We start from the raw sequence: 72,089 nt of genomic DNA, 5'->3' as shown, positions 1-72,089 counted from the left end.
GGAAGCCTCCTTGGTCATAGATGGCACAGCCTCACTAGGCAACCTGCTCCACTGCTGGGCTGCACTCCTGGAGGAAGGGCTTCTCCTTATATCTGGTCTGAAACGCTTGTGGAGGAAAAGTTTCTCCTTAGGTCTAGTCTGAGCCTTTCTTGTTTCAGTTTATATCCCTTCTCTTGTCCCTTATCCTCAGCTCACACCTCGCTATCTATAAATTATCAGTAACATTCATCTACTTTGTTTAGCAAAATGAAGAAAGTTTGGTAGTAAATCTCAACTCAGATATTCATTAATCTTCATGGTTAGTAACAACTATGTATCTTCAATCTGTCCCATGGATCAACATTACCAGAGCTGGGAAGGAAATATTTTTCACCTTTGACTATATACAAATACTTTTTGAGAACAGAATTTCAGTTAAAAATCAAAGATGAAAAGTGAAATATCTCTAGTAAAATAAGTTTGAAATTAATATTTTAAAGGTGTTTTCAGTGAATTATGTCTGGCTGTGTTTATGTTTTCATTTTTGTACACACACTCCTATTTGAAAGTCAGTGTTCATTTTGAACTGGATGGGCTGGAATTTCCACCTTCACAATGACTGAACAAAATGGTCCATCTCTTCTGGGAAATTTTTCTAAATCTTTACAAACTGACAAATAGTTCACCTTGTGGGGCAAGATGATGAAACAAAATGAATATGCTTTCATTTCAGAGCACTGTTATCTTCTTCCAAAAGCTTTCACCCTAAACCCTGACCAGCTACAGTCTTCAATTCAAATTCAGTGCAGTTATGATTCTATAATCCTCCTTTTCTTTAAGGAGTGATTAGATGATGATGATAATTATTATTATTATTATTATTTTAATTACTGAGATACAAGTATAAAAGATTTTCTTACACAATGATGTATTGCTATAGACATATGGCAATTAGTTGCTGGCACAATGAATGTTGAAAACAGTATTACCAGCAAAACTGGTAAGAACTCAAAACTAGTCAGATTTGGGGTTTTTCTGGTCTTATGTAGTTGCTCAGTTCAAAGCTTTTGATGAGTACTTCCATCAGAGAGACAGTTAATGCTTCATGAAATTCTCTGTCATCCAAAGGATTACTTATCTGTTGCCTTAAAATATTTCTTTAGACTTCTGGTGCTTCAGGGAACTCTGGGTCCAATATCCGGATCTACAAACAAAAGGAAACAAAGAAGACAAAAGAAAAAAGTTTCTGATTTTGAAATAAGCTGCAAGATGATGGTGGGGTTTATCTGTGCTAGCACAGCGCCCAGCAAGGGTGTGTGGTGTGTCATTATGTAGTCAAACTTAGCCCCTGGCTTACAGCAGGTATTTCAATCATTTCTTCAATTAGTGCTGGCACTCCCTCAGCAAGGCTAAACAAAAAGCTCCTTAAAGTATTTAAGGTTTGAGAGCTACTGGGAGAGTCTTGGAGGCTGTTTTTACAACCTTCATGCAAAGTCAACTGAGTCTCTCAGGTGAAGGAGATTTCCTGGTACTCCAAGTGGCCATGCCAAGGTCTATGGGAAAAAATATCAGCCCTAGACCCACACCATGTTCTCAGTGTGACACCTCCATACAGGCACACCTCAGCCTGCTTCACTGCCCAGCTCTCAATCCCCTCACTGCTTGTTAACAAGGATAACTTCTGTGTAGGCCCAGAGGGGCAAAACATTTGACTGATGAAGAGTAAGGTGAAACCACTCTCCAGTTCTGCAGAAGTTATGTGTATCTTCTACCATCCACTCTGGATGGCTGTACTGGAGCCACTGTTGTGGTTTAACTTGACAGGCAGTTAAGCACAATGCAGCCACTTGCTCAGTTCCCCTATTGTGATGGGAAAGGAATATGAAAAAGGTAAAACTTGTGATAAAGGCAGTCTAATAGGATAGAAAAGGAAGGGAAGTTAAAAAATCCCATAATAATGATAAAAGAACATATCGCCGGCCAGTTGCGATCAACTATCCTGGTTATTTTCCCTTCCAACTTCCTGCAAGCCCCCAGCTCCTTGCTGAAAGGGCCTTCACAGCCTTCGTGCTGTGAAAGAACTGCTCAGTGGAAACTAAAATATCAGCATGTTATCAACATTGTTCTAATCATAAATGCAAAATGCAACACATACAAGCTTCTAGGAAAAAAATTATCATAGTCAAACTGAGATATGTCCCACCATTTTATTCACTTCTATGGGAAGAACCAGCAGTTTGCTTGCCCTCTGCAGTATTACATTTGCTTCACTGTCAGCCTCATGAGGAGAAGATAAACGCATCCCTACTGACTGTTCACCCATCCTCCCATCTTGGGAGAAAACTGGGAGAAAAAAAGTATAAAATAACAAAGTGTAATCAATCCTACAAATAATAAACAGCACTGCTTGAAAAATAAACAAATAAAGATTTAGCCTCTTATTGCCACAGTAGATTTCTTAGAGTAAATTCAAACCCCGATTTAAAAGCACAATTGAAGTTAATACAGTGATCAAGGAATGAGTCACATACAAACTTCTCAGTAAAAAAATCAGAAAGAAAAAGATTTTCTGAGCTGTACTGTTAATAGTGTTGTATGTGATTGTGACAAATATTGAAAGAAATTTACACAGCACAGTTGTTCCTACCCTTTTCCACAACCCTATAAAGTTAGATCCAGTCTAATCAAATAAAGCTTGGTTGTTAATTATGAAAGTAACTCAGGCAAAAGATGAAGCAAGAGGAACATATTCATCCTTTTGTTGTGAAGGTCATAATACATAGAACTGAGAAAATTTAGAAGAGGATACTTTAAGGGGCATTTTAGGAATTCTTACCAGCTAGCAGCAATTAACTACAATGCATAGAGGAAAAAGAAAGCATTCTAAATTGTCCATGCCAAGATGTAAATCAGAAGATTTTCAATCTTTATTTTTATTTTTGCGTTGAGGTTACTATTTGCTGGTAAGAGTAAACATAGCCCAGAAACCATTCAATAAGAAGTGCTGTCTGCACAGTACCCATTTTATTTACATTGTTCCAAAATTGTAAGCCTCAAGACCCAGTCTGGTTCCTATCTAGCTGGGAAGGCACTGGAGAAACCAGTCAGATGTCACTTTTACAGTACTCTGACCATTAAAATGTTCTTTTGGACATCCCTAAGTCTTGCTGGCAAAGAGAAAGTCATAGTCACTGTCATGGGTTACCCAAAACCACGACAGTCACTCTCACATCTGTGCTTTTAAAGTTTCTCAGTTAGGCTTTACTTTGTTTATTACACTTGAAGCACCTGATCCACGTATGCATGGTCTGTGTGCATCCTTGGTTGATGCAGAAGGTTTGCACCAAGCTGAGAGGGAAGCAGGAGTTCCTTGGGAATTTCTCCCCCGTCACAGAGCAACACTTTTGAATCTGAGCAATCAGCTCAGCAATCAGCCAACCTGATAAGAATTAAAAAGCTGTGTCTGTTGGTCAAGGAATTCAGTCAGACTAAGACAAAATCATGTATTTTTGGTCTTTGCATCCAGTTTTGCTGTTTTATTTTAGCTGTGAGGCCAAATGGGAGAACTGTGGTTGTATGGCCTGTTTGGAAATCAAGCCTTAACTAGTTACATAAGAAACCTGTGGAAAAATTGCTGAGCCTTAACCTTCCAAGTGCTCGTCCAGTCCTCTATTTAAACACATTGCCTTTCCTGAAAATCAGGACTGGGAACTGCCCTCTCCTGAGTATAAATCAGCATGGAAATTGACTCAGTGTTATTTAGACGTAGCAACTGTATGTTTTAGTATTAGCTGGAAGTAATGAATATATTATTAACTGGGTTGTACAACCAGCAGTATCCATTTATTCACACTGCTTTTGTTTTATGATTCATCTGTATTTTCTCATCTGTACAGGGAATATGCATTATGTACATGAAAAAACCACAGAAGATGCTTGAAAAACTCTGTCATCAATTCCTCTTTTCCATACCCTTTCTTCTAATGATCACCTCTTTATGCCTGCACCATCATCATGCTGAAAGCAAATGAATTATAGGTTTCCTAAGTATAATTTCATGTAATTGATTACTAGCTAAAACAAACCTCAGAGAAAGCTCTGTTCTTAATTTTGGAGGACAGTAAGAAATCTTCTGCAGCTCCAGAATTATTTATTAATGTACATAAATATTAGATATGTTTTTATTATTCATATAACATTATATATTTATTGTATTATGCATATATATGCACATATATATATCACTTGTAATCAGTTATCATATGAATACTGCTATCAAACCAACACATTGGTACCAATTCTCAGAAACTGTGGATGGTCAGTTCTATCATCTCTTATGTGATCGTGTTTATACTTCTGCCAATGCAAAAGAACAGGGATATCTGAGCAGGTTTTGACATGGCTTTTCAGATTCTTTAGGAATCTCATCGTAACTGCAAAGTCGGCTGTAGCATTAAAGATTCTGTGATGTATATTCATGTTTTCAGCACTGACTCTTGCTACTCTTTACTAATTAATGCATGAGTAACAGCGAAGGGAGAGCAAGAATTTATTTTAGAGAATGAAGGAAAACTGAATACCAGATAATCTACCTTGATAGCAAGCATGAAATTTTTATCAGAGGAGGAATACTGTGGACCAGACATTACTTGAGACTTCTCAGAAGTGTTTACAGTAAAAGATTAATTTACATTACTGATAAGGTCAGATTCCTACCTCTTACAGTTTTATGCCATTTTACATTTTCCAATGGAAGACTGAGAAGGAGAGGAGAGGAGAGGAGAGGAGAGGAGAGGAGAGGAGAGGAGAGGAGAGGAGAGGAGAGGAGAGGAGAGGAGAGGAGAGGAGAGGAGAGGAGAGGAGAGGAGAGGAGAGGAGAGGAGAGGAGAGGAGAGGAGAGGAGAGGAGAGGAGAGGAGAGGAGAGGAGAGGAGAGGAGAGGAGAGGAGAGGAGAGGAGAGGAAGTTCCAGTTGGAAGACACCAACAATATCATCTAGTGCAACTGTCAGACTACTTTGTGACTGACCTGATGTTTAACGTATCATTAAGCACATTATCCAAATGCCTTTTAAGCAGTCTTAAATAAAGACAGGCCTGGGGCATCAGCCACCTCTCTGGGAAGCCTATTCTTGCATCTAACTACTGCCTTGGTAAAGAATCATAGAATATTCTGAGTTGGAAGGGATCCACATGGATCATTGTGTCCAGCTCCTGGCACTGACCAAAATCTTGAACTTTGGCAGCTTGGGAACATGACCACTGTTCCATGCCCACTGCCCTCTGGTGCAGACCCTGTCCCTGGCCCCCAGCTGCCCCTCCCCTGGCACAGCTCCATGCAGTTCCCTCGGGCCCTGTTGCTGTCACACAGAGCAGAGCTCAGCGCTGCCCCTCCGCTCCCTGTGAGGAGCCGCAGGCGCCATGAGGCCTCCTCTCATCTCTTTTGCTCTGCGCTGAGCAAACCAAGGAACCTCAGCCATTCCTCACACCTCTTACCCTCTAGATCCTTCACCATATTTGTAGCCCTCCTTTGGACACTCTCTAGTAGTTTTACGTCCATATAAACCTGTATGCAATGCACAAGGTGAGGCCTCACTGCACATAGCAGAGCAGGACAATCCCTCCTCTTGCCTGGCGGCAGTGCTGGGCCTGGGGCACCCCAGGGTGCAGTTGGTACTTTGGGCTGCCATGTACACTGCTGGCTAACACTCCCTTTTCCATCAAGTAGAACCCCAAAATCCCTTTCTGCAGGTCTTCTCCCCAGTCTCATTCCCATCTGTACAGAGAAACAGGGTACACTCATGCCAGGTGAATAATCCAGCACTTACTTTTGTTAACGACCATACAGTAGGGGATTGCCAGCCCTCTGCTTTGTTTAGACCTCTCTGCAAGGCCTCTTTACAACTGAGGGAGTCAACAGCTCCTCCAATTCAGTGTTGTCTGCAAACTTAGAATAATTTCAAGGCCTGTGTCCAAGTAATTGATGACAACATTAAAGAGTGTTGGCTCTAAAATGGACCCCTACAGGACCCCACTGGCGACTAACTGCCAACTTGTTGAAACTCCATGTACTATAACACTTTGAGCTTGACTCATTGCCAATAGTCACTGCACTATGTTTTTGTCTAGCTGTATACTGGACATATTGGCCAGAAGGATACTGTGAGAAACAGTATTGAACTCTGCTGAAAACCAACATGATTGCATCACCTGGCTTCATTTAGTCAAATAGATGGGTAACCTTGTCATAAAAGGAGATTAAGGAGATTCGCTAAACATGACTTTCCACTCATGAACCTGTGTTGGCTGCAACCAATGACTATGTTGTCTTTCAGGTGTTTTTCAATTTCACAATAACATCAGACAGCTCTTTGAGAATTCTGACATGAAATTCTTCCTAATATCCAGTCTGAACCTCCCCTGGTGCAGCTTTGAGCCATTCGCACGTGCCCTGTCCATGTGTACCATGAAGAAAACATGAACACAACCCTCTCCATTTCCCTTCTTTGGAAAGATGTAGAGGGCAATGAAGTCACTCCTCAGACTCCTTTTCTGGAAGTTGAAAAGTAGTGGAATTTCTCATACTGCATCCTTGCCAGTAGCAGAAATCTCCCCAAGTTCTGTGTAGGCATTCGTCAACAACAGGAGCAAAGATTTCAGAACTGGGTCTTCTAACAGTTTAACTTGATGGAGTGCAGTCCAGAATAAGATGCAGGTCATGTAACTCTCAATTTGAGCTCCACACCTAAATAAACACAATTATAAGGTGGACAGAAAAAGTGTGTTTGGACAGGAGCTGCCCTTCCAAATTTTGAGAAGCATTAGATACACCAGGTGAGGCATCCCATTCACTATGCAATGTGCACACTGCGCAGTGTGCTGGCAGACTCTCTCACCTCTGGCGCTCAGCAAGGGAAAATGCAGCTCTCTGTTATATAAATTGCAGAGGATTCTGTCTTCTCTAGCTTCTCTGAAATTTGTGTTTAAATTCCAAAGCAGGTGGTTTTAGTGCTGTATGGTAACCCATTCTTTACAATGTTTTTATTTGCCACATTATTATGTTTGCCTCTTCAAACTGCTGCAAATGTGGTTTGCTGCTGACAGAGAATTAAAATATGTCAGTGCAGATTTTGGCTGCTTTAAACAGGCATAGAGACTAACATATTTTTCTCACCTCAGATTCTTTTTCCAATTTAATTAAGAGATTTATAGGGGTGTATTAAAGTATTAGGATAATAAATACTTCATATTTTCTCTCACAAATAAAATAATTTCTCAAGAATTCAAGGCCATAATGATTCCTGCTTCTCAAGTAAGAGGAAAAAGGTTTTTAATTACTCTGCACTAAAATGTGCTTCATGGTATACTTCTTGAGGCAGCCAGAGTTTGCAAGGTCATCTCTTCTGTGCTTCCTGTAATTCTGGAACCCAAGGCATTCATAATGAATGGTCTTATTTAAAATTCAAAGGAAGAGGAATTATTAAGTAATAACAAGCATGAAGTAAGAGGATTTATTAAGTAATGATCTTGGTGAATTAAAAATTAAGATCATTATTATTTTCAAAAAGGAAACAAATGCATTTTTCCTGTTCAAACTTGTTTATTTTTATTTAATTTATTACTCAAACTTTCTAAGACTCACCATATGAAGAAGCCAATGATTTTTTTTACTTCCTTTTGAAAATAATCTCTCCGAGTTGTCCACGTGACCAAAAAATCAGTAATTTTCCTTTATTCTTTGAAAAGCAGCTCCCTCTGAAATGCACCCCTGGTTATTTCAGTTGACTGAAGGCATCACAATAACACAAAGAATTTTAAAGCCTTAAAGATGTTAGAAGTATTAATTTATCTCCCTGAGAAACCAGTGAGAGTTAAATATGATGTATCTTTTCAAGATACGTTTCTCTATGGATTATAAGAAGTTTAGATACACTGCTTAATCCCCACAGCCTCCTTCAGTCTGCAGTGCACAGGTGCCAGCAGGAGAGGCACTGTGAGTAGGGTATGAGACACAGATGTGCCTTCTGGCTTATTTACCTTTTCAGTATCTTTTGGTCTCTGGCCACATCTATAAGGGGAAGAAAAACAAGGACCAAGATGTTCCAGAAATAAAAAATCGGTCCTGTTAATAATCTCTCCAAAGCTCAATACTGTATTGTTTGCATGGTTTTATTACTTCAAGTCTGCATGCTGGGCACAAAAGATTCAATAGGATATCTAGTTTAAAAGAGCCAGTTTGTGGGACATCTGTTCTTGAAATCTGTAGAGGGAGGTACAATTCTCTTGTGTCTTACTTCTTCCAAAAAGTGAGAAGGATGCTCTTTTCAATCCAATTATTTATGATCTTGTCATTTAAAAGCATTTTAAAGCCTGACCACTGAAAGTATCAGAGGATGATGCCATGGTCTCCTAAACAGCGTCAGAGAGGTTCTGCTGCGAGCAGTTTGAGTGAAATGAGCATTTCTCCAGAAAACTGCCCCCTCTACTAAAGATTTGCAGTACACAGACCATCTTAGCCTAGGGTGAGTTTCAGAGAGATTAGAAAACCACTGTTTACTTAAGTATTAGGTGACTGATGGTGTATATTGTCCTCCTAAAGCCTTTTATCTGAGATATGAGAACAGAATCTAGCAACATGTTTCTAATCTACCTAGTTTGTTTTTCCTCCAGTTCTTTATGTACTTTCCTCCAAATCCTTGTGTTGCTCAGAAGAGGAAGAACAAAGGATACAAATCTTGAGGTATGACACTCACAGAACTTCTCTGGCTGATGTGCTTATTAGTGTGCAAAGCTCCAGTACAGCAGCCATATAGTGATTGCTGTAGTGCTTTTAGTTAGAAGAAACCATCATGAATTGTTTCTGAGAGCACCCTAACCACAACCACAGGCTGCCTCATTGACAAGTCTGTTTATATACCTCAGCAAAGCTGTCCCACACTGGAAAACACTGAGATACCTTTTCTTTGAGGAAAAAAATCAAAGAACAATTGTGAAGACCGCGACTGACCGGCTTGAAACTGCACGTTATGGATAGAGTAATGTTTAATCTCTTTTATAACTGAAGTAATATACCCTAAGAAATTAAATGCTTTGGGTTTTTTTCAGTGTTTCCCTAGTGAAATGTGGCTTAGAGTGCTGCTGGTAGGGTATGGTTAGGTTGGGCATAAGAGAGAAAAGCAGGAAGGAAAGAAGAAATGAGAATCATAATGAATTATTGTAGGTAGGGGCAGAGAAAAGCCCTGAGCTCAATTAAGTGAAATGAATTTTACTTCTATTTCTATGTAAGTTCCTGTATAAGTTGGACACACTGTATTAATGCATACACGTGCATTCATGTGTGTGCCTGCATAAACATCAGCACAACCCTACCCACTGCACAGAGTAACCTCCTCATTCTTAGGTAACCTTCATTTTTTCACTTTTCACTTGCTCCCTTCCTCTTCATTTCCTTCCTTCATTAAGTCTACATACAGACTGTAAGCTTTTCTGAAAGGTTACTGGTTCCTACTTGTTTTCCAAAGGAACCAAACATATATTCATGACAGAAAATCAATTTGTCATTAGCCATTCAGTAGTAGCATGCACTCATGCATAGAGAAGCTGCTGGAAGCTAATTCTTTTAAACAGTGTGATGGAAGTGATTTTCAATAGTTTTTACAAGGCAAGCCATGAGGAATACAGATTTCTGAGGGATATTTCATGTAAATAGGAAACAGGAAATTAAGGCAGAGGTGGAAGTAGGAAACAGAAAAGAATACTGAACCTGATGCTGCCACATGCAGCCTTGAGACCTCCATTTACAACACTCTGCTCAACGTATCTGACGTCAATGGTTTCAGGAAAAATACTCTAAATTTTGAAATGAAAAATGTTGGTAACAATTTAAACCAGTGAAAAAAAGAGCAGAGGAATTGAGCTGAGCTTTAAAAGAAACATTTTATTTGGTAAAAAATAAAAGTAATAAATTATTTCAAGACATTTTTTGGTTTGTATCTGTACACACACAGTATATCCATAACATAGTTGCTATGTAATCTGGGAACTCCATCTGAAAAAAAAAACGATTTACATATCAAGTATCAATTTTAAATGAGAACAGCACAATCGATTGCTGTAAGTACTGGAGCCAACTTGTCAGCATTAAAATCACCTTGATGGAATTCCTTTTCTTTCCCCTCAGAAATTACTCAGAAAGACCTATTTTGAGTTTGATGTGTTTGTAGCACTCCTTGCGGTTGTTTTGCATCCTCTTGATCAGTGTTCCTCAGTTTTTATTATTATTAAGTGACTGCAATATTGAAATACAGCTTCCATTTTCAACCAGTAAAATTTACATTATGAATGTGCACTTTTATGACTCTTCTGATTCAACTTGCTTCTATTGCTCTATGTGGAAATATATGCTAAAGACTTTTTGTTTGGTTTTGTTCTGCTTTTAATAATCTGAACTCAGTTCCATGACACCTTTTGAAATCGTGTGGAGCAGCAGGAATCCACAGAACCTGCTCTCAGAAAAGCAATCCAGACCCTGAAGCCAAGAACAATATACTGGCATAAGCAAGATGCTGAAGAAATGTGCCAGACATGATATAAAAAATGCATTGTTAACATGGGTAAAATTAGATGTGGTCCAAAGAAAACAACTCATTCAAGAACAGTTAAATCATATATATTCAACAGTTTCCCAAAATATGTCAGCTAGGATTACACTGAGATTTTTACACCAGTATTTAGGAAAACAGGTATAGCTATGGCTGGTGTAATGTTTTATCCCAGGAGGATTTAAACTATCATAGAATCATAGAATCATTTGAGTTGGAAGGGAATCTTAAAGGTCATCAAGTCCAACTCAGGCTCAAAGCGTGCCCTCTTTAGGTAGGTTTATGTTAGATATAAGGAAAAAATCTTTTACAGTGAGAGTGGTGAGACACTGGAACAGGTTGCTTAATTATGTGGTTGATGCCCCAACACTGGAGACTTTGAAAGTGAGGCTGGATAAGACCATGGGCAACCTGATCTAGCTGTGGTGTCCCCATTCATTGCAGGGGAGTTGGACTAAATGGACCTCAGAGGTACCTTCCAACTCTAAGAATTCCGTGATTCTATGATTCTGCAAACTCCCCTGCAACAAACAGGGACATCCACAGCTAAATCAGGTTGCTCAGAGCCTGGTCCTATCCTAGTACTATCCTCCTTTTTTAAAGCTAAGTGGGTGTTTAATGCTTCGCTGGATAGTTTTTTTCTGGGTATTATTCAAGGGCTTGGGAAATTGAGGACAACTAGTCTGCATTTTGAGCAGGCTGATTGCTAAATGAGGCAAGAACAGACAATGTACAACAAACAAGTAAGAGTCCTGTGCTTGAATGCTAATAAATGAGTTGCATTCATTTCTCAAACACAATGAAATATTGCTAGTGGTGCTAAGTCTTTATAATAATGATACTTGGACTGTCCTCAGTTCTCTACTTCATAGAAACAAGTAGGTTTTTTCCAGCTGTATTTACATATAGAAGCAACACTATCAAAATAAACACGGATCATAAGCCTCTCATCAGAAATGCTTATTTTCTCCCCAGAAATCTTTTGTGCTTGTCCATGAAATTTTCAGTTAGCCTAACACATTTGATGGGAGAAAGCTGTGCAGTCTTCACAGAATCCATCGGCTTCTTCTGAAGAGATGTCCAGAGATTTTCTAGAAAAATGCAAAGGTGTTTTCAAGATGTACAAAACCTTGATTTGGTAGCATAGGACCCAAAATCCTCCCAGATTTTCAAAAATGGAACTTACTTTTTGCTTTAGCATTGCAATATATGAAAATTGCTTTTAAATACTGACCAGGAGGAGATTGCTAGAATCCAGAAGTGAGTTAAGCAAAACTTAACAAGTCAATGTTATTAAAATCCAAACCACTAGCTTTGCCTAAGAGCAATGTAGCTCTATTCTGTGCTGCTCAAAAACACGTGGTTTCTTCCATGCCATTTCAAGTTGTCAGAACATTTCTTTGGCGCTATGCTCAAATGAAAAAAAAAAAAAATAATAATAAAAAAAATAAAAAAAAGAGAGAGACCTAACTGAAACTCCTTGTTAAGGGTTGGAAACAAAAATGTCATATTCTACAAAAAGGTACTAAGACATCTGTAAGCACCTGTATGAAATTAAGAATGAAATGCCAAGATGGCATTTGAGCAGTGTAGACTTTTCTCATCACTGGGCTGCCAATGGAGTGTGTACTCATGCAACTTAACACAAAATTGGAGAAACAGATCTCATCTACCAATAAACTGTAGATTTATGTTGTTCATATTCTGCTGCTTAAATATAAATAAAGTTAAAAGAAAAAAAAAAAAACAAACCAACAGCAAACCACAAATATCGTACTGTGCAGTACAACACTGATCTGAGGAATAAGTTCTTACTGATCTCTGTTCATTACACCATTGTACAGCCACTTGTGGTTGTACAGTTTATGTCAAGGAAGAAAAAGGAAAAAGGTGCTACAAATGAGGAAATGATATATTTATCGTACAGTGTAGTGGAGCCATTGTAAATTTTATTTTTACATTGTCTTGCCACAGATTTTGTGATTTTTTTTCTTATGACTTATTTTATAAACCACAACATTCCCTTATATATTCCAGAAAGCCAAAAAATGATCAAACACAGTTTTTCTCTGAATGGCATTGCTCTTGTACCTATCAGTGCACAAATGTCTATTACCTGACAAGCTTTCTTTCTGTCAAGGTTTCTACAAAAAATAATACTCTTGTGAATTAGACAGCCGGAAATCCAATTTGTCTTCATTTTTATTTACACAAAGTTCATATTCGTTAGCATGAATAGAGTGCCGTGCAAGCTCATTAATAAAATAACCAATGTTTTGCAATCCAAGAGGCAGTAAAAACTGTTTACTACAAGGCTGAAGAAATGAAGCAATTAATTCACTGGGTATTACGATCATATGCTGAGGCGGTTTATTTGCAACACGTATTGAACATGTGCTGTATGAGGGGTCTGTATTTCCTGTATGCACTGCCCTGTGCTGCCCACGGTTCTCCTGAGGGCCACATTCAGTACTGTGTAACTCTGATCATCTGGATCTAACAGAGTTTTATCTAATGTGAAAATGACACATCATTTTTAGTGTGTTTCACAACTTCCAAACCATTTGGCCAAATGACCGTAATGCGTAGCAATACCTATTACTTCAGAGCCTTACAAAACTGGGAGTACATTGGGTGTGTGCAGGGTGTAACAAACCTGCAATGTGTAAAGCACATTTAGGACACACTGAACAAAGTGCATCTCCTTGAGAAGAGCAGAAAGATCAAGACAAGCTTGGGGAAAAGGAAGTTCAAAAATATAAGCCCTATTCCTCCTTCCAAAAAGACACAGACTTTGTTGATGCAAAGAGCACGTGTATTTTTTCCACACTAATCTATTTTGTGGAACAGGTGAAATCCTCCACAGACAGGAGGCAAATCAGACACAAACAGCTGAACACTGTTTTCCCACCTGTAACACACAATTCCAGTGGTAACAACAAGGCAGTTGGTCCTTGCCTCACCTGCCTTGGAGCTCCATCAGGGGCTCCCTCATCTCTAAAGCTGCAGGCAGGGCAATGAGCTGCTGCTCCCACAGTGCCAGGGCCACATGCTTTCCAAGCAGCTCTTGGTTGCACCTCTAAAATAGTGGCATCAGTACATTATCTGTCTGATCCAACTTTCACTGAGGCCAGCAGTGATCATTTTCATTCAGTTCAATTAACCTTGGATCAGGCCTCAATGCAGAGTCTCTGAGGAGATACATGGAAATGAAAAAGAAAATTCTACTGTGATTAATTTTTTGCATTATTAAGCATATGAGCAGGCTCTTCACTGAAGGCACTTAATCTTCTGTGTATAAATACAGAATGGAACTATATAGCTATATGGGTAACTTGGTAAATTAAAATACTTGCTTTCTCAGGACTCCCTAATGAGCAATCCACTCTGGAAATACAGAAAAAAAATTATATCAAAATATGTTTCCCACATTCTACTACAAAATGCAAAGAACTGCCACTTCAAAACTTTCCAGAAGGCCCTTGTTCTTTCTCAGTTCCTTCCCAAATCTAGTATTACTTACAAATGTATGTCTGAGCTTATGAGTATGAGGAAAAATTCAGTATCTTCCCTAAACTTATCCACACCATAAGCACTGCTAGCACCTTAGCCTACTTCTTTTGCTGTACAGTTAATTCAGGCACCATTCTAACATTCTGCCTTGCTAACATGTGGTAAGACTTACAAATAAGTGTAGCGCTGCACTGCTGTTGGCCAAGTAGCTGGGTAAATATGCTGTGCCTATGTTGAAAACATGTACATAATACAAAGGAGATACATCTTGCCTTGGGATCTGGGCTTGAAATTGCTGCTTCTGACAGGCCTTTTGGGAAACATATCTGCTAAGGCATTTTAGCACGGAGTGATCAAGTGGCCAGTGTTCATTAAGAGATTCATAGTCTTTTCTATCCCAGATAAATCATAGGTAAAGGGGAGACTGAAACTTCCAGCAGAGGACTGAGACACAAGACCCTTAAAAATAAATACCATCCCCACAGTGAAACAGTAATTACTATAATGCATCAACCCAGTAAGTTTGCCTGAGAAACAGTCTGAATGAAAAGCTTGCATTGCTTCACTGAAATCACTGCCAATAGCTACAGCAAGTTCATGGGTCCAGGGCAGATTCTTAGTGATGAGATTTCCGTGTAAAATCTCCTCTCAGCACCACAGGTAGCACAAATGAACTCAATTGAGCTGGTGCATGAAATGCCTTTTTGATATTTGTAAAGGACAAAGCCACGACCTCCACAGTAGGACTCTGGCATGGAATGCTGTAGGACCTTTTAGATCTAAGAGTGAAACGGTCTCCTAAAACAGGCTCCTGAAACACGAAGACCCTGCATAAGGGACAATGTAGTTACCCAAATTTCTACTGTTGAAAATTTACAGTATTGCCTAAATCCCAAAAATTCGGTGCTGCCCAGTGCCTGCTGCAGGCACAGTTTTTCCTAAAAAAGCATTTTTCATTATCCCACTAGATCTTATTTCTCAGTAATTGTTCTCAAAACATGCCTAAGACATATCCCAAGAAGAGACAGGAGTGCTATCAAGGCAAGAATGTGAATATGCCTTTCCAAAATGCTGACTGCCATAATCAGAGAAATGTCTACTTCCTTGTCTTCAGCCCTCTTATTATGTAATTATCTAAAGTGTGGCAGAACAGCTTTACAGAATTCAAATGGAACAAGACTGTCCCAAAGCATCTTGCAGCTAAATGGTTACGGGTGCTCTCCTAAAAGAAAAAGCCCACACCAAGGAGGGACATGAGTCAGGTAGATGCTATGCCTACAAGCTGCAGGTAAGAAGTGGATGTTATGCTGCAAACACACCACATCCCTGTGTTTTTCTGTACGCACTGATCTGCTATAAGCACTTAATATCAAGAAAATACTTATGACTGAGATACTGAGAGCCTGTATGAAGACAGATCTCCTTAGATTGCATCTAGGTGCCTGGATACCTTCACTAATGTTAAACAATTGGTGCTATCACCCTTTATTGATACTTCCTTAAGGAGAGGTGTCATATTGCTTGATGTGGTGGCTTTCATCAGTCCCATTTTTAAATGTCTAATTTCTCCTGGTCTTCTGACACTCCTGACATAAAAAAGCAGGGCATGTAATATTCAAGTATTGTAGTGTTGGGCGTACAACCTCCCTCACATGCCTGGTCTAAGCACTTCCAACCTTATTATAAAAAAAAAAAATAGGCTATTAAAGGCAGAGTTGCACATAATCTGGCAACACTTTAAACAGACTGTTGCATATGAAACTCTAAGACTTACCTGAGAAGTGGAAATCCACTTTTTTTTTTTTTTCTTTCATGGAAACAATAGAAAAATCTAACAAAAAACTATTTTTAGAATACATTACAGAATACTGGCATTATACAAAAGTAATTAATTCATTGAAATCTAACCCAGATAAAAGTTCTTTTGAAGGCACCTTCTTTATAAATTGTTGGGTTTTGTTTTGTTTCCTTTTTCTTCTTTGTTAACATTCATCCTACATTCACATTTTAGCCATGTAAACAAATAGTGAAAGCTCTGATTAAGGTCACTTTAAAACATGTGCCAAATAGTTCAGAAAATGCATTAAATGGAAAATTCAATGAAGTAAGATCCATCTGCTGCCTAAAAAGCTCGATATGGTGCTAGGGGGTAAATTATTACCAAGATGGAATCTATAAGAGGGTTTAAATTGAGTTTAAAGATAAGTAACATGCAATGCATTAACATCTGTGTTTATCATTTGAAAACGTACATGAATGCTGAAAAGACACAAGCCACTATTCCTAGTGCTATCCTATTTTTAAATGGAATATCTTTGGAAACAGTCTTACTTGACGTTTAAAAACACTCTCCATATTTCTTTTCCCTCACAGGCAATCTTACAAGCTGCTAGCGCATACTTTCTTCACCAAGAAAATGTATAAAAGTAATCTTACAATATAAACACTATAAACAAATCCCTTGAGACGTTTTCTGAACACAGAACTTCTGTAAAGACTGAAGTACAATAATTCTAAGATAGTTATGTAAAAATATGTACATTCATTCAAATGTCCTCGATTCTGAAGAAACCTAAGTTCTACAAAGTCATTGATCAGTCTCATCCAGTTAGGAATGTACAGCTTTGCTACTCTTGTTGTATTCCAACAACAGCAACAGAAGTTTTACTTGTTTTTGTGTAGAAAGTTCCCAAATTTCTGCATAAATCCTCTCAGTTTATTTTCATTAGGCTGAAATGGATGATAAGCAGTTGAGTTGTAGCTGACCAGGTGATTACTCCTGCCATAGTTATTCCCTAAGGTCTTGCTTTTCATATCTGAGAGATGTGTACTGCTATTTAGTGTATTTCCTGCAAGTTGACTAGCATTTTCCATCTTATAGAATGGCTCAAAGCGACTATAAACACGTCTTTCACTTGAACGAGATCTGAGATCCTCTTGATGTTTTGAGCTTGCCAGTTGCGGGGTCATTGAAGTTGCTCTTTGTAGAGCACAAACAGGGGCACTTTCAGGAGCAGCGTTTGTGGTAGTTTCCTTTACATCTTGATACTGAATCTGTTCTGTATTAAATCTTGGGGTAGAGGCATCTCCTGCAGTTTCTATGAATTTAGTTTCAAGAGGGCACAAGACAGGACACTTTTTACTACTTTCATCAGATGGAGGTTTTTGAGGCTTTGGTGACTTTGGAGACTTTGGAGACTTTGATGGGCTCGAAGTGACATCTTCTTTACTTCTGTTCAAGCTACCTTGTGAATTTGATGTGTTTCTCTTTCTCCTTGGGGAAGAATCTGTCTTATTTTCAGAGATCTTTGGTTTTTGATTCTCTTCTTCAGAAACCAAAGTGTCAGAACTACTACACATTCTGTAAAAGGCAGGACCTTTGTTTTTTGACAAGACATCCTTCTTGTCTGGTGTGAGATTAAGAAGTGACCGCAATTTTTGGGATCCTTTCTTTAGAAAACTTGGGGAATTCTTATTTTCTTTCTTTGATGTGCAATCCTTACCAGACTCCTCTTTGATAGCTTCAGCAAGAACTGCCATGGAGACTGCTTTGGTAGCAGTTGGGCCCTTCAGCTCCCCTTTGAGCTTCTTTTCCTCCTGTGGTGAATGGTTGGCCATACTATGCAAACTTTTAGAGCTCTTTAGTGTATCTTCTGGAATTTTTGGACTAACTGGCTGCTTAAGTCTATTCCTAGTCAATGTGCTGTAAATGTAAGTGGATGTGTGTTTATCGGCATGAGGATCTAATATAGACTTTGAGTTGAACATGGGAAAACTTCTTCTTTTAAGGATATTTTCATTTTGAAGATTTTTCATGTTTTCTGCACGTTTGTCTGCACATCGCACTGTGTATAAACAGACAGATGGGTCCCCCACTGCATTTGAATTTGCAATAGGCATAATGTTTTCTGCCACTTGAATTTTGTGGCTTATGGGTGCCTCTGATTTAGGCGAGGCATTTGTGCTAAGCTCTTCTGAAGTATTATCTGTTCCATTTTCCAAACTTGGTGCATGATTAGATGTCCCTTTAGGTGTCGCACTTCCCTCTGACCCAATTATAGTTGAATTTGAAGAACTTGCACAGCTGCTTACCTCCTGTTGTTCAGGTAAAGTTGGCTGAAACACTAATGACGATCGTAAGCGAGAATGGGAGTACAGGGCATGAGTTTTAATATTTTCAGTTGTGTCATAGCCATCATATCTGTCACCCAAGGCTGACCCATTAGACTCTACTGGATAATCAGATTGGTCATTTAAATATGACTTAATTCGCCAGTTACGCAGGAATGACTTTGTTGTGTGTTCAAGCGTTGGCATCCTTTGCTGCAGATGGCGGATTTGATTATCTGTTCCATTAAAAGACCTCCGTACAATTGAATTTCTTTCTGCAAGATTTACCTTTGGTCGTGAAAATTGATCAGCAAAACTTTGTTGAGGTGTACTGTAGTTATTTGCATATCCTCCTCGCAATGAAGATACAATACTAAGGCTATCAGATGGCATTTTCCAAGTATTTGATGGATTATTGGCTCTATTAATAGCTCTGTTGAGCAGTAGGTAAGGTGTCCTTTCTGGCTTCTCCCCAGCATAACTATGTCTCTTCCAGTGCTCATTTTTTTCACTAGGTTGATACTGCTGGATAGAATTCTGAATATTGAAACTTGGATGAAATGGTTGTTTATTAAAAGATTGATTTCTCAAGCCAAATTTATCTATTTCATTCACTGCAAATCGTCCACGAGTTTTCAAATAAACAGGATCTAACTTGTGAATCTTGTCCTGTCTACCAAAAAGGTTTCTTTGGCTAGAAACTGAAGCTAAGGAAGACACTGAGTGTTGATACGTGTCATTATCCCAGAGTGTCCTGCGGCTGTTTACCCGCACTAATTCTGGGGCAAATGAACTAGGAACAGAAGAACGGGCGTACAGTGTCCTGAACTCTTCATCAAAGGATTCAACCAGCTGTCCTGTTATAACTTGAACCATACTGAGGTTGGTTTTTTCAAAAGACCACATAAAGCTGAAAGAAGAAGAAATGACTATTAAAAACAGTTCTTTTGAACTAATATATATCACTGGTCCTTGAAAAAAAAATAAAGTCAAATAGACATGGTGAATAAATAAATTGGGAGTAGGATTCACACAATTTGCTTTTAGAGGATCTAATCTGATACAACTTGAACTCAGTGAGAGACTTCCACTGCTTTCAGCGGGAGCAGAAATAACTACTTAAGCACCCTTATAAACAGTGGATATTGCAAGAAGTATTCACAAGTACAGAGTGTTGGAACAGAAATACCTAATAATGCAAAATTACCTCCACAAAGACTAAGCCAGAATTGACCATTAGTGTCAGAGAACATTAATGTATGTGTTGAAACAAACCGCATTTGAAATAATGCATGAAACTGTATGGTCTGAATATACTTCATTTTAAACATCTTCTCAAAAGATGCACCGCAAAATTGTCAGAAAGTTTCATGTTCTAGCATGCACATGAGATTGAATATTAACATTTCTATTAAGTGCAACATAAAATATCCTGATGAAATGAGTTTTCTTTCTTTCAGTTGTGCACAGAAAAGCTGAACCATGCTTAAATCTAACAAGCTATGGCTACTTTATAGCTACAATATGAGATAAAATACATTAACAACTACATTAAGAATGCTTCAGTAAGCCTAATATCACGGTGTTGAAAGCATGTAGTTTGTAGATTACAGTAAATAAAAAACATGATCCTAATCTAATGCCAAAAATAATTGGGGAAAAAAAAAAGTTAAATGAAAGCAATAAACTTGTTCTATTTGCATTTCCTGCTTGCGAGGAAGATGATTTGTTGCATTCATGTAAATAGCTTGCTGATTTAATTTTATTTGCTAGTTTTGAATCTTTTGGGGGGAAATAGAGTGATGAGCTTAAACAAAATTATAACACATATTTATTTTTCTCTTTAATTTTTACAGAAGTCCATATTGAGAACAGTATATTTTGTAATATTTGTTAGAAAAAAAAGGAAAAAAGTTCAGAGAGCAAGAATTCAGAAATACTCGCCTTTTCTGCTATATATTACTGAACTCTTTTTCAAAGAAAGCTCACTTTCTACAGAAACTGGTGATTCCAGCCTCTGTGCCAGGTCTTAAAGTCATGTTATTTTTCAAAAGAAATGAGAAAACCTATCACATTCTCACAGACTCTAACAATGCGTGTAGATGTCAAAGCAGACAGACTCTCTCTGGACTCTCTTACACTGACTCATTTATGAACTTCTGACTTATCTCACTACCATTTACACATATCAATCTAAATTAGATGCTGTTTGAGTCTCAGAGGAAATAAAGAGACAGAGTTTCAAAAGCTTACAGTAGTGGAAATATAGAAAAATCAGTGGCTATGTATCAGTCACCCAGGCACTAGGCTGGCAGAAATTAATTCAGTAGGCCAAAAGAAAGAAGTGAACTATGAAGATAAGAAAAATAATCTGTGAGATAAAACTGGTACTGCTTTAACTTTCTTCCAACTCTGCAAAGCTTTAACTTCTTCTGACTTCCGCTTTTCAAGAATATATCAGAATTCAAACAGAAAGTAGAATAATAAAACATATCCAAATATAGACTGCTCAGGATCATGATTTAGCAGAAGGCTGTTAGCTAAGGTAGTATGTTTAGGCCATGGTTGGGCTCTGTGATATTTAAAACCTTTTCCAATCTGAGTGATTCTATGATTCTATGCCAACTTATCTTGGACAATTCTGAATTTGACCATGATACAATACAGAGTGCCATAAAGTAGGTCTATAATTTCAACTTCAGAAGATTACCACAAGGAAAAAGTATCCAAAAGAGCTTATGAAATTTTTCAAAAGCATTTTCTGGAGTCAATATCAAGTAAGAATAACTCAATATAAAATAAATTGTGATTTTTCTCTTCTTTCATCCAATCTCCAGAAAAACCAAAATATATATTTATTATGTTAGCTTCCAGTAAGTGTCTATGAGAACCTGTCAAGTTACAGTAAAGATGCCTTGGACATTCCTTGAAGAATTTTTAGAAATTGAAAAAAAAATATTTATTTTGCAGTAAGTGAAGTACTGAGATGACAGGTAATCTATGAGCACCTCAATGACAGATCTTACCTGTAAGAACCATATACAACTTTCTTACAGTCAACCAGAAGAAATTTTTGTTCCATTTTTCCATGGAATTTTGCTCCCGTTTTAGAATAGTAATCTTGTCCTTTTACTGTTCGCACCCTCATGTTCTGAAAAACATAATTGAAGTACGTTAATTGATACACTGTATTTGACATTTAGCATATAGGGCTTTGAAAATCAGAGCTACAGTAAAAGAGTTACATTATCACATATCACTAAGCGCCACAGGACAGTAAACTTTGATCGATCCTGTCCCCTGGAGAGGCAAAATGGCAAGTCATCCCTTTGTCTTAAAGAATGATGAGATTTCCTAGGCCATGGAAAAATGAATTCCGCCATTTACCATAGAATTCACTCTCAAAAATGAGATTCTGGAACAAGAAGTCTTTGACAAGAGAAAGGTATTTTGTACTGAAAATGTATCTTTTCAGCATCTGATTTCCAAACATCTCTGGTAGTTAAAGCATCACTATCACTTATTTTGATTGAAAAGGACTGCTCCTTCTATAAACACAAGCATCCCACTTTGTGGGATGCAATAGTGGACCATAATAAGACTTCTGAAAACAAATGAGTAGCTTGCTTCTTGTAACTATTGACTGACTGTAGAGGTTCAATTCTGCCCCACATTTTGACATTACAAGGAGAGGCTGAAAATCACAACAGAAGTGTGCTCTGCGAAGGTTAGGTACAGGAAACTGATTGAATCTATTCATGAAGCAAAATGGATCAGACCATGAACTGAATAAATTCAGGCTATAGCAGTTTTACAGACAGTATGTACAATAATCCAGTGAACTTTTTCCCAACAGAAAAAAATAGGAGAAAATACAAACGAAATGACAAGACATTTTGAAATAACACATGCTTGCTAAATCCCTCTATACTGTCTTGTTTCTACCTTAAAATTCTTAAAGATAGATAATTTTAAAAAGTTACGCATAAAAAGTGATGAGTTGATAAGTTACGGTTTGACTTTATGGTTCTGTAAATATTGTTAGTTTTTATTTAGCTTTCTTTTCTCAAGGTATTTAAACAAACAAACAAAAAGAAACATTTTAAAATGTATGTTTGCCTTACAAATTTTACAAAATTTGCTAGAAACACAAAGTTTATTTTAATTTGAGAAATTATCTAGCGGTGCTGTAAAATCTAGTAGTTACTTGGGCTCAGTGAAAATATATCTGAATGCTCAGATTATTTTGAGAAACAGTTAGAAAAGATCAATAACAATAAGAATCTAGTATGCATTATTTCAGGGGAGGTTAACATTATTACTTGTCTCTTTGCATCTCTAACTGCTAATTACCTTTGATTATTTAGCATGGCGTCCTTTGTTATCACAACATTGACTTTCAACTTGGTATCTAAAAGAAATCCAATTTTCCTGTTTTTCTAGCACTGTTTTGCTGAATTTTGAACAAACCAATTCCAGTGAAGAAAATTATTCTTTCTCCATCAGCTACTTTAGCACAAAGTAGAAGTAATTAAACAACAACAACAAAAAAAACCTTTTACTTTGAAAGTTAAATAGTGCACAAATATTAATTACTTAAAAAAAAAACAAAACAAAAAGAAAATAATGGAGTTTGCCCCATTATGCCCATTATGAAGATTATCAACAATTGCTAACCTTAATTTAATATAAATCAAAATGTGTCATTTAGTTATAAGATCTGCATTAACTTCAATGTTAAGCATTTAAATTAATTTGATATATCATTTCTGTCGTAAGTGGAAGGCCACTTGAGGTTCAGCTTATATATTTTCAAATAAGTGTAACAGAAAACACAGATATAATGACATGCCAGTCGAATCTATCAAGGTTTTCTGAGATAAGGCCGGAAAAGTATTTGCCACAATATCACTGGGGAATCTGGAATGCTGTGGGCACAAGCAAAGGTAATGGCTTGCAAGTTATCATACTGTATAAAAATCCCTTTACCTTAAGTAATCATAAGTTAAAGTACAGCCTCAAGTAGGCTCTAAATCCTCTAAAAAATTATTATAATTTATATTTCACTGATGGCTTTTTTTTTTTTTTTTTAACATCTTAGTGACTGTTTTCTCTGTTATCCTGTTTTCCTTTTCCAATATTATTGCTTCTGCAGCATTTCTGTCCTGCTCCCTTAATCCTGCCAACTCTTTCCATGTCTCAGGATGTCATCCAGCAAAGGATGGGAACATGGCACTACAAAGGCATGTGCCAGAGATCACGCTCACTGTTCTTATGTAACACTTCCTCTTCCTCCACAACTCATCTGGCATCCTTCAAGCCCTCTAATTAGCTGCCAAGAATGTATCCTTTGAATAACCTCCAAAAATAAAGAAAATATTTGAGAACATAAAGGAATGATATTCTCTACTTAAAAGCAATAGCAGTAAATACACATATACATAACCGAATTGCTAGCCCTACTTTGTATGAAATGCTGGAGTTCTCCTTCAAATGCTAAGTCTGTCTGGTCCTGTAAACCTGCAAACCAAACCCAGGATCTTCTCCCTCCTACAAGAATGGGTTGTAGTGTTGTGTTCCCAATGTTTAAAATATTCAGTGTTTGGGCCTCTGTGCTGCAGTTTGAGGATGGCTATCAGGGTTATTCAAATAAATGACACCCAGATGATGAAGGGGAAACAAGCTCTTGCCTTCTCTTTACTCATAACTACTTTTCTAGGGAGAACCACAAAACCACGACTTAAAATTCAGACTCATAATTTAAAATGATATATAATTATTCAGTAAAAATTCTCCAGTGTGATAGATAAGTACAGTGAATATACTGGTCTCAAACATTTCATTTCAGCATTTTTTATTTGTAGAGTCTGTTTTTATCAGGATTCAATTATTCATCCTGTACTTGCTGTCAAGAATATGCATGAAGAAGGTAACAGATGTCTATCTAATAGTTAGCCCAGAAGTTTTACAGAAGAAAATAGCGCAATTTCTCATACTTTTCACCATTACTGATGTGATGTTCTTACTAAGAGTTAGCACTTGCTGTACAAATGCTAAGTAGCTTTCCAGCTAGGTTCTGCTGTAGCTTTCAAGCTGATTCAGTGACCACTGAAGTCAAATTATCAATGACTTCACTGAAGTCTGGTCCTATGGACAAAATTTTGCTCCCTGATACAAAGCTGAGCTGTGCATGCCTATTTAATAATCAAATCTGACTTAGACCTGGAAGTAACAGATAACTTTTATCTGACTTAGACCTAGAAGTAATAGATAACTTTTGATGATTTTGATAAAACTCATAAGAACTAATGGACTGCAGTCAGCTCTCATGAAAATTTTTTCCCATGCATTTAAGCATATATACTTGGAGGTAGATCTCACAGAAGAAAGAAATCTATTCATTACTGTTTCTACTTTCTCATTTCCCCAGTTCATTAAAAAATACTGAGAATAGTATCACAGCATAAACAGTTCCTGCCAAATTGCTTGCAATATTCTCCTTTAGCAAGATGACTCTTCATTATTTCCAGAGAAGTAAAAATAGGTTTCTGTTCAATGTAGAGGCTTTGCCACATGCCATGACTCATATTAAGGTTGGATATTATGAAAAAATTCTTCTCAGAAAGAGTGGTGAAGCACTGGAACAGGCTGCCCAGGGAGGTGGTGGAGTCAGTGTCACTGGAGGTTTCCAAGAAACATGTAGATGTGGCACTGAGGGCCATGGTTAGTGGGCATGGTAGTGATGAGTTGATGGTTGGACTAGACAATCTTAGAGGACTTTTCCAACCTTAGTGATTCAATGATTTCATTATTTCATATCAGATAAAAAAACTAAACTCTGACATCAGCTGAAGAGCTTGGTTGACTTCTTGGGCATTAGTCAACATTTTCTACATTCTACATTGTTTGCAATCCAAATCCAAGTTATGACATTGAGAATTGTCTTCTCTGATGTGTTTCACGGTGCAAATCTATTTATTTCCTAGTTTTCTGCAGCACTTGCCAGCGGCAGAAATAAACAACAAACTCCAGAAAAAAATAGCAATTAGGTTATGAAAAATCACCTGAAAAAAGTCAGGATCTGTATGGACTTTTCAATATCCTACACAAAGGAACTGTTGACTGAACAAGTCAATCTGGTGACAAAGTTAATCAAAACAAGTTTAGACAGAGATGAGAAAGAAAGAGAAATACATCAGCTAATGGGGAAAAAATGTAAGACAGTCAGGAAACAAAAAAAATTAAACTGCAAGTGAGGAAAAAGGAGAGTACAAGAAAGACATTATCCATTTGAGATGAGCCACTGATGGAGATAAAGTAAATATTAAGTAGAAATCAATCAGCAAGAAGAATTCCACTAGAGACTGGAAAAGCTCCTAGTAAATTCCCGGTTTTATGTCTTCTATACAGAATTCACATAACAGTCACATAATACATAATCTATTATTTTTTTTTTTCAGTTATAGCTTTCAAAAAAGACAGAAATATGTGCTGATATGCATTCACGCCACAGATAAAGAAAACTGTCTGCACAGACATTTAGTGTAGATTTATGAATGAATCATTTTTTACATACAGAAGACTGAAATGTAAATCTGAATTCAAAAATACATCCTCTGTCATTTTATTTTTTGCTGACTGAAAGGAAGAGAAAAATAGCCAGTGCGGGCTTTGATTAAGCCAGAAGAGCTTTAGAGAAGCCCCTCTATTGGAGAAGACAATATGCCATACTCCTGCAAGACAGAATCAAACCATACCAGAGAATAAAAGGAACAATGTTCTTACTGTATCCTGAGGAAAAGAAATATATTTTTACATCTCAGACCTCTTATTGCTTTCAGTCTATAAAAGAGGAAGTCCAAAAGTACAAAAAGTTAAATATAGTTCATTTTTGTGAACATGGAGGCAATAAAAAAAGGAGAAAGGGAGAAAACCTTGTCAAAGAATTGGCTCTTTCATAGTCACCAGCAGTTTCTCTTAATCTTCAAGAAAGAAAATGATTACCGCCAGAATAGTAGAATAGTAAGCTTTTGTTCTCGTGGCAACAGTCACTGGGAATAGCACTTAGCTGAGGAGCTTGAAGACCTTTACTACAAGCTAAACTGAAAACTCAGGACACAACAGGATTACTGGATCAATATTTAGTTCTTTGGCATATACTTTTCATTTTCTGATAAATCTCGAAGCATTCTAAGTAAACTTTCAATGTGAAAGTGTTTGTCCCATTGTTACACAACAGAAGCATATAAAACATAATCTCACTAAAGAGGCCAAATCCAAAACTCTATGATCTACTAAGCCAAACCAAATCCACACCTCTCCAACACACTAACCCATACCAAATCCATTCTAATGTATGTACAGATTTCTTTCAATCACAGTATAAATGTCTGTCTAATGGTCTATAAAACCATTTTAGAAAGAAAACTAAATAATCCCCAAAAAGTTAAGCTTTAGAAACAGCTACAGAAATAGACTGAGCAGAATAAATGTGAAAATGCATACTATGGTGTTTTTTAGAGATAGAACTTCATTTGCATGTTCCTAATTTCTTCTACACTAGGCGAATAAAAGTCACACTATAAAAAAAAAGTGTATGCCATGTTAGGAATCTCCATGGTATAGTTAACCCAAATCATTGGGAAATGGTAGTACCTCAAGTTTCAGCATGTGTGACTATTGCTATAGACTGACTTTATGGAGGCAATCAGTACTAGTGCCTACAGATAAGCAACATTTCTGACTTTTTCTTTTTAAAAATTGCCATAGCTTTGTGTATTAAGCCACCAGAGGGCAATCTCACGCACTCAAATGCCCCCTACAAGGAACAAGAACAGGAAGTGGTGTGGTAATGCCTCTTTGTTTCTAAGTCCAGAGCAAAAATTGGTATAAAATATAGATTTGCTCCACAATTAAATAAAATAAAAATGCCCCATTTATTCTCACAAATATGACATATCTCTATGTGTTCTATGGGCTGGGTTCTTAAAATGCATGTTCGTATGCTTCTATGATACTTTTTCCAGGAGTAAGCATGGCCCAATTAGTAGCAAAAACAAGGAATTGCAAATGGAGTTGCAAACAGAAGTTCAAACAAGGAAATATCTAGATCTTTGCAGAGAAGCTCTTCACTGTCCTTGGATCATCTTCAGAGCTATCTACAAAAAGAGTAAACCTAGAAGTATTTATGAAGTGCTTACATCAGTTCAGTGCAGCATATGGTTTGTATTCTACTTCCTGTTAAATAGTAGGGTGGTGCAAGCAATTGAATGAGAAACGTAAACATTAATCCTCTCCTGATTATCTTTCTTACAGGAGAAAACTACATATCTAATTTATAAAAGTAAGCCTATTATATTGCATACTCTCTAAGACATGCTGTCAACAGACATATTTTCAGGAAAATATTACTAAAATAGAATCCCAGGCTTTTTAAAGCATTTTAATACATAATCACATTACAAAAAAATAAAGATAAAAAAGATAAAAAATGAAGTAAATGAAGTACATCATTTATGTTTCCTAACAATTTACATAAGCTTTATGACTTTATTTGCAGGTTAATTTAACATAAAGGTTTTCCAAACCTGGAGTATTCTGACATACATAACAACAGAAAAATGTTTTATAAATAATATGTGAAAAATCGTATCATTCTATCAAATACATGACATATGAAAAAGATAAAAGTGTTTCGGAAGAGAATAACGTTAATAGGGAAGGTTCTGCTGAAAGTTTACCTATTTCTACTTCACAGTTAATTTGAAACAGCAGTATTTGATAATCACTTTTTGAATAATTTTCACTTTTCAGTGGGTTGCAAAGGAATGAGTTGTGAAGGTCCAAGCACAGGAACATAATAAGTCTTACCCTGAGCCTTTGAACTTGGCAGCCTTGTTTCTCTGTCATCTTCAGAAAGTGGCCAAAGTTTGACTCATCAAGCAGGAGATACACTGCAATCCCTCTAGTAGATGCCTCTACAATTTCTCTAAAGATATCCACATCTGTAAACATATCCATAACTATGGCAATGACCTGAATAAAAAAGAAGCAAAGACACAAATTATTTTATATACATATAAAACTCTTCACTGAGATCTACCCTGTAAAACTAACACTGATACTATTCATGCATCAGGCAGATCTGCTATTTTCCATGTGCTACCACTTAACCTAAAAGCCTTCTCAAGACCATTGAATTTTCTCTTTGAAAAGTCAGGCAATTGCTTATTATTGCTTCACAACAAGCAGAAGACTCTGGCAAACAGATGAGCTTAGGGATGAGTGAAGTGAAAGTCAGTGGAAAGGAAGGGAATGGGAAACAGAGCAATATTAATACAGACAAAAAATGGAATCACCACAATATAACTTCATAAAAGAAAGTTCAGATACACCATTTTTATACAAGACAGTTGTTCAATTTTTTCATCATATCTAATCTAAATGCTGTTCTTTTTTTATCATTTTCTCAAAAATAATAAGAGTTTGAAGGAGTCAGTAAGAACACAATGAAGATCTGGAGCACTTTATCAGGACTTCAGGATCCATACTGACTCAGTGCACATGTAGGGATGAAACTTACTCAGGTGGTGAGACCTTGGTTCAAGAAGGCTAGAGAGTGCTGCACACAAACTACTGATGTTCTTCAATCTATTTATCTAGTAAGCACAAATGTTGCAAGATTCAGTTGCTGGAGGAAGAAGAGTGCCACATTTGAGTCATGTATCAACATATGTTCATAAGTTAAAGTAAGCAATTTACAAACTTGAGGTAGTCTCTGTATGTAGATTTTCTATCAGTCAAGCTAGGTATTTTGTCATAAAACCACATATTTTGATGCAGAAAGAGTCGATCTCAAGAAATGTCAGAATATTCTGTCTTTCTAGAATACTAAAGTATACTAAATTTCCTTTAATTTTCCATAATTCCCTCGGTACATTACCCCATACATCTGCTACTTAACAACAGAAGTGAGTACTGAGCTTGAGGAAAGTGAAAGCCAGTACAGTATTTAAACTCCCAAGTTCTAATTAAGGAGACTGTGACAAGGCAGTTACTCCAAAATATGTATATAAGTTTACTTTAAGATTTAACATTACTTATAGGTTTAGTTATTTCCTGAATCACTTTTGAAGAAAAGATTTTACCACTGTTTAACATCTGTTTCCGAAATTGAAGTGCTAATCTTCACCCTGATACTTACAAGAGGAAGCTAAATGACAGTGAAATCCAGCAAGGAACAGCAAAAATGATAGAATTCAAAGTGCAGCAAGTACATCAGAAAATTGGCTATTCCACAAATTCTTTTTCTTCTGGGCATAAGATTAATGTCCTGTGCCAGGAAAATTCCCTGAGGAAAAACACTTGAGTGTCTTACAGTATACTTCCAACCATTCTTATAAACTGCCGTTTTCTTTCCAAAACATTTGTTTCGTAAAAAAAGAAGAGGTTTCTGCAAAAGCAAGCATCAATGTTTTTAAAAGGAAATGCAGAAAGGCCAGGCAGACATGCGGGGCATACTGAATAGGGCAGCAGTTTTTGGTTGAAAGCTAAAATCACCAGGTTTCTGGGAAACCTTGCAGAACATAAGAAAGTTGTTGTCACCCTGATCAAAAGTGGCCTTTGGGAATAATTAAACATTTCACGCTTTCAGGGCAGAGAGAATAGTTGGCAGAGCAGAAACACTGATATCATGTGCAGCAAAAGTAGACTGCTGCCACTTGATTTGCAATTAGATAGGAAAAACCCCCAAACAGTTCAATAGCAAACTAAAAGTTTAGCCAGAACAAAAAACAATTTTTATTAAGTTTAATCATCTCATGTTGTTACTACAGTTCCTTTCTGCTTATCTTCCAACATTTTTTCAAACAGGTGAATGCTTTTCTAGGTTAAATTCTGGTTTTGAAGACATCCTTGCAGATGAAAAAAAACTACTGAGGTCAGTAAGTACAAAATAACCACTAACACAGATGATAAGGGCACCACCAGAGCCATATACAATTTTCCTCACCTCTGTCTTGAAACTACAAATATGGCTTTCAGGAGAAAAGCAGAGCTTCAAACGTTAACATTTTATTAAAAATCACATATACAAACCAAAACAAAACAAAAACCAAATAACTCGACAATTTTGTTAAATAGTATTTTTATGCAAGCATTACAAAACACTTCCATTGGTAAGCTGATGTATTTTACTAAATTCACACAAAATCAAGTAAAATTACAGTTCAAAATGTATTATCTTTAAAGTGTCTGATCTTTTTAATACATAATTCTTTTCATTTTTAATACCTCTTAACTCTATCCAAGTTCTGGAAAAGACTCATTCCTAAATAAGATACCAGTTACCAGTTTTATGAAAGATAGCTACATACAAAGTGCTGGTGAGACCTCAACTTCTCTGCTCAGTTTTGGGCCCCTCATTACAAAAAGGAAACTGAGCTGCTGGAATGCAGAGAAGAGGAATGAAGCTAGTGAAGGGACAAGAAAACAAGACATATGAGGAGTGGCTGAAGGAACTGAGATTGTTTAGTCTGTAGAAGAGGAGGCTGAGGGCAGACTTCATCACTTTACAACTACCTGAAAGGAGGTAGCAGTGAGGTCTCTGTTCTTAGGTGACAAGTGACAAGACTTAAGGAAATGGCCTCATGCTTAACCAGGGGAGGTTTAGATTGGATATCAGAAAGAATTTCCTTAAAGAAAGTGTGACAGGAGTTGGAACAGGACGCCCAGGGAGGTCATGGAGTCGTGATCCTGTAATGTGTGGATGCGGTGCTTAGGCATATGGTTTAGTGGTAGACTCAGTAGTGTTAGGTTGATGGTTGGACTTGATCTTAAGAGTCTTTCCCAACCTAAACAATTCTATCATTCTATAATGTTACTCTTTGAAGGTTAAAACAAACACTCAGTTGAAATTTTTTGCAGAACTAAGCTGATTATTGCAAACCAGGAATTAAAGTACACAATAAGATCACACCATGCTGTGTATTATGAGGCTGAAAATGGAGGCTGATGCACAGTTCTGTTGATCTATCATACTATAATGAATAGTCATTACTCCCAGGAGTTGCCAGTTTGAGCCCCAGTCACATGTCCAATGTTTACTTAAATTGATCTCATCTTCAGAAACAAACTCTGTCCAAAGGCTTATACAGAAGGAAGCTGCCCAAGCTAACCCCAAAAATGCAAATACATACATCACTAAACATCTCCTAAGAATGTCCAGAGGGAAAGCAACTGTTTATCTGGTCTGATAATAACAGGACAAGAGAGAATAGTTTTAAATTAAAAGAAGGGAGATTTAGATTAGATGTTAGGAAGAATTTTTTTACTCAGAGAGTGATGAGATGCTGGAACATGAAGTCCCATCCCTGGAGGTGTTCAAGGCCAAGTTGGATGGGGTCCTAAGCACCCTGATCTAGTGGTTGGCAACCCTGTCCACAGCACAGGGTTGGAGCTGGTTGGTCTTTCAAATCCCTTCCAACCTAATCTATTTTATGATTCTATAATACACTTCTAGCACTATCAGAATCAAGGATGGAGGATTTGCCCTGTGAAAAGTGCCTAAATGAGCTGGGCTTGTTCAGTCTGAAGCAAAGGCTGTTTTACTGACAACTTCATTATCCCAGTATCTCTACTCCTTTCCAAAGTAGTAATTACCATTCTTTGAGAAATGTCTTGCAGAGTGTGTCATTTAACACTTTATTTCCTGTAAACAGTAAAAAGAGAATCCTCTAGTGCCACTGCTTCCTTAGGCCAGGCTTTACTGGAGACACCTACCATGATATCAATAACCTATTAGTGAATAGGTTACTGACCTACATACACTGCAAGGGTATTGATTTCTTGTAACCTAAGGGAGGCTTACTCCAGGCATCCTATGTCAAAAATCCATATTGCTGTGCTGTGCTTTTGAACACACCTCTGTTCCTTACCTGAGGCCAGAAGAACCATTTTTTTTTCAGTGAGATATGTTGATTCTATTTTGTCAGCCTTCTCCCTGGTCCTCCAGTTGAATTTTTTTATGGTTCTAAGTTTCAGAGAGAATTTGCTTGTGGCACAGGCTTGATGCTGCTTGAATATGGCCTTTCTCAGAGAGCAGGCAAGCAACAACTCTTGCAAAAAAAATTTCAGAATGAAGATACAGTAATTAACAGTAATTTAAAAAAAAAAGATAGACAAATATTGTGATCAGCACAGACAGCCTTCCCAGTTGGAAGCTGTATAACATGTCTACTGAGAAATACCATGGTTTCCAATTATATTAAGCTGTGTCTTTATACTTGGGGGTTTAGAACACAGATCCAGGTTATGCTTGCTGAAATTCATATTAGCTGCATGTAGTCAGTCACCCGATATCCATAATTTCTGGCACTGTTTCTCAGCACCACAGAGCTTCTAAGATGTTCATTAAATTCAAATTAATTTTTGAAATTAAACTTAGCTCTGAAATAGTTTGCAAAAGTACATCCTTCCATTGCAAAAACATACTTTCAAGCCATTGTGAATTGCATCTTAATAGCCCAGCCCTGAATTGGCTGAACTGCTGGGGCCTCACACAGCAAATGTAGCAGATCAGAAATCTTGAGATAAAGTCTCAAAGCATAGTATAATGAGGGAAGCCCTTCTTTGTAAACAAGAGTGTAGATACAATCACACAAGTGCTAATCAAACATCTGAGTACGACCCATTTTCCTACAATTACTATGGCAGTGTAATGGAACAAATACTCAGTGATTGATACTTACATAACTTCTATGAAGTTAATGTCACTACTTGTGACATTATCATCATCAGAATTGGCTGCCTGATTTATCTAACTTGGCTCTGCTGTCAGGGAGCGACTGACCATACTCATGCCATGTACTCTGAAATATACTTCAATTATTGCACTCTTTAGGTGCAATTTAATGAACTGTATAGTGAAGACACTCCACAGGCAGCTAAACTACCTCAGAACAAGCCCTCCCAGCCATCATGGTCCTCTTTGCCTCCTGCTGCTCCATAGCATTTGTGTCATCAGTTCTGAAGATTTACTAAGTATGCAGCTAAGAACTCAATGTGTCTTCTGATGACCAAGCTGCTGCTGATTGTCACATGCCACCTGCATACCATAAGCATTTTAAAGTGAAAACTAAGTTTAAATGGAATAAAAATTAATGTAAATATGTCCATAAACACAACAACTTATCTCTGTAAAAGACTATATACAGACTTTAATTTAGTTTAATTGCCTAGGCCCCATGGCAAGGCCTAATCTGTTCTGTAGTTTGTAAGAAATATCTTAGAAAGATGTGTGATGGGGAACTTTCTAGCAACCAGTAGTGAGGAAAAACATGCTCTGATTCTGGCAGGGGTGAATGATATTAAGTGATGATAGCAGCTCTGGAAAAAAGAAATTATTTGACTTAGAAACACACTAGGAAGTTCCAATCTTACAATGTGCAATCTTATAACTACTGACAGTTCTAGCTTTCTCTCAGTTTGGCAACTTGGCAAAGGGTCTGGAGGGCAAGATGAATGAGGAGCACTAGGGTCTCTCAGTGTGTTCAGTGCAGAGCAGAGGAGCTGAGGGGAGGCCTGAAGGCAGCTGCAGCTCCTCACAGAGAGTGGAGGGGCAGCGCTGAGCTCTGCTCTGTAACAGCGACAGGGCCCAAGGAAACGACATGGAACTGCAACAGGGGAGGGACAGCTGGGGGTCAGGGACAGGGTCTGCACCAGAGGGCGGTGGGCATGGAACGGGCTGCACAGGGCAGTGGGCACAGCCCCGAGCTGCCAGAGTTTAAGCATTTGGACAGCGCACTCAGTCACAGGGTTTGAATTTTGAGTGGTCCTCTGTGGGGCCAGGAGCTGGACTCATGACCCTTATAGGTCCCTTCCAAACTCAGGACACTTTGTAATTCTATGAACTTTTCTGCAGGTTACCATAACCCTAAAAACCGGATGAGAAGGTCAGGATTAATTCTTTCACAAATGAAACTGAAAACAATACGGAAGAAAAGTTCTTCTAAGAGCAGATAAGACTGTCTTCTCTGAAAAGTGAATGTATAAAAGCCTTCTGCATTACCTTTCAGAAAATTACTGCTGGCTGAGATAGGTTGTAACATACCATACACCGTCTTAAAATCACTCCCCTGGTGTTATCACTTCAAACTCACACACTGGTAGATTTATAGGCAGGTATCTTGCAAAATGTATGGGAGTGAGCCGCATCAATTCTATTAATATGATCCATATCTATGGGCTTGGTAGCTGTTATTCTGGCTGAAGGATTAGTGAGATATCTGTCTGACTTAAGGAGGCACGACTCACTGCAGCCAGTAGCAAAGGTACTGATTTCTCTGCAGCTGACTTCTGCCTGGCAGTGCTGAGTTTCTGCAAGGCAGGGAGAGGAAGAGGAAACTAGGATTCTTTGCAGGGACTTTCCAAGAAGCATTTGTGTCACGGTTTAACCATGCAAAACCATGACAGTTTGTAAACCTAGCCATTGGAAGGAAGGAAAGAGCTTGAACATTCTGCGAAGAAACTGCTGCTGCCCAGTGACTGGCAAAGCACTCGTGAAAAGATTTAGGAAAAATTGAAAACGTTAAAATAAAACTAAACTTTATTCACCTAAATCTACATAGAATAGTCAAGAACTGTCAAGACCATCTGAAACAACAAACATTCACAGTGCTCAATTTAACACTTTCCTTCCTGCTTGCAGTGCTCTCATAAACATAAATCACCTCTGACATACAATAAGCAAGTCGTTTTCTGTTCCTAGGAACAGCAGCAGGCAGAGGTCCTACAGCATGGCAGATAACACAGTACAGAAAATCCTGGGTATTACAGAGGGAATATGTTTGGGAGCTTGCTCTGCCCCTTCAGGAGGGGAACAACTGTTTACATGGGTTCATAGAGATAGGACAAGGGGGAATGGTTTTAAACTGAGACAGGGGAGATTTAGGTTGGATTTAAGGGGGGGTTTTCTGCTCAGAGGGTGGTGACACACTGGAATAGGTTACCCAGAGGGCTTGTGGGTGCCCAATCCCTGGAGGCATTCAAGGCCAGGCTGGATGTGGCTCTGGGCAGCCTGGTCTGGTGGCTACTGACCCTGCACATAGCAGGGGGGTTGAAACTATATGATCTTTGAGGTCCTTTTCAACTCAGGCCATTCTATGATTCTGTGACTCTTGCCATTGAAGTCCCTGCTCTGTCAGGTCCCATTCCTAGTGCCATGTGTGCTGCAGCTGGTTGGGTAGCAGGATTTTAATAACTGCATTTTGCTCTTCAGAATATTCTTATTCATTGTTATTTTGGGAAACTGCCAAGCTTTTCCTGAGGAAAGCAAACAGAAAGGAAATGCCAGGATTTTCTGGCGGCCTACAACTCAGCTAGACCAGAATGGAAATTCACGACGAAAATAAAAGGTACTTCTTTAGCCTCCAGCTTTCTCTATGATGAATTTCAAAGACTTGCTGCTTTAGAAATTATTTCTTATTTAAAAGAATATTAGCAACTTTAATATGTGGGTTCTCACCAGATACCTTACTATTCAGGGAACGTTCAGTCTACTTAAATTAATATGATAATATTAAACTTCTTATGTTAATTTTGTTTGTAAGTAGAAGCACTCAATTAAACATGTGCACATTACTTAGTGACTGCCTAGAAACAAATAGTGTGTAACCATTGATAAGAAAGCCTTAATTATTTTTTATTAAGTGCCAATATTAATTAAAGCACGCTTTGTACTAAACTCTTCCTAAATTGTACTGAGTTGCTGTGGAGGACTGAAAATCTCCAGTGATACCTTGGAGGCCAGTCTCAGTCTTGAGATTTCAATTGAATGTTCCTAGCTATCTTGTGGCTTGTAAGAGTTTACTGCCACAGATCTGAAAACTCTTAGTACTTGAAATTACAAATGGCTGCCATGCTTTGCCATACAGAACTAAGTATGTGGGGAAAAAATAAAAAATAATGAAAAAATGGGAAAACAGAGAAAAGTACAAAAACTTTTAACTTTTAAAAACACTAAAATCACCCACTGTTCCTGCTTTGTGTCAAAGCAAACTAGTCTGGATCCCAATAAGTCAGAGGGCTCTTTCTAAGATGTTCTTAAAGACATTTAAAAATACTTTGCTACTCATCAATCAATCAAAGTAAATGCATTAGACTTAAATTGGATAACAATTCCACCCCTAAAAATAGATTTTGGTGGGGTTTCTCAGAGGGAAAACAGAATGAAGTTCTGAGTCAGTCTGCCTCCCCACTGCTCCATTCAGCAGCCTCAGAAATCCTGTATAAACAAACTGTCAGCAGTGAACCCCACTTCCTTGGATTTCACACATTTAAAGAAAGTAGACAATGTACAGAAAGCCAGAGTTTCAATGAACATTTACAGGCTGTAGACTATAACTTATTAAAACAAGCAACATTACCTTCAGAGTAGACAACTTTGCTGGCAGTTATTAATTAAACACTTGAATACAAAGACTGTCCTTAGTTAAAGGCAGATTTAGGAAGAAGAAATGATTCAGACCAACTTTTCTAGACTGAGAAGAATAATTTTGTTTTTAAATACTCTTGTGCAAGAACCGTGCAGTATTTGTCATATTGGAGATCTTAATAGTAAACATATAGCTCCAAAATGAAATAGGAAGAGATAAATATGTAATATTTAATATTCATATTTTATAAACAAGCAGCATATTTCAAATATCTTGTACAGCTCAGTCCTCCTACAAATACTTCCTTACTACTCAAAATTAATAAAAAATCCAATGAAATGCAACAACATTGTTCAGTTCTTCAATACTGCCTGAAAACCCTTGTTATGTATAGGAATGAATATGTACTACAGATACACTGTGAATATAAAAATAATAATAATAATAATAAAAAACAGAATAGACAAGCGGGGCATAAGGCAGAGAGTGGAAAGATCACGTTCAGGGTAGGCTCTGGAAAATAAAGGGACAGATGGAGCATTTCAAAAACAATGCCTTTCTAAAAATGTTTCTAAGAGAGAGAGATTTTGGTCAACTCAAGTCAGGATATAAAATTGACATGTTTCAGACTTGCTTGCAGTTCAGAAAGATAGACTTTTGAATGCATATATGCAGTATGTTAACTACAGTCTGCAAGAATATCTTGGTGATGGCCTACCAAACATTCTTAGTATGCAGAAAAAAAAAAAAAATACATTTGTTATGGACTTGCAAACTTTCCAAAAGAAAACAAACCTATTTTGGTTCTCAGTATACAATTAAAAAAATGTATCTAATTGCTGTATTTCAAATTAATGGAAGTCTAAAGACCAGTGACCATTACCTGATTATACTTAATACTGAGAAACAATTCATAATTATATAATTAGTTGTTGGAGGCTAGCTACCTGTAGTTACTCAAAACCTCTTCTTCCAAAAGGTGAATTTCATAATCCTATGGAAAACTGCTGGTGAAAGTGTCTGGGAGAGAAATGTGTAAGAAAAACAGGAATAAAACTGGAAAGGATGTCCTTTTGCTAGACATTATTAGATGTCCACAGAACCACACCTGATAGGAGAACGAATTCTGGTTATAAACCTCCCTTAGTTTACTGTATATCAAAGGTAGCATGAAAGTGGAAAAAGTAATTCTCAATAGAGGCTAGAGATGATTTTTTCGTTTCATAGAGTCGATATGGTACAGAACCATCCATTAGCATTTTTGACAGTAACTGCAGTTAGAAGATCTGGGTAGCTTACACCTAAACAAGGCAATTCCCTAGTGTTTAATATACAGCTGAATATCAAGGAAATCCCTTAACACTGAAATAGCCTTTTATGCTCAATGTTCAAAGACAGTTCAATGCCCAGTGTGGTTGTTTGGCCTGACTTCTGGTCAGAAAACCAAAGCAAGATTCAATAAATACAGAAATAAAGACTGCTCAATAGATTTAGGGAAGGGTGAGTGGGGAAAATGCCATTTCAAATATTGTGGATTTCATCCTTTTTCAAGATTATGGCTTTTACATTCAACTTCATCTATTAGATTAAAACATCAGTGACAAACACTGTAAGTATACGTTTAAGGGCTAACTGGTTAATGGACAGATGTTAAAAGCAGTTCTTCCAGGAGAACATTATGCCAAAAGTATTTCTAGACATTAAATATTTTCATACTAATGCAAGAAAGATCATTATAACTTACAGATTTGTATGGCCTACTTTCAGTTCCCCAGCCTCCTTCCCATTGTTTTCTCTCTCTTCCCTTCTCTCACAAATTTCAAGGATCAAATTCTGTTTAAAAAGCACCATTCAAGAAGTAATATGGCAGCGAAAACTAGAAATACACAGTTGAAACTGAATGAATTTACTGGTGACACATCAGTTATAGGCTAGTAAGAAGGAAAGTCATTGATTCTCCTGAACACATAGAAGAGAATGATTACTGACAAGCTTCCTGAAGGCTTAACTGACAAAAAATTCTCTGTTCATCCTGTATGTATGCCCTACAGAGTCATCTTTAAATTTTTCTCCTTCAGCTACATGACCAAGTAAAATGCCTTTATAAGTAAAATTACTATCTCTGCATAAACATCTATAGCAGCAGTTAAGAAAAGCAAGAATAGTGGCATCAGATCAGCATTTTGCAACATATATTACAGACTAACATACATCTGCATGGCACATCCTTACACCAGAGCACCAGGTAAACAAAGAGCCAGACAGATTACTTTAACCATTTATTTTCTTTAACAGGGTTTTACTGAGCTGAGATCAGCTCTCCTTTGTTCTGCTTTAGGAACCTCCACTGCTATCAGGGAGAAACTCATTGTGCCACCTACTTATAGAACAGTCACAGTTAATGGTGCAACATTTTCTTAACAACCACATGCTGACTGCCTACATCTCAATTTCACCTATTTTAAAGACAGTTTGTGAAACTAATTAATTATTGTCTGCAAAGCACGTTGAGATCCTCAGGTGAAATCCATTACCCTGGCATGTCTGACTATTTATTACAGATCAGATGAAAATGGAAAAATAATTGTAGACTAGTGTGAAAGCTTCAGCAGAATGTCCTAAGATAAGATTAATCTAGTTAGTAAGTAATTATATGTAGCTTTTTTAAGGAAAATATATATATATTAAATTTAAATATTATGCACATTACCAAATGGAGCAAGATGTCTGAAATGGTAGGGAAGTAATTTAAGTAAAAAAAGCTCAAACGTCCAATGGAGCAAACAAATGAAGGAGATAAACAGTTCTAGAACCCTTGCAGACCCTGGAGAAGATACATAGCAAATAGGAACTGAAGCAGCCAACAAAATTTAATTTCTAGATCAAGTACAGCAATTAAATAAATGAGAAAAAAAAAAAAAAAAAAAAAAAAAAGAGGAATGGCAATTAAAATTACTATTAGTTAAAAGAGTGATAATTTCAATAGTAATAATGTTTTTCTTTAAAATACTGCATTTTAAGAAGGTATTTTAGTTTTGAAATCTTCTGATAAGTTTTTAAGAAAAATAGGGTGATTCTTGCCTAAAGACAAGTCTTCTGAAGAGAATGAGACATTTGAGGGAATGCCCAGTCAATAGATAAGAAAGGAAACTGGCATGGTTTGGGCTGAGATAATTTCATTTGTAGATGCTGGTATGCTGCTATATTTTGCATTTTTGATTAAAATAGCAGTAATGACACACTGATGTTTTAGTTATTGCAGAGCTGCACAGAGACAAGGAAGTCTTGGCTTGTCATGCTGCCCTGCCAGCAAGCAGCCAAAGGGGCATAAAGAGCTGGAAGGGGACAGAACTGGGGCAGCAGACTCCAACTGGCCAAAGGAACGTCCCATACCATGTGGTTTCATGCTGTGCAATATAACTGGGGGAAAGAAGGAGAAGGGCTGTTCAGAGTGACAGTGACTGTGTTCCCAATAAAACATTAGGAGTTCTGAGCCCTGCTTTCCTGTGAGTGGCTGAACATCTGTCGGCTGAAACGGGAAGCAGTAAATTAACTCCTTGGTTTAGTTTGCTTCTGCATGCATGGACTTCGCTTTCCCCAGTAACTTGTTATTATTTCAACCCATGAGTTCTCACACCTTTACCTTCTTTCCCTAGCAAGCAGCTGGGTGGTGCCAAGCTGCCTACTGTGGTTGAACTGCAACAGAAACAAATTGAAAAAAGAAGAAAACCTTTTCTTATTTATTTCTGCAAGGCCTTTTTCAAAACTGATCTTTTGGTCTCAGTGTGGGCTCAATTTTGAATCTTTGTCAAAAAAGCCATATAGCTTAATAACTATCTTTGTGACTTTCTTTGTTTCCTGATATATGCATAAGCTTTCACTGATATGCACACAGGTCCTTGGCAAGGACACAGGATAAATATTAATTAATTATTTGCAATTTGGTATCAGAATAATGCAAACTCACAGGAGATATTTTTTGGCCTTTCTGCCATAACCAGATCAGGTAGCCACAATGCTCCATCTTTAAGATCTGGTCTGTTAATTTAAAAGTTTATTTATAATCTTTAGAAGTTTAATCAGTGTGTTTTACAATATTTTCCTAAATCAGAGTCATAGGCTACTTCCAGGATGCACTTTCAGCCATGGGCAGGCAAGGAGACCTTTTGCTCACAGTCTACTCCTCTCATTTTTCTTATCCTCAGAGGGACAATGTGAAGCACTCATTTGTGTTTGAATAAGCAGCACAGAACAGTTATTAAAATAAACGAGTTATCAATGTGCAATTAGCCAAACCCTTCATACTCATTTGAACTAGTGACCATTACTGTAAGTAAATGCAGTGTTATTATTAATGGCTAGAAAAGAAACAGGCTATCAGAAGCCTTCCATTCTACAGCATCATGTACATGAGACCATTCTCCTTCCTAAATAATACTCCTCCAGATGCGCACTCAGTGCCAGCTATACTCCTCATACATGTATTTGAGTAACAATAATCCGAGATCTCAACCTGAAGCATGATGAACATCTGCAAGAAAAGCAAATCTTTTGCTAGGGCAAAGCAGTCTTTTCTAAAACATGGCAGAAGACACCAGGATATAGAAGTAAAGAAGGGATGAAGAACAATCTTGGCACCTCCTGCATCTCTTCAGGATCTTTCCACAGCAGCTTTCTTTGAAAGATCGGCTGCATATTTGCACCAGTTTGCAGCTCCTGTGCTGAGCAGATATATACTTCGTGTGCATGTAAATGTGAAAGGTAGGGAAGACATAGAAACAACTGGCTTGTGTTGACACCAAAAACAGAAGCGCTGTCTGAACTGTAGGGAACAAGGGCAGAAACACCACTGAATAAGCCACCCAGGGACCTACATTAAGCCACATTCTGGTGGGAACTTTTGATAAATGTGCAAAGCATGGTAAACAGCATAACATTACTTGACTGGTGTTGAAATATGGATAAAGATGAGAACCTGGAATACTCCAATGGAGGAGAGGTGAAAAATTTATTCCAAGAACACTTTGGAAAGTAATTGCCTTTTGATGCAAACTCGTACTTTTCGTATAATCATTTGTACTTAATGAAGTGCCTCTCTGATCTGAAAAAAGAGCTTCCCTTGAGTAACTCACAAATTCATGCCAGTAGGGCTCCCTGCACCAGGCTGCTGTGCACTCTCTGCATATGCACTGCTAAAAATCACATTTTCTACAACAGTTTGTGTGTGCACTTACACTGACTAAAAAAGACATTCAAATGTTTGCCTCTTTCCTTATGAGTAAAAAAAAAAAAAAAAAAAAAAAAAAATTATTAAAAAGTGTGGAAAAAAAAATAGCACTTGTTTCTGATGTAATAATACGTGGCTTTTCTCCTTTCTTTGTGGCCAGCAGGGAGAGGGAGGTGATTGTCCCCCTCTACTCAGCTCTTGTCAGGCCCCATCTGTAGTACTACATCCAGGCATGAGGCCCTCAGCACAGGAAGGACATGGAGCTTTTGGAGTGCATCCAGAGGAGGGTCACAAAGATGATCAGTGAGGAAAGGTTGAGGGAAGTGGGCTTGTTTAGATTGGAGAGACCTCAATGTAGTCTTTCAATACTTGAAGGGAGCATATAAATAGAAGGGGAACAGCCGCTTATGAGGGTGGATAGTGATAGGACAAGGGGAACGGTTTTAAACTGAGATAGGGGAGGTTTAGGTTAGATATTAGGAAGAAGTTTTTCACACAAAGGGGGGTGATGCACTGGAACAGGTTGCCCAGGGAGGTTGTGGATGACCCATCCCTGGAGGCATTCAAGGCCAGGCTGGATGTGGCTCTGGGCAGCCTGGTCTTGTGGCAGGGCGTTGAAACTAGATGATCACTGAGGTCCTTTTCAACCCAGGCCATTCTATGACTCTTGCTGATGTAAAAACGCTTACAGCTATTATAAGCCTTGCCGTGTTCTGAAGTTGCTGCTAGGTGCTGGTACATGCGCATGTACTACATCTCTGAGGCACAGCTTTCAGGCAGGAATCCTTCATGCAGTGCATTATTTTGGACAGTCATGAGCAGTAGGTGGTACTTGAAAATATTCTTGACTTTTATGAGTGACAAAGAATATGATCTATATTATCTTAATTCAGGCAAAAATGTCTGTTTCCATTGTTTATTTTTTGCAGTGGAAGTGTTGGGAATGCAACAGGTAAGGTTTTCCTGATGTTTACAGGACTATCACTTTAGTGGGAGCTACTGGTAATAGGTGAATTGTTGGGCTGGATGATCTTTTAGGTCTTTTCCAACCTTGGTGATTCTATGATTCTATGACTAAGCACATGCTGAAATGCAGCCTAAATCAAAAACAGTATTTCCAGAGAACAGCAGTTACTTTCTTGTGCCTGACATCAGCACGGAAGGAATAATGTGCCAGAAAGGAATGGCAGAACATGGTCCAGAAATATGTCAGTGAAGAGTCCTCCCCATTTTATTTGGATAAGACTGAAGGATTTCTGCTTAAATGCTAGAAAAACAAACAACCTTATGGGCAAGAACAAACAATTATTACAAACTCTTGAGCAGGTGGATTCCAGATTAAACTCTCGATGTTGTGCTTGCTATCCCCAGTATGAGTGTATGAGTGCCCCATACTATGCATGTCTTCACAAATTACTCTAAGCTAATATTAACATTTATAGATGGGAACTTATATGTTTAATTTCTGTGGTATTAGAGAACATAAGCTTCTGAAAAAGTCTAAATAATTTGCCTGAAGATAAATGGGAAGTTCGTGTCCTAAAATGAATTTGTGTGCCACTCCTGCAAGTTCTAATCTTATGTTTTTCATTTTTCTTTCTTTTTTTTTTTTTTTTTTTAATCTAAAAGATGTTTGCATGCAACTAAGAAACCACTCTAGCATTTTAGCTAATTCTAGAGGATATTAGCATAGGAATACATTTTTAATATTTACAGCCTTCTAAGTCATTCTTTACATACCTATAAAATTAAAACTTATTGAAGTCAGCTACTTTTCTGCCATAAAAGACTTAGCAAATCTACTAGAAAAATGAGCAGCTTTTTGAATTCCTCTTAAATTACTTGCAATAACACTTAAGTACCTATTGAAAGCTTTTCATATGTAAAGCTCAAACCGCTTCATAAATGTGGGAATAACACTATTACATATACTTTTATCTGGGAAACCGCAAATGGACAGGGTGTGTGTGTGCGTGTCACACCGCTGTTCTGTGCAGGGACATCTGAGTCAGCCCTGGCTCATTACTTGTGGAGTTGGAAGCAGCCTGGTCACGCTAACGCTAAGCTCTGGTGAGGTGAACCACCCACTTTCTTGGGAACCTGCTTGCTGCACTTGACCATTCCATGTACACAAATTCTCAGAGCCTAATGGCTTGCATTTACAGTGATGCTGAGCATCCCAGTCCCTGTGAATACAGTTCCTGCAGCCGTGCAGCTGCAGAGCCTAACTGGGCTCCCTGGTCCACCATTTGCAATCCTCTTACCCTCTGCCTCACTGTCATGTCAGATGATGAGATGCTCAGGCACAAAGTTCAAGCAAGGCAGGCCTGGACTTGTAGAATGGGTTTTTCCAAGCAAATTGCATGATTTAGAGAAAAGGAATAGTACCAAATACCCCGTCTCTGAGAAGTTATGGGTTAGATCCCCAGTGCTAACCACGAGGCTAGGACCACATGTTCTGAGGTCAGATGTATTTTAGGATCAGTTCTTCGAAGGTGCATTAAGGCTTGTGCTATACAGGCAGTCAGATTTCATTATCATAATGAATCTTATCTTGCGTCAAAATCCATGAATCTGTTACTCTTATCAACATCAGCTGATTATGCAGCCAGGAAATGGATGCAGAGATAGGATAAGATCTGGTGATATTCCAATGGACACAAATATTGACAACAGGGGTGCGTTTATGCAGCTTTTTTCCAAAATAACTTCCAACCAAATCAATTAGGAAATTATATCTGAAAAGAAAAGCAATGATATGGCCCATGGAGAGAACATGAGTATACAGTTCAAACAGCTGCCTAAGATCAAAAAGCTGCGCATAAAAACTATCAGAATAATTAAAATATCAGAATTGAGACCAGTCCAGTGGGGAAGATCATGACTATATGAACGAGCTCAAAATTAAAGCCTTGCCACTGGGATTTGGCTCTGCATCACAGCAAACTGAACTGAATGCAGGGACAAAGATTCACTGCCCTTCAAATGTCAGCCACAAGGCACCCAAAAGCCTGCCTGAGAATGAGCAAGTCAGTAGACGCTGCTGAATGATCCTCCACAACATCACAGAATCAGAATCACAGAATGTCAGCAATTAGAGGGGACCTCGAAAGACCATCAGTGAACACCTGGCAACTTGGAAATGAATGGAATATTTAATATGAGATTTTCTTGGTTCTGTTGTTTTTAGCAATCTGAGAGATGATATATTAATATTGAAATCCTTCCTGGGCAGCCTGCTGACCTTCAGGACTAGCTGTGACTTTGAAATTAATTAAAAATGTCCTAAGTGACATGCCATCATCAGCTTTAATTTAGCTAAATGCATTAATTTAGCTAAATATGTTAATAATTACCATGAAAGGATTTTCAGCGACGTCATCCTTAAAGCACTCCACATTTCAGCCCATGTAGCTCACTGCTTGCTGAGGCCACTGCTGATAGTCAGCTTTCCAGAGAAATTCCAGAGTGCGTGTGTGAATGTCCATTGATATAAACATTGTACAACATGTTTACACTCTTTGAAGATTATTTAGCATCACTTTTTTTCCCATCTTTTACAGGTAAACAGATCTCCTCTACTGGGTTTACGTAGTTTATAGAGGTTTGTTTTGTTTTACTGTTTCAGACTAAAATCCCACCAAGACCTATGGAGAAGCAATTTAAGAACAAGACCAGAATACATCCATGCTCATAATTCACATTCCAGTTACCACAGACTTTATTAATAGCTAATGAAAAATATATACACTATGATGCAAAAATATGATTCAATGTATTCATACTGTAACTCAGAACTGTAAAGTGTTCTCCTAAATTTTGTCACCTACTCATATCCAGTTAAGACCACTCAACACATCTGCCAAAACCCAGTCTGTTGAGCAAGGAAAAATTCTGCTTACAGATCAATCCATTTCTTTTTGCATACATTAAACTCTACAGATCCCATACAAAGGATGTGAAAACAAGCACTTTTTGAGTAAGTTTCATTTTGTTTTTTAAAACTAGAACCTCAGTGTGAACATCAGTGTGAAATGAAATGCACCAAATAGAATGTTGTTGTCGCTTTAAGTGTCTTTAAATCAAGACAGGGTGCTTTCTGCATTTGCAGTTAAAACAGCACAACGTTCCATTTCTCATTCAGTACAATAATTTTGTATCACGTAATGTTATAAAATTGTGCTGCTAGAACATTTCAGTCAACGTACTTTGCTGGAAATACAGCAATAACATCTTTACATATCTAGTTCTTTGTGTTCTTTTAAAAATAATTGCAGTTTACGGAAAACAGTCTGTCAAAGATCATCACCTAATTCATGTTTGAGATACACAGCTCAGATTGGTAACTTCAGTTTCCGTAATTAAATACTATTATTATAAATTTCAGAAATGAGAGCTTTCCTTTTTCAAAACATCTCTATTTCTGCTATTTATAGTCTACTGTCTGCAATGTAGACAGCTGTGTTATGAACTAATGAATAAGAATATATTCAACTGATATGCTTTTTCTTTTATTTTTTATCTCAAGGCACTATTTTATATCATTAATGTAGCAAACCACCTCCTCTGAAAATATAAGCAATGTCTCTCTATGAAATTTCGCAAATAATGAAATTCTCATCCCAAAGATTTTTGAAACCACCCTAACAAAATTCAGAACAAATACATCTATGTACACACTGTTAAAATGAGCACAGTGTCATAATTGTCCACTAAAGTATTTCTCAAGGTGTTGTTTTTTTCTATTTAAGAATATGAAGTATTTTAAAAAGCCCAAACCTTTAAACTATTTTAGACATTTCTGTCTCAACAGCTAAATTCCAGATGGTCAGATCTTACTGCTTTTTCTTTCATTCTGCTTGCTTGCATGCCAGCCTGCATGAAAAAGTATGTATGTTTCTAATACACAATGGGCAATCATTTCAAAAGTCTCAGAGTACACATTGAGAAACTCCTCTACGGAATCTATGGAATTTTCCTTGTGTGTGAGTAGAGCAAGCATGTGCCGTGTGGCAGAAAATAACAAGTCTCTATCCCAAGAACAAGCTCTTCAGGTTTGTTAGCAGAGAACTCAATAATTTCAGTTCAGGCAAGTCAAAGTAAGTTAGAGAAAAAATGATTTTTGCCTAGATAAGCAAAACCAATGTTTGCTCTTTCTGCATCAGCATGAGAAATTTGTCTTGTTCTAAGAACTGGTATTTTTGTCTTCTGCAACATTCACATGTGTATCCATTCCTTTGGAACAGGCTCTATGGAATCTGTTCTGCACATTCCTCAAACAGTAAAGAAGAACTGAGTGATGAGATAGCATTTGGAGAGGGAAAAATCTTCCACCTCTTTCAGTGCCTTGTTGGGATTTCAGATATTGAATTCAGTTACTATTTACAGTTTACTTATGCCCTGGTTTCAGTTAGGGCAGAGAGAACAGAGAGAACAGAACAGGGCTAACTGACATCAGCTGGCCAAAGGTACGTCCCAAACTATGTGACGTGATGCTGAACAATGAAACTGAGGGAGGAGTTGGCTGGGAGGGCTGCTGCTGCCTGGGGACTGGCTGGGCATCGGTCAATGGGTGGTGAGCAATTGCACTGTGCATCACTTATTTTGTATATATATAACTATTTTCCCATTATTTCCTGTTGTACTAAACTGTCTATCTCAACCCACAAGTTCTGGCGTTTTCCCTACTCACCAAGGGAAGAAGGTGAGCAACTGTGCAGTGCTCAGCCACCTGCTGGGTTAAAGCACAGCAGGTTGGAGGCACACAGATCTTTTTAGCTGATCCGTGGATGAAATCAACTAAAGATGTATGTTCATTTTGTATTACAAGTTTACTGTGGCACTATTTAATAGAAATGGATCATTCAGATATTTAAAATATGATTCTTAATGATAAACTGTTAGATCCGCAGGTGTCAATTCTGCAATCCCATATGCTTATTAAGTTAATGGAACTTCTCATGTACATAAATTAAAGTATTTTAAACCTTTCAGGATTAGGGATCTAATTTTGCTTCAAGAAGAAATGTCTGTAAAACTTTTTTCAACTTGTCTGAAAAATGAGACAAACTGTGTATATAATCCATTTTTTGTAATGAGTCTATTGTAGTTTCTGACACAGCTTGATCTCTAAATTTCACCCTTGCTCCAGTAAGATTAGAAAACAGCATTTAAAATTTCAGCTTACTGCAAAGTAAAAGAGAGGATGAGTAAGATGGTCCTACCCAGGCAATAACCACTTTAATCTTTTGGACCTATGATTGATAACGAATAATCAGAAACTTGCCAATAGAACAAAGTGATCTGACTAGCAATCTGAAAGGATTATCATACTAAATATTGGTATTTCATACATCAGGGAAGACAGAAGATGGGGTGGAATGACTGAGACCATGTACTACATGCACTTCAGGGATGAGAGCAGAAATGTCTGCACATTACAGACACCATACACAAAATCACAGAATCAGAGAATTTCTTGAGTTTGAAAAGATCTTTCTGATCATCAAGTCCTACCATCAGCCTGACTTACTGAGTTCCATCCCTATGCTGTGTCTCTCACTCCCATATCCACTCTCTGAAAAACCTCCAGGGATAGGGAATCCAACACTTCCCTGGGCAGTCCATTCTAAGTTGTGACCACCTCTCCATGAAGAAGTTATTCCCAATGTCCAGTGAAAATGACCCTGAATACATTATGCATGCCTTATTTTTATCTATTTGATACTGATTCCCGTGGAGTCATGCCTGACTGATACATGACCGAGTGAAACAAGCCCCTAATCAGGACAGAGTTCCTGCATCAAGAGACTGCATTGCTGTATAGCAGCCCTTCACATCAAGCCTGCACCTCCATTATTACATTTAAACTGTGCATAAGAAATCAAATCATCTCACTAATATGACTTCCAGCTCAAGTGACTGTCATCATAATTCAATAAGCTTGAAATTCATGAACAAAATAGATAGTGATATCACCACAAAAATAACTATTTCAGCATTATTTAATTCTAGTCATTAACATAATATGATCACACAGCACTAAGAGATAAAACAAAGCGATTGCAAACAAATAAGCAAATAGAAGTATAAGTCATAATTCTCAACTTCATCTCTACGCTTATTTTTCTTATTTTGAAAGTATTTCCTCTGAGCAAAATAGAGCTTTTGTTACATTTTAAAGCAGCTTTCTATATATTTGTTTTAGCACATATGGAAGAGCTGAATGGTTGATATTTTTAGACCTATCTCCAGAAATGACAGGTTACTGACCTCTATCAAAGTCAGTGTGCAGTCACATATACTGCCTGTTATGAAAAACTAAAAACATGAAAAACAAACAAACAAACAAACCACAGCCTTGACAGTGACATTTCAGGCAATTATTGTGTTCGTGTGCTATGTACCATTAAGCAGCGACAAGGAACTATCAAAGAGTGAACAGCCTCAGATATTATTGTTATTTAAGCTGCTGGCTGAAGCCCCAGTTCTGGTGACTGGCAGTCTGTCCCTGGCACTTGAGTGACATCAGTTCTACTATCACTGCTGTCCCCAATGGTTCTGATCAGGAGGTGCTGTTCCCTAGCAGTGAATTCTGCATAGCTTAAAAAAGGTCTGTGCATAGTGTGTGTAATGTGCAGGCAGGTAGCTCTGCTACTTCTTGGGAAGGTCTCACAGAGGATCAGCAGGAACCTGCTTTTCTCTCTGCTGGTTATTCCACCTTATCCTTGTTTATGTCTGCCATACTGAGCATTAAAAGCCTAGTAGGAAAACACTAAGTGCAATACCTTCTGCAGGCGGATGCCACTCAGATTCACCTGAATTAAAAGGTGATGTCTAGTGCTTACCTAGTGCTTAACCCATAAAGGAAGTTTATTGAGCTGAAGTGCGGCCTGCTTGGGAAAGAGTGCCTGCAGCTCCAGGAAACAGCATGAAAATGAGGCAGAGATGTTACACCTGCTGTTTGAACTGAAGGCACACCCGTTTGGCCACCTGAGCACACAGCCCTGTGCTACTGTTCTAGCCTGACTGCTAGTGGATGAAGCAGATATCAAAGTTCTCTTTTCATCTCTGAGAGATACAGCACAGAACTTCTCACATTACCTTATCAGGGCTTCATCTCTTACAGCAGAGTGCTTGCAGAAGCAAAAAGGCCTGAGGAGATCTGGTGCTTTAGTTAGCAAAATTCCTGGATAAAAGGCACCCCACCAAAGCTTTCTGGAGGCAGCTCTGTGCCCACATGCCTGGCTGTGAGGGCAAGGGTCACAGCAGAGTATGTGTTTGAGGAATTAGTTCTATTTTTCTTAGGCCTTGAATCTTCCAGCAAGTGCTCCAGACTGAGACATAACTAGTTAAGGCTATCTGCTCTTTCCTTAAGTATGAGAACAGCCCATGTGTGTTTTGAAGAAACACCCTCTTTATCTGAAGATAAGAAAGACCTTTATGCTTTTAAATGCATATTTGAAAAGTAAGCAGTACAAAGCTACTGTCATATACTAATGCAAACATGTCTGGAACAGCACTGAAGTTCCTCAGACATTAGTTTTCATAGCTATAACACTAAATGCATAATTATGATTTTTTATCAACCAAACCTACAGAGATGAGAAAATAACAAATTTGTTATCTAACTCCTACTTGCTCTGTTTGCTAATGTATATTAGTCTTTGGCTTTTGATTTATAATTGTCTCTTTTTGAACTATGATATATAATAATTCAATGCCTTTGTGGCTTGATATTCTCATCTACAAAACTGTAAACACTTTGGTCATATTCTTTGATTGCTAAGGATAAAGGAGAGCACAAATTCTGAATCCACTGTGGCAGTGACATTTCTGCTAATCAGGAACACTAAGATGCCAGTCAACTGTACAGGATACAGACTTAGGGCAAAACATAGCAATGTTAACAGCTTAAGAAAACAAATACATAGCAAATGGGAAACAGATATCAAAGGCAAGAGAAACAGAGATAGCTACACTCATAAATAATACTACTGTAAATTCAACAAACTTACTACTAAGTGGACAATGTACAGGAAAATTATCAGCTTTGTTGATAAAGCAAGCTGTAGCCAGACCTTGCAATTATTTATTTTGAACAGCTTTAATAAGATGAGTCATTTTATGGATGGCAGTAGGAACTCCTATAAGAAGTGACGAGCTCAACCCCAGTTACACCATGTGATTGCTCTGACAGGCCTCACTTACCTCTCTAGGTAAGGTAAATCAGGATAGGATTTCAAAGTACAAAAGCTTTCTGAGGTCTCAAGCATGCTGAAAGTGCAGACTTTAATTTTGGTTGTACAGAATATCACCTGTTTATTAGGAAACAGTAACTTAACAGAAGGCCAAAGGGAAAATCGTGATCACACTGCTATCATTGAAAAAGTCTGCACTTGTTTTGGAGAGGTGAATTCTAAAGCGTAGTTCGATTATTACAGTGCCTCGTGCTACTCCATGGGGAAAATAACACAACTACAAGCAAGCTGTTCTGAAATAACTACAAGTGAAGTACACACTTGTATTAAGAAACTAAATACAAATAACACAGTGGCATTCACTCCCGCTTCTGAACAGGCAATGGGAAATTCTGACAGCAGCTAGCAGGATTTTGTACTTCAGGACTGTTTTCCTTTGCGTCAGCAGATCTCCACGTTCCATGTAGTTTCTAGTCTACTGTACTACACGAACACTCCTGAAGCAGGGTAGAGTCTGTACATGCTCCTTTAAAATTCATTAACAGGTAGCACAGTATTTGAGTTTTCAAATTCTGATACATGACAAATGAATTTAAAGATTAAAATTGCACAAAATGTGTTCTCCATTCCTCAGAGCACAACTGGCTATGTTGGAAAGTTCTTCAAGATAAAACACTATGCTAAGAGATCAAAAAAAGGCTGATGGCAATACTGAATGTGAACCAATTAAGCCTGCAGTTCTTCAGGCAAGATTGTTCCCTGGCTGAAAAATCTGTGAAAACCCGGATCTCTTGAGGATAGAAATTCAGAAGAACAAAAATAGCTTCAACATGGGTATCAGTTTTCTTTTGAAAAGAAGAAAAAGAGATAAGCAACCCCCCCAAATACGCTGGACTGGCAACTAGAAACACCATTTTGCCCGGGCAGTATCACTTTATGTCAACAGTTTTGTAATTGTAGCAGATCTTTACATAAAATCACTTCAGCACATTGTAGTACAAAGGTATTACTGAATATGCCTAAAGAACACTTTACAGAATGCACAAGAAGTATAAATGAGTTTCTAATAGCACTCTTTTGTTTTCACTGACAAAAATATTGCTACAAAACATATGTATGTGCTTACTTCTCATATACTAGGCAGACATTAATAAATACAGCTATCTGTAAGATCTGATCTTTGCTTTTCCTTATTCCATTTTTAAATCCATGATAGATGTGCAATATTTCGATAGTGCACTAGCACAACTGTGACACAAAAAGGCAATGCCTATCCATCAGTTCGTTGTGTCTTTTAAGAGAGAACACAAGCATCAAATCTGGTGAAGAGATCTGCAAACCTTTGACCTGACGGAAACCTGTGAACAAAAATTCCTCAACTGATTACATTTTTTTTTGTCAGATTTCCCCTCCCCATGCTAGCCTCAGCCTCTACTTGCTTTTTGGTTTTAGATCCTGTGGATGAATCTAATGTATAGAGAAATGATGTAGAAGAAATGCACTTCATATAAGTCCTAGGCCTCTGGTGTTTGCTTGTGCTCTTTTACATCCCTGCCCTCCTAAACTTTCACATCTCAAAACCATCCCAACCTCTTCTCCAGAAGTTATAAAAGTTCTCCCATGTGTTAAAAATTCAGGTCAAATTCAGATATTTCCTGTTAGCAGTTAAATTAGCGTTTCCATATACTTCAGTTTTAAGGACAGTTTGATTATTAAGTCCTTCCACTCTCCTACAAAATCTGAGTGGCCACTTCAAAGAGTGTCCTATGGATGTCTCTTCTCTTTGTATGTATCATCACTTGTATGACTGCGCTTATGCAGGCTGTGTCAGGGCAGGGGGCAAAGGGGGCAGGTAAATAAACAAGAGTGAGAATTCCAAAGGCAAATTCAGTCTGGTGAATACCTGACATGATTACTCGCCCTGAGCAGATAACAAAGAACAAACACCAAATCATACAGTAGGAGCACAAACAACACAACATATCCTCTTCCAGCGTGTTGCATGTGATTAGAAAAACTGGGACACAACTTTACTCTCTCTAATGAACCTATAAAAGGCTAACATCATGTTTCACCTGGAAAATATACACATGACTGCCACGCTGTTTTCCAAATACCAGGAACCCATTTCACAGAGGGTGGGCAGAAGCAAATGATGAATACATTTTTTCAATGTAGCACTGGTACTAAAACACCACCTGAAGTCTCTGTGTTGTAGCATATCTTAGCAAGGAAAATTTTCTCCAGACATCTTCAAATGAGAACTTAAAAACCATATCCATCATTTATCAGGGACTCAAGAAATAGCACAGATTTTTTTTCTTTCAGTGATATGACTATTTCATTTACCAACCTTTTCCTGGAATTCAGTAATTTTTTCAAGCTTTTATGAACAATAAATTGTAGCCCCTCTCTCTCATCTACTTGGACTGCTGCAGTTAATGAGCTAAGATAAGCACTGCTGCAAGCATAACTCACTATCATTGTTCCAATCGCTGTTCAAATTATATTTAAAATAGTTGGCAAAGAGTATTGTTGAGAGAGTAAAAATGATTGCTTAACAGTCTTCCACACCCATATTCTACAAGTTTCTTTCTGCATGGAGGCAACACTCTTCATATAGGCACGGAAAGAGCCTGGTTTTCTCACGTATTTATATACGGCCTGTACTAGATCATTATTTCTGTACCTATGCATGTATCCAAACAAGAAGATCAATATTGTATGATCATTTTTTCGGTTATACACAAACTCTTGCTCATGCCTTAAACAATTATCAAACTAAATCAAACTGGGGAAGAAAGGAAACCAGAAGAAATTATATTTGTTTTTCCATAGTTGTAAAAAGAGTCATCTGTTTTTGTTTACTTTACTTGGGCCAGGACCCTGCAAGACAAGACAGAAATGATACGGAGAATTTGTACAATAGTTCTCACAAGAGCTCAAAAAAGTCCTCTGAGACTTACTGAAGGCCTACATACAGGGGGTCCAGCAAGACTTAATAACAAGTTACACTCTTTTACACTGTAACTTAATTCTTTCTCTGGAATCCAAGTTTTGTAAACATTAAAAACCCCAACTTCAGCAGAAACGCCTGCCTCCCTTTGATTTTCCAAAATAGTCATATGTTAACCACCTAAACCTCAATTTAATCTTCTTAAGAAATACCGATTTTAGAAAGTCTTACAACTAACACTGATATTATGAATCCATGTTTAAGACTGCTAGGCTATTTGAATACAATAAAATCAGTGCAAAATGTGGCATATTTACTGGATAGCCTGCAAGTTAATACATTCCATCAGGAATCCCAAAAGTATGTCAAGGAAGTCTTTCAGTGTTTTCTGACTTGTGTTGTGAAGTAGTAATCCTTGGGTTGTCCAAACAATATGATTCTTAACAAAACAGGTTTGAATTCTCTCCAGGAAGAGCTGATCCTTATTTGGACACCAATCTAAAAGACTCAGAGCTATGTATTCCCTCTAAGGTATGTAGGAATGTCTCAGTGGTGGAAAGGGGAATCCGGTTAATGAAGTGAGAGAAAAACACGCAGCCAGAAGGACCCTGTGCTGCTCTATCCTGCCCTTTCCCCGTTCTCTTGCCCTGTCAATCATGCTTGAGAAAACAGTACAAGATGTTTGTAAAACCTATGTGCAAACTTCACAACTTACAGTTTTGAGGCAACTCATGAAAAGTCATACAGAGAAAGAACACTTCATTATTGAAATCTCTGTTACTTTATAATAAGAGAAGGAAGATTCACATTAATTTGACAAAGATGAGTAATCATCTTGATACCATTTCTCAGATGAATAATCTTGCCAGGAAAAACTGCTAAACATTATCAGTTGTGGTTCAGACAGCTCAGCTGGGATGAGTCAGGCTGTAGGAACACCTCAAGCTTCAGAGAAGCCAGAAACCTACCAGTGATTAAAGGCAGAACCTTACAAAACACACAAGAAGTAAGGCTACCAGCTTGTTTGCAAAAGTCTGTCCATCCTTAAGGTCAGACAGAGCTCACAGTGCTTTCTTCCCCACACAGTTACATCAACATCTGAAAAAGACTCACGGTTCACGAACTGACACAGTCCTGCCAAACAGCCTCCTTGCATGAACACCAGTTATGTCAACAGAGGAGCAGGGTTGGCAAGCTGTATCATTTGAAGATGAGGTCTAGTTACACTAACAGTAAACCCATTTTGTTGGCAAGTTGGTTTGACCTGAGGCATTCTGCTAACCTCACTCTGACAGTGTAGCTGTCCCACAGAAGGACTGTAGACTGTGATGGAACGTCATCTTATGTACAACGAATTCTAATCTATGTTTGGAAACATATATCACAAGTATGCAGTCCATTGTTATAAAACTCCATTGTTATATTGGCTGGACTTAGCATGAAGATGACATGCATAATTTTTCTACAGATCATACAATTAAGAAACAAGATTTTCTTAGGACACCTTTTCATAGTCTGTTTTTAGTATAGTGTAGCATAGCCTTACATATGGTTTTCCTCTTCAGTAAGGATAAAATTGCTTTCAGCCAGCAAGTTGCCTAACGTTGTTTACAGCATGTTTTCTTAAGGTCAGAATTAACATAAGTAATAATCATGTTAAGGAGTGACACTGTGATGCATCAAGCATGAAAGAGGTCAAGAGTAAGTCCACTAATAATGTCATCTTATCCTTATATATCTCCAAGAATTCAAAAGAGTCTAGGTTTCAACTCGCTTAGTCCCAGTTATGAATTTTTGGGCTAGTAAATACATATAAATATGTTGAAAAGTTTTCCTTATTGGGTGAATCAGTGCAGAAACATTCTCTGACTTGTCCATGTAGGAGTTGGTTTCTCACTGCACTGAGTGTTCAGGAAGTCCAGGGAAATCAATGCCTGAACTCAGATACACAGGTTTGGACTTAAAGTTCTGGTGGTATGAATACCCTCATCTCCAACAGTCTGCTTATTTTCCCACTGAAACCAGGAAAATGCTGAAATTCCCATAGAATTTTCTTAGAGCTGTATTAGTTTAATGTGACTTGCTGAATAACTTGTTTATTCTTTACAGGTTTCCTTTTTCATGTGTGACCTTTTTTACTTCCTTTGAAAATTATCATATGACTACGTGTCTCCACTATTACATAACACAGAACTCTGTTTAATATAACTATATTTTTATACATGGCTTAGGAGAAGTAGGTTAGCCTGTTTAAAGTGTTTGCCTGCTGTAGGCATGTTTTAAATACCTTTACCTTACTTGAAATCCTTTAAACTTTTCCACACATATCACAGAAGAGGCTGAACAAGCCTCTGTCTTTTAGATTTAATTGCTGCTTCCTGAAGTAACCAACCTGTATCACTGTATCAACAGTGTTATGGTTACTGCTCCTGAGGTTGTACTGATCAACTACACAAGCCTTTCAGATGTCGTATTTGGCAGTGACGCATACATCATACCCACTTTGTAACATGGAAATGACACAGATTAAACTTCTTTTTCAAAAAGAGGTAAGAATCACACTTTATTCTCCTGCCTAGCTGAATTCAGAGGAGGCATACTCCCTAAAATGACAATCAGCTAGACAGCCCTTGAAAGCCATTGGAAATGGCCTGGATTGCCTGTGAACAAAATAGTTAGGCAGGAGTGAAAATGGACTGGAAACAATATTTCCTCACCATGTTTCAGGACCTCTCTAAACTGAGCTGGCCTTGGCAACAGACTTAACTCTATTTTCCTTCTTTCCCTTCCAGTAGATACATTAGTAGCTCTGGAGCAGCAGTTGAAGAAGATGAAAGTATGCCAGCCAAGCCAAGCTGTACTGCATCCAAAAGCAGAAAACAGCTGTCTATTTAAAAGGGACAATGAGGGAAAAAAATAATAATAATTCTCTTCCTTGTGTTGAGAAGAGATGATAATTCAAGGCTGTAAATTGCATGACAAAAGGTCTAGTGATAAGTCTATTGCGGCAACAAATTATATGCTTTATCTAAATAGAGGAGAGACGTCATAAAAAGGCATCCTTCCCTTCCACACGCCCTATTCAATTCACTTCTACTGCACCCATTTACACGCATATTTAAGTCACTATAGTGTTTACAGAGGTACTTGAGTTGGATGTCCTACAGATTTAATGCCCTTACAGAGCAGAAATAAACTTTTTCCATGGGGAAGAAAGAAGAGCATGGTATACTTGCTAGGAATACTTCTGAAACCTCTTAACATCTGTTTAGGGAGGTAACATGGCCCAGAGTCCACCTCAACTGCTTAAATATAGGGGTTTTTGTTTGCTTCTTTTGTTGCTTTTTTTGGTTAAACATAACACTAGGAAGCAAGAGGTGCATGCAATGTACATACAGTGCTCTATCTCAGTGTGAGTCCTAGGAAACTCAAGATGCACAAGTCCCTAAGCAGAGACAAGTACATTCAGAGAAGTATTTCTTCTATGTTAGAAATTAGACAGAAATGGAGTAAGGTAACGAAAAGAGATAAAACTCATTTCCAAATCTGTTTGCTTGTTTGTTTTTATTCTCAGGTCTCTCTGATACCCTCCCAATTAACTTTCATGATGATAGTGGGCATGCAAAATCACAAAATCACAAAAGCTGAGAACCATAAGGTACATGAACACAACATACATAAGGATGTTATTTTCTTCTAACAACAGGTTAGCATACCAAACCAATGCATATTCCCACTGCACATATTCCCACTGATGGACAGAAACCTTAGGATTATACCCTGAAGCTGGATAAACTGTGTCATTTGAGGTATATTCAAGTGAAGTCAAAGAGATGATATTCTGATTACCAACAAATTTCTCATGGACTAATGGTCAGCAGTACCGTAAAACAGTCATAATGCTTCATTAATTCCTTTAACTAATCCCTGATCCCTTGTAAATGAGGTTAAATTGTAGGCAGCAAGATAATTTTTTTTCTTGCCAGGGAAGAAAAAAGCTTCTGATAAAACTCAACTAGATTATTGCTGCTCCCCACCTCCCAGTATTTTTCATGTTTACCTTTCTTGCATCTCGTATCATCTTCCGAATAGTTTCCTTTATGGTGTAAGGCTGTGCTCGTGGTGGATGAAAAAGCAGATCGATATTTGTGCCACCAGAAATTCCAGGCATCAGGTAGGGCCAACCTAAGTCAAGATTTGGAGCTTCCACATCTGATTCAATAGGCCAGTAGGTTCCCGAAGAAGAGGTGTCATCAGTGGCATTGTTAGAAGAATAGACTGTGTTTTGGGGAAGTTTATGAACATTGTTCAAAATATAATCAATTTCCTCATCTGCAAGGAACTCTGAACATCTCTCTTTCAAAAGAAATTCTTTGTAGGCTTCTAAACCTCCTTCAATTAGGGCATCAATAGCTACTCGGTACCATTCCTTGTAATGAGGCTCAATATAGTTGTCTGATCTGCATTCATCATGTAGGGATGATAGCAAAGATGAAGTTTCCATTTTCACATATATTTTGTACAAAGTCTCTTAAACTTCCATTTGCAAGTTGGTGAAATATACCTGTAAGGAAAGGAAAGTAAGAAAGTAAGACAACAATCAGAATATTTGTAGCAATTTAAGTCAGACACACGCACAGATATTATGCAAAATACTTTTCTGATAATGTTGCTGACACCTTTTTCTCACACCTTCCAAGAACATCAAAGAGTTCTGAAAATGCTCAGGGATGAATATTCCCAAATGACTATTAGAAAGCTACTTAAGGAGCCTCTTCTACTTAAGGCAATACTAAGCATGTGAAATGATTTGGTGAAAGTCTTCTATTTAAAAGACACAGCAGAACACTGAAGATCTGCACCAATAACACATACACAAAGTATATTCCAGTATACCACTGTAGGCAGTGTTTCAAAAGTCTCTTTATAATAACAACTGACAGAGTAGTGTTGAGAGAAACACTTCAAAAAACAATTGTTTCCTAATATTTGATGCAACACATACCTTTTCTCTGGCTTCTTTGAAATTACAGTAATTCAGGTCCTACTTCTTATCTGTTTATTCTCCCATGCTGATCTAATCCATTTGCTGCTCCTAAGCAGGAACAGCCTACCTCATTTCAGTGACTTATGAGGAACTCCCGAAAGATGTCTCCTCCCACATCTGGGATCAAACTCTGAATCAGCAATCTGATGTCTAGTTTCCACCCTGCTCATTCCTTCTGCCAAAAGGAGCGGCTGCTTTAATCTCACCATTTTATTTTATTTTTTTTTCAAGAACATTTATAATAAGTAAGCTCTTTATTGCTGACGGTATAAAAATTCATTCTTACCATCTTCTTCTATTTCATTTAACAAGGATTGAAAGTCTTGGTTCCTGCTATGTCAGTTTTGGATTTAAGGCTGACAGAGGACAAATGATCAACATTTCTTCCCTCATGACTGTGAAACTCTACTGAGTTTCAGCAACTCCACAGTTTGCCTAGAACCTAAACTGCAATGACTTTCTGCACCAGACAGGAAACACAGAAAAAAAAATAATGCCATAAGAATAGCATGACTACAGTCATGTGAAATAGAAAGATGATGTATGGTAGTAGTGTCTCATTTCTCAGGGTGAGGACATGAGCCTTGCATCACTGTGGAGCTTGGGAGAAAGACAACAGAAGTAGGAAGAACAGCCAGTGAAGCCAGAATAATTATGATAAGCATACACAAAGTATTGTTTGCAAGTTAACGCTAGGTTACCTTGCAAGCCTAATTATTAGTATAGCAATATAATAGGAATGGTTGTACGGAGTTTCATTTACTGACATGTAAATAAAGTTCTCTATTCATATCAAGTCCTTTCAGATACTTTTGTTAACAGTGCATTCATTTCCTACTGTCTGCTGGAATGGTTTAATTCTTCTTGAAAGGAAACCTGAGTTATCTGCATTGACCTAGGAATGGAAAACAAAACTTCCATACACTGCTGATATTCTGAAATGCAATGAAATGTTTGATTAAACCAAGATTTCTGAGGATCCTGGGAAGTCTAAAGTTAAAAAAGGACAAAGAAAGAATAATCCAGATCTGAGGCTGGCACCAGCATGTCATAAGAAATAATCCCATTTGAATCCTGTCTCCCAGCCAAGTAGCAGGATAGATCTTCCCAGATAGGATTGCTTTCGAGCCTGGGGGAAAGGAGTGTTTCTTACTGCTCTCTGTGATGAACAGGAAAGCAGCAAGCAAAAGTGATCTGATAGCTTTCCTCTGATCAAGAATTGTATGTATTTCTACAACAGATACTCAGGGCTTCATTCTACACTGCATTTACAGTCAAAAATACGACACAGTAAAATGGGAACAATACCATTTCCACAAACACACTGCCCAGATGCAGATGACAGCCTGTGGTGTAGTGTGGCAGAAGAACAACCAAGCATGCATCACAGAAAAAAAAAAAAACAAAACAGATTATTTCAGGGGTCAAACTCTAACAATATTGCAAAACTAAAAACTTCAAATCAGTGTATCATAAAAAGCAATCAGGTGGAACAGCTTCTCAAGAAATTTTAGGCAAAGAATGTAAAACTACCAGGAGCACAAAGTGCACAGTTACCCAGCTGAGTTGTTCTGAAGAGCCTTAACCCTAACAGAGGTAACTTTACTGAGCACCCCACATATTCCTCTTGTAGGATCTTTCAGGACAAGGACCACTCCAAGCAGTGTTGGGAACAGTCAGTCTTAGAATGACATTAAAGGGTCAATCTTTATTTTACTAAGGCACATGAAAGGTATTTCTGAAATCATTAACATTTTAGAATGGATATTCTCCTAGTAGTTTTGTCACTGGTTACAAATATATATGGTTGAGAAAGACAAATAAGTGTTTATTTCAAAACTCTGGCTAAATCCCTTTCTCTTCTTCTCTCTCCTCCCTCTGACAACAGCACTAGGGAACAGGACTATATTTAGTATGTGAAGTTGTGCAATCTATAATATGTAATGTTATGAACACATATACAGATGCAGAAAGTGATTGAATGTGTGTGCATTTGTGACCATTAATTGTTGCACGGATCAAATACAATAACTTATGCTCAGCATCTTCCAAACAGGAATAGTTATTTTACAGGGAACATCTTTGACACTGACGTTTGACTTACAGGTGTTTTTTATAAAAGAAGTTTAAAGCTGCATATATTTCTTTAAGAAGTAAATGTTAAATCTGTCAGCAAGGAAATAATCACAGAGGAGATGAGACAAATGAAATAATTCTAGTTCCACTTTATTTGGAGTTAAGACACCAGCACGTGACACAATCATGAGAAGAAACAAAAGAAAACTCTCCAATTAAAATTACAGTGTCAGGTGTATTTGAGAAGGAGTACCAAAGCAGGGATTTTCCTCCTTAGAAGGCAATTCTGTAGAAAATATATCTATGAAATCAATATATTTTGGACAGAGAGACTGAGGTTTAAGCAAAACTCTAAAAGAACACTTTGATGTCATTTTCAACCATATCTAACTTCTGCACAATCAGCTTGATTCCTCAAAGATCAGGATTTATCCTCCTTGAGCAAACAATTCTATCAGCAAAGTTGTGCTGAATGAGGTTCTTATCTGGAGGCTTCCAGGATCCCGGCAACAGCTATCGTCCCACCTCTGCAGATGTCACCTATGCTTTGTAAGACTCATGATCACAAATGCTACCAGGAAAGCTGTTGTTCATACCCTGAGAAAGAAGCTTAACTGTTACTTCCAGCTCACTCTATCACCCACCTTGAGACCGGCAAGAAGAAAAGCTGAAAGAAATGCAAGAATGTTTTTATGGGAAGGTACTGAGAGTATCCCAGCTTCCATAAAAACAACCAATGAGAAATGCCCACTGCAGAAAACGACACAATATTCTGAGGTGGCTCCATGAGCACAGCCTTCCAGGCTAAAGCTGAGGACAAGAAACTTCCTTGCCTAACTATTATTCTAAAGATTTCAAACATTTCCCACTCAGCAACTCTGGGGAGCAGCCCCAACCTCACGCTGTCATGGCTGGTCCATGGGAAGGCCCTGGCCATGGTGCTCTCCTAGGGACATCCTTAGCCCCCTTCCCCAACCACATGGCCAGTTTCCACCTAAAGTTTCCATCTCTACACCTCAGAAGAGGGACATTTCTTGTCCCAGCCCCTTCGCATGTGGTCTCTGGGGTTCTGGGAGCCTGGTGCTGCCCTGGGGCCTGCATGGCCTTTCTGGGAACAAGCGGGTGTTCAGCACCTGCTCTCCACCAAACACTGCATTAAGGAACTGTACCAACTGTACCACGCTATTTACTAACACCAGGCAGTGTTACAACTGTACATCGCTTGCACCAAATCCAAGCAAAAGCAAACAACAAAACCAAACACAAAAAACAACACCGCAAGCGTTCCCACTCCTCCACTTTTGAGGCTGGAAGTTCACTTTTCAGGCAAAACAGCCCTCCGAGGGCACCGCCACGTGCTCGGGCACGCCCCAGCCTCGGGGACACCGCACGTGTGACAACCTACGGCCACCTCGAGGCGGGCAGAAGAGCCCGGCGGGGCTCGGCGGCACCTCAGCGCCCCTCAGCGCTGCCCCGCCGCCCTGGGGAGCCCTTCCCGAGGGCCGCCTGCTCCCACCCGCTCCCCCGTAGCGGCGCTGCCAGAGCGGCCCGGGCCCGAGGGGGCGAGCGGCCGGGCCGTCGCTGGCGAGAGGCGGACGGAGAGACACTTACTGCGCCGCTGCGTCGCGGGGGGACTTTGCCTCTTCCCAGCTCTTCCCGACCCGGCGGGGGACTCAGCTCCTGCGATCGCGGCCGCGGCGAGTCAGGGCAGCGCAGGGCTCCTCGCAGGTACTTCCCGTCGCTCTCAGGAGCGGTGGGTGTGGAAACCAGTTACAACATGTCAGGACGGTGTCGCACCAAAACCCGCCGCAGAAGCGGGGCGAGAACTTGTCTGAACTGGGGAAGCCCGGCCCTCCCTCGCGCAGAACGCAGGGCAGCGCCTTCCCAGGGGCGCGGCGGGGCCCCCGGCCCTTCCCTGCCCTGCCCTGCCCTGCCTTGCCCTTCGCTGTGCTGCCCGCCGGACGGGCCTGCGAGCGGGGGTGTCCCCTGCGGCGGGGGCAGGCGGGAGATAATACTGACACTGCGCCATGAGCCGGGGAGAAACGCACCCCTCAGCCTCGAGACACGGTTTCCAGCTTAACTGCAGGAAGAAAAACACAGCAAGGGAGCGATGTGTGTCTGTACCGAGTTAGATAATGTGGGCTTAAGCCTTTCATGGTTTAATATCTTTAAAATGCTCTTCATCTGGTGATGACTTCTGTTAAAGAAACGGCAGCGCCCACAGTGCCTGCTGGACCCTCCTGCAGCCCGAGCGCTGAGGTGGCTGTTCGTTGCTCCCAGCCCTCTTGGAACCGCCTATCCAAAACAACCGTCTTTGCAGCAGGGCCATGTATCTACCTGCAGACCAACACTAGGCTTAGTCAGTTAAAGCCAACAGATAGGATACTCCTTATAGACTTTACCCCTGTGGGACGTAACCGCTTTTCCATGAGCGGTGTCACGGTAAGAATTATATCTTATCAATAACAGCTCATCCAATCTGGCTTTTCATGCAGACTTCCACCCTTCGCTGTCCTCTATTAAAGTGCATGGTACGTCCAGTTTCTGAAGGTAAACACAGTTCTACTGCACCTTTTGGACTCGACTCTAAGAAAGAAAAAACAGAGTGAAAATATATAAAGACTACACAGCAATGCACATGTATATATGTATGCATGTACAAATATAAAAGTGAAAATATACAATGTCTACTCAACAACATACATCTATGAAAGTAAGTATCTGGGAGCTACTAAGCTGTAGGTTCTGCTGCACTGTGAATTTGGGTAGTGGAATGCATGAGCAAAAGTAGCTGGTGTCAGCATGCTTGTGGACTGCTGCTTACTGATACAGAGTAACCTCGATTAAATGATATAATCCTTCGCACACCTGTAGAAAGAAGTTACCTTTGTTTCAGATGAAGTTCTTGTTATCCTATGGAAAATGTGTGGTCAGGAAGGAGAAGTTTCTGTGGAAATTTGTCTGTGAAGAGGTGGAGCCATATAAGTTTCTAAAAGCTCAGATCTATTTTCTGAAGTTAAATTGGAGGGTAAGAAGGTGGGCGGATGATCCCCAAAGGACTTTTGACCTCGACTGAATTGATCAGACTTTCATTACATGAAATTTACAAGTGTTCCTGAGTCTTCTTATAAAAATCAGTGCTTGAGTGCAGACTTTGCACAAGCAAAAAGCAATAAAGAGACCAATCATAGTTTTCTAAATAAGGAAACCTACATGAAAAGAGAACCTAGGGTTTGTTGGTTTGTTTGTTTTGTTTGCCATATTAGTATGTGATCAAGAAAAGTTCTCTTCTGTACCTGTACAGTGCCCCACTCAGTGAGAAACTGATCTGTTTTTAGCTATACACATGTACAAATGGAATAGAAATGAACGATATAATATAAAACAACAGAAATAATATCAGTAATAATAAAGTATTATTACCATTGCTTTTGTTGCTAAGAAGAAAGGTTTTCTCTCTGTATAGCCATTACACCGTGCCAACTTTAAGACTGACAGTACTTCACATACAGAGAACTAAAGTCAAGGTCTTTCACAGATGCTCCTGACAGTATTCCTAACCCATATGTTGTGGCCCAGGGAATTTATGTCATCTATTGTATAGTGGATTTTTCTCCTTGGTCAGGTCTCGTGTCAAAGCCTTGTGCAAACATATGGATAAGACTTCAGGAAGTTTAATTGTGAAGATATTCTGAGTGTTTCCTTTAAGAAATCTGTGGTTAGAGCTGAAAAAAAATATATATATATATTCAAAATATTCTATTTTTTGAGACACAAGTAAATAAAAAAAAAATAAAATCCACCAGTCTTCACTTTTTTTTGCGTACCTAATATATATACATAACTTAGAGACAGGATAAAAAAGCAGGGTGAGAGGGGTGATCGAAGTTGTAGAAACACACAAAACTGAGACTCTCCAGCTTGGGAATGCAGTTGGTGCCTGAGGTCATCTGATGTGGTTCATCACATAGCATATAGCTCTGCTGTAAAACAGGGCTGGATACAGGGATTTAAGCTCCTCTGAGGTCTGTTCTAATCCATGAATGGTTAGGTATCTTCTTCAAGCATACCTAAACCTTCATATTTTCTGTGGCCTTCTGAGATTTTATCTGTCCTAGTTATTTAGACTAAATCTTAGAAATCTTTTTGCCCAGGAAGCATTCACAAAGCTGTAATCTCTTCCAAAATGCATACTTGTCCAGTACAGGTTCTGTGAGCGCTCAGCTCTTTGTAGGAAGATCCTTTAGGAATGGTAAGCTCTCCACTGTTGTTTGCTAGTAGTGTTTTAGTGAGCATTGGTTCTGAATTTTGTGGTAGGCAATGGCCAAGGTCCTGAAATAAGTGCATTGGGTTTATTTAGGCACTCTCTAGCTTTAAGGATATTCTGGTCAAGAGGAGATTTCACACATAAACTGTGTTGTTTCTTACTGAAAAGAAAGGAGAGCCCGTAAATAAATGCATAGAAAGAGAAAAATAACGTAGGGCTAAGGGGCATAAGTTGCTGTTTGTTTTGGACATGGCTTATTTTCAAAGCTATTACCACTTTGACAGGCCGGTGTTGGCACTTACCAGGACCCACTTTTGGTTTAGCATTCAGCTCTGTGCTTGAAGGTGAGGTTGGCAAAGGGATGAAAGGTCTCTGTCTTATTCCAATCCCAGAAGTGCCTGAAGCTACTTTTCCTCCCATTTCTGGTTATAGTAGATGCTTGGAGCTCTCAGTGTTACCTTGGTGTTTACTTGGGTGCTTTTGGTCTTAATGACATTTGTAAACTCAAGCCTATTTTTCTTGTAACCTTTTTCTAGCACTGAAGTTCAAGAAGGCATAAAGGTTTCAAGATGCCTTTAGGAGGTTTCTGGCCATCAATAGTAGTAGTGGCAGATGAATAAATGAAGAATAAACCAGTCAGTAAAGCAACCTCCATCAAATAATAAAATTATATATGAAAGTCTCAGCAGCATAGAAAGTTACATTAATCTTCAGTTTAAATTTGAATACAAGAGCTAGAAGATGGCAGGTTTATTCTTTTCTAGGTAGATTATTGAGCTGTAAATAAATTTACAGCCAAGAAAGTTATAACCAATGTTTTAGCTGGAAAGAAATTCCAAAACCATTCCATCTTTTTCTAGCTATCCACACACTTGTTCAGAATGACTTATGATTAGCAATCTTTTATTAACTGAATGATAAATGAGTTCACACATGAGCTCAGAAAATACTTTCCCACAAATCTGTTGTTGCACAGTTTGCTTGAAACTGTTAATCAATATATGCAGTTAATGAAATAAGCACCATTTACTCTACCTTTATCCAGTTGTCTTCAGAATTAATGTAGAAATAGTGTAAGTGAGACAGGAAAAGGAAAAATACAGATGATGCAGAGATTAAAGGGGAGGTAATGTTTTTTTGTCAGATCAGCTAATATTGTTCTGAAAAGTGTACTTGCTTATGGATGCTGAAGCTTCAGTAGGTCTGAAGCAGAAGTAAACTTCAAATCCAAGTACAAATTGTAAACAACTGCTCTGAGTCGAATAACAGATGTATCAAGTACAGAAAAGGTGGTTGAGAGCAGCCCTGTGGGGCTTGGGGATTCTTGTGCATGAAAAGCTCAACACAAGCCAGCAGTGTGCACTTGCAGCCCAGAAGGCCAACTAAATCCTGGGCTGCATCAAAAGTGGAGTGGCCAGCAGGGAGAGGGAACTGACTGTCTCCCTCTACTCTCCCCTCATGAGACTCCATCTGTAGAATTGCATCCAGGATTGGGGCACCAGCACAACAAAAAGGTGTGAAGCTGTTGGAGCAAGTCCAGAGGAGGGCTGTGTGCAAGATCAGAGGGCTGGAGCATCTCTCCTGTGAAGAAAGGCTGAGGGAGCTGAGTTTGTTCAGCCTGGAGAAGACTCTGGGGTGACCTCATTGTGGCCTTCTACTATTTAAAGGGAACTTATAAACAAGAGGGAGAATGACCTTTCATACAGCTAGGTAGTGATAGCACAACAGGGAATGGTTTTAAATTAAAGAGGGGGAGATTTAGGTTAGATGCTAAGAAGACGTTTGTTTCAGAGAGTGGTGAGGTACTGGCACAGGTTGCCCAGAAAAGCTGTGGATGACCTATCCCTGGAGGTATTGAAGGCCAAGTTGGATGCGGCCCTGTGCAGCCTGCTGTAGTGAATGGTAACTTCACCCATGACAGTGGGGTCAGAAGTGTATGATCCTTAACATTTCCTCCAGCCCAAGCAATTTTATGATTCTATGACTCTGTGATTCTATGATTCCATGATACAAGAGTAGCTGTACTAGGTTAAACTTCGGGGCTGTGAGAGTGCCTGTTATTTGATGTAGTGGATTTAGCTGTGCATATTGTTAAGTGAATAAAACAAAAGATTTGGGCAAGTTCTTCAATTGCCAGCTCTTTCAGAAGCATGCAGGAGTTGAGGATGACTGTGAGTATACTGAAATTTCAAGCATGAATGAAATCCCAAGTAAGTGGAGGGAGTCACTTATTACAACATAAGTTTTTAAAAGCTCTTGCAGTAAGGCTGTAGGAAGAGGCAGATGCTTCGTAATGGCTTGTAGGCAGTGTTCTCCATGACAATGAGAAGACAAGAAACAGTGCTCATAAGTTGCAACAAGAATAATTCTTAATGAGCACCAGAAGAAATCCATCTCTGAGAGTGGTTAATCATTGGGATATGCTTCCTGGACAGAATGTGGAATCCACCGCTGTGGAGGTTTCAAAATATGACTTGACAAGGCCTTTGCCAACCTTTTCTATGTTTTTGGTTAGACTGCTTTGAAGCAAGAGGTCAGACTAGGCAAATACCAGAAACACATTCCAACCACATTTTTCTGTGACACTGTGATTCTCTACTTACTTTTCTTGCTGTAATAGTTTTAATTGTGGCAGAATTTGCTCCATCTCTAGAATAGTAAAATTGTCCACAGATTTTCACTAAAAAGCAGTTTTTCTTTATGCTCCTCTTTCACCTGTGTGTTTAAATCCCCAGTCTTTAACTGCAATTACTCTGTGATAATCAAAATTTAACTTGTGATTATGAATTAATGTTATTACCTGATGTTGTCTATTAATATTATCAGCAACTGAATGGCTGATTTCTCTCATACTTAAATTGACTTTGAAGATAAAACTGTAGGAGTAATGAAAGCCATTCAATCCCTGCACTAGAGTCATCAATTAGCTCTGTGGGTGTCACAGAATCCCAGAGTGGTTGAGATTGGCAGGGACCTCTCAGTCCATCTGGTCCACAGTAAGTTGCCCAGGACCATGGCCAGGCAGCCTCCAAAGATCTCCAGTGAGGAGACCACAAACTCTCTGAGCAGTCTGTGCCAGTGCTCTGTCATCTAGACAATATTTTTTTTTCCTTCTGACATAATCTCTTATGTTCAGTTTGGAAACTTTGGTCATGTTGCAGGGCATCGGGGAAATTTCCATGTTCATAATCTTTCCATGTTCATGTGTCTGATTATGAACACGGAAATCTGTATTATTATACCCCTTCAAGTGTTCATAGGCATTGACTGGATCCACTGGTGCCTTCTCTAAGCTGAATATTCCCAGCTTTCTTCCTAGGAGAGGTGCTGCGGTCCTCTGATCATCTTTGTGGCCCTATGTTAGGCTTACTCCAGTATAATACAGAGGCTGGAAATGGACACAGTATTCCTGTACATCGATGCTGAGAAGAGGGGAAGGATCATCACTTTGCTAGTGGAGTAAATATTCCTAAGGTCTGTCTAAAGCCCAGAAATATTTATTATTTTTAAATACATGTTTAGATGTGAAACCATAAGTCAATGGGGTTAGGAGGATTCCTTGTACATAGACTATGTATGATTATTACTGAGGATACTGTAAGTCACACATAAGTTTACTGGTTTTCACAGAATTATAGAATATCCTTGATCTACAAGGATCACTGAGTCCAACTCCTGGCTTACCATTGGACTCTCTTGTCAAAACCAGAAACTGTAAAACATTTGCAGACAGAAAAGGTGAAAAGTTTCTGTACAGTATCAATAACATTGATGTAGCTGCATAAGACATTTTTGTGTATCAGGCTTCGAAATACTTGAAGTCCAAGTATTGTGTCCAGTAGGATATTGAATGGTTAATCTGAAATATTCAGATTCCTGAACAGTATCATGGGCAAAACATACTCCTAAATTCTAACATCCAAGAATTCTCTCTATTCACGTTAGATATGTGAAATGGAAAATTGTTAACTTTTTTGATAGAAGTCCAGAGATCTCCTTGCTGAAGTCAAGGTACACTACATCATCCACTGCTCACCCCCATCTATTAGCTGCTGGTGACATCATAGAAGGCAACCTCATAGCCTTCTATGATGATGAATGTATTTTTAGGTGGTGATCCTATTCTGAGTTGTACTTAGTAAGTAAATGAATAAGGTTAGTTCAACTCAGGACAAAAAGTTGATAGGCTAAGGAGTCATTCATTAAATGTGTCTGATTATGAACATGGAAATTGGCAGTTGCTCTTGCTGAGAATTGAACTTCTTTTAGACTGGAATAATTTACACAGGGAAAAAAAAAAAAAAAAGAAAAAAAAAGGTGTTTTGAAACTCAAAAATATCTGAAGATCAGTTATACTGAACTATAAACGTATAGCAAGCTAGAATGTAGCAGCCTATTATAAGAAAAAAATAAAATAAGACAGCAAAAAAGTTTCTGAAAATGAAGTAAATGCTATCCTTTCATTTTTATCCAAGGCTGGGCAATTTCTGCATAAAATAGACAAAATGACTTCAAACCTAAAAGGGGACTACAATGACTAGCACAGGACTTCGGGCACCTATATTGAAAATTGTTCATCAACTAAGCCCTGTTCAACTGTTATTTAAAGTGACTCCATGGGGTCTTATTTTCCCATTTTAAAGCTCCAGGGTGCCTGTCTTTATATGCCTTTGTATATGCAGATTTTTGTCCCTCTGAGCACCTTCGCACCTAACTCATAAGCCTGATCAACATTCAGAAGCTTTGAATTACTCCTCTTACAGACCACATGAAGCTCAGATCAAAAGGTTTTAGAGGTACTTAAGTCCTGTGCTGGATCTAGTCCTCCCAGCTATACGTCAGTTTTCATTTTCTGTCTGATTTGCAGTGGAAAGAGTGAAAATGTTTCCACTCCTTCAATCAATTTTAGTTCAGCCTTTTAGTAAACAAGGCAGATCTTACTGGAATATTTTGATGAACAAAGCACATCAAAGAATCATAGAACAATTTGAGTTGAAATTGACCTTTGAAGATCGTTCAGTCCAGCCCCCTGCCATGGGCAGAGATATATTTCAGAAGATCAGGTTGTTCAAAGTTTCATACAATCTGTCTGAACAATTGCATGGTGAGACATCCACAGCTTTATGGAGCAACCAGTGCCTGCGTCTCACCACTCTCATAGTATCCAACCCAAAGCATTTGATATGGTCCCACATCATGTTATTATCTCTAAACGGGAAGGATGTGGATTTGAATGGTGAACTGTTCAGAGGAAAAAGAGTTGGTTGGATGGTCAGAGCCAGAGGATTGTCGAGAGTGCCTCTGTATTCAAGTGCAAGCTGTTGATGAGTGGTGTCCCCCCAGGTTCCAACTTGGGACGGGTACTCTTCAACATCTTTATTGATGAATTGGATAGTGTGATTGAGTGCACCCTCCAAATGTTCTGATCACACTAAGCTGAGTGGTTTAGTTGACACAGAGAAGGAAGGAATTACATCTAGAGGAATCATCTGGAAAATCTTGAAAAATGGGCTCATGAGACCTTAATGATAATAAAAATGGTCAGGTACAAGGTGTTGCATTTGGGTCAGAGTGATCCCAGTGCTTTACCATCCTCACTGTAAAGGTTTTCTCTATATTTAACCTAAATCTACTTGCTGCCATTTCCCCTTGACCTATCACCACAGACCCTACTAAAGAGTCTATCTCCTTCTTTCCTGTAGCTCCCCTTTAGATACTGAAAGTATCTACCAGTACCCCAAGTCCCTTCTGACAGGGCTGTGCTCTGTCCTTACGTCCTTCTGCTTGTTACTGACAGTGAGCCACATGCAAGACCTTGCACTTGGATTTATTGAACTTCATGAGCTTTACCTGGACCTACTGCTTGGGCTCTGTCAAGGTCTGTCTGATTGGCATCCCATCCCTTTGGCATATCAGCCACAACACACAGCTTGGTGTCAATCCACAATCTTGGTGAGCGTGTACTTCATCCCACTGTTGATGCTACTGATGAAGATGTTAAAGAACATCAGTCCCAGTACTGACCCCAAGGAACACCATTCATCACCTATCTCCATCCTCAGATGATGGTGATACAGGTTGCTTTGGATGCCCTATCCCTGCCAGATGTCCTATCAAGGCTAAATTGGATGGCATTCTGTGAGCTTGATGTAGCGTGTGGCAACTCTGCCCATGGCAGGTGGGCTAGAGCTAGCTAATCTTTAAGGTCCCTTCCAAGCCATTCTATGATTCTGCCATCATTCTATGAATTTAAGTCTAACTTCTTTGCACTTAAAACCATTGTTCCTTGTCCTGTCACTCCAAGCCCTATTAACAATATTTCAGTATCTTTCTCATATGAAGGCTAATGGATAAACTGCATGAGGTGACCTCAGAAACATACAATATCAGTGACTTTCTACATCATGAACCACTATGCAACATGTCCATGTCTACCATAAGAACAGATAGAAGGTCATGTACAGTTATGCATACCCATAAAGGCAATATTAGAATAGTGGATTTGAAAGACAAGTAAGCAACAGCATTTTGACCAGTAACCTCAGAACTGGAAGTAACACGAAGCATTTAATTGCTATATTATTCATAAAGAAATAGTTTTTCATGAAGGAGGCTTATAATGAATCGTGGTCTGAATCTAAGGGAGTACAACCTATGTTGAAAGTAACAGGAAGAGAGAGAAAAG

At 38.5% G+C, this 72,089-nt stretch overlaps 1 protein-coding gene across 1 annotated transcript; it reads right to left on the bottom strand.

The window, feature by feature from the left end:
- Positions 1 to 16,754: 16,754 nt before the first annotated feature.
- FAM83B (family with sequence similarity 83 member B) lies at positions 16,755 to 58,518 on the bottom strand. The gene is made up of 5 exons (XM_072333489.1): positions 58,075 to 58,518; positions 28,071 to 28,235; positions 21,227 to 21,351; positions 17,263 to 19,110; positions 16,755 to 17,232 (listed from the first exon to the last, which is right to left on the bottom strand). Exons 1-5 carry the CDS (start codon positions 58,516 to 58,518, stop codon positions 16,755 to 16,757), a joined length of 3,060 nt encoding a protein of 1,019 aa, XP_072189590.1.
- Positions 58,519 to 72,089: the final 13,571 nt, after the last annotated feature.

Source organism: Excalfactoria chinensis, chromosome 3 (assembly GCF_039878825.1).
Source record: "Excalfactoria chinensis isolate bCotChi1 chromosome 3, bCotChi1.hap2, whole genome shotgun sequence".
NCBI classification, from domain to species: Eukaryota; Metazoa; Chordata; class Aves; order Galliformes; family Phasianidae; genus Excalfactoria; species Excalfactoria chinensis.
The sequence above is the reverse complement of the archived record's forward strand: the minus strand, read 5'-3'. Positions and strand labels throughout refer to the sequence as shown.

Coding starts and splice junctions, on each gene's coding strand:
- FAM83B (XM_072333489.1), bottom strand. CDS start 58,518: ATGGAAACTTCATCTTTGCTATCATCCCTACATGATGAATGCAGATCA. Junction 28,236..58,074: donor TGATACGAGATGCAAGAAAG/GTAAACATGAAA, acceptor TTTTTTATTCAG/GTCATTGCCATAGTTATGGA. Junction 21,352..28,070: donor GCCAAGTTCAAAGGCTCAGG/GTAAGACTTATT, acceptor TATGTTTTTCAG/AACATGAGGGTGCGAACAGT.